Source organism: Aulonocara stuartgranti (genome assembly GCF_965226115.1).
Source record: "Aulonocara stuartgranti genome assembly, chromosome: 2".
Classification (NCBI taxonomy): Eukaryota; Metazoa; Chordata; class Actinopteri; order Cichliformes; family Cichlidae; genus Aulonocara; species Aulonocara stuartgranti.
In genome coordinates, this window is record NC_138940.1 from 1,581,849 (window position 1) to 1,652,500 (window position 70,652).

The following is a 70,652-nucleotide window of genomic DNA, read 5'->3' on the forward strand; positions in this document are numbered from 1 at the left end:
CAGGACCTTGAAATGCACCGTGTAGAACGAAAGACCATCGTACGTATCATAAGTTTACCAGTCTCACAAATCGTCGTCATAAATACACATTCATTAACCGTTTATTAATAGGACCTTTGAGCTCAACGGTAATTAATTAGCAGTGGAAATAATTTCTGGTACCCATCACAGAAATGTAGCAGTGACAACAATATTGTATGCTGTAATCACCGCGCGGATAGGAGGCGGCTGGCTTGACCGCGGCTCACAAATGACGGCTCACTTTACCGCAGTCTGTAATCGTACTGGGCAATTAGTGATACAAAAAACCTGTTTTATCCTGTGAATAAAAGTACATGTTTCTGTCAATGTACCATAATAACAGAAGCGAAACGCAATATTGTGTCAGGACAATTCACTATTTATGCACAATAAACACAGGAGCATAGCGCGACAATTTCTGTTCAGCGCCAGACTTGCTTGTAACCTATATCACTAATTATGTTATGAAAATGACGTATTAACTACTAAAAAACACTGACCTTCGTGTAAATGCTTGGAGCAGACTAACCTGTGAGCTGGAGTGTTCTGGGACGTTATATTTGGTCTTTGAATGGCTGCAATCCAGGCCATCCGTCGCGTCTTTGTTACTTCGGAAACATGGCTTGAACAATTTCTCTTCAACGACGTAATCCGATAACAACCGATCTCTTTACCCGTCGGCTTCTCGTGGCTGTCATGCGACCGGCTATTGCAGTTAATAATACAACAGCTTCTTGACATTTTTGTGTTTCTTTTTATCGCTGTATAACTGATTTTAATTGAAAGCCTGCGTGCGCTAGTACCGCTTGCCACGAGTTCCCAGAATCCTTTGCGGTTCTACCCGTGAATGACCTCACATTTTCAATCTCTATATAATATGCATGTTAAATTTTATATTTGGGGTAAAATATCAAGTCTTTTCAAGTAAACCGGTTCAAGTCCAATTCAAGTCCCAAGTCATTGGTGTAAAAGTCCAAGTCAAGTCACAAGTCTTAGAACATTTTTTCAAGTCAAGTCTAAAGTCATAAAATTAATGACTCGAGTCTGACTCGAGTCCAAGTCATGTGACTCGAGTCCACACCTCTGAAAATCACAATATAAAATATAAATTACAGATATAAATAAAATAATTACATAATCTAAATGCAAAGCCAGATGTAAATTACCCTAATTCGCCTTGAATGCCAGGTTAAACAAATACGTTTTTAAACGTGATTTAAAAGACTGAATGGAATCTGATGCGTGAATATGAAGAGGGAGAGTATTCCATAACCTGGGTGCAGCAACGGCAAAGGCACGGTCTCCTCTGGTCTTCAGCCGAGACCTAGGTTGCACTAAGAGCAGTTGGCCCGATGATCTTAGTGCTCTCTGAGGGCTGTACAGACAGAGGAGATCAGCTAGGTAGTCAGGTGCCATATAGCTGTGCTATAAGACTAGCAAAGCTTACCCCAGTGTCATTTGTAACCCTAGTAACATCTGGTGTGTGTGACAGAGGAGTTAGGTGATGACAAATTATGAGGCTGCGCTTCAACTCCTCGCTGGCGTTCCTGCATGCGTTAAGTCTGTCACTATCATTCAATTGTCTGAATGAGCCACCATGACATGCTTTAATGTCCTACTCTCATTATGATGCAGTGCTTCGAGAGGCCGGTAAAGGATTACCTCTCCTTCTCCTCTCCTCTTTATCCCACCGATATTCAACGCACTCCAGTTTGCTTACCAGCTTAATAGACGATGCCATTTCCTCCACTTTTCACCTCAGCTGGGCACATCTGTAGGAAAAGAACAGTTACACACGAATGATGTTTGCTGACTTCAGCTCAGAATTCACTGCGATCATTTCAGATGACGCTCTCCATACGGCACAAAGTCTATCTATCTACAAGCTATAATCCTATAATTCCTATAATTTATAATCTTTATAATCTCTTCTGCTATTTGCACATTTTTACTGTAAATTTCTAAGTTAATTTGTAAATTTTGTAGTAACCTGTAAATTGTAAATACTGTAAAACTTTTTTTCTGTCATTTAATGGCCGGGCATTGCACAGCTACAAGCATTTCACCCCCATGTCATACTGTGTATGGTTGTGTGTGTGTGACAAATAAAATTTGAATTTGAATTTGAATTTGAAAAGCTGGTGCATCTCCTGAATGACAATGAAGTGACTATTCTATTCTATTCTATTCTATGCTATTCTATTCTATTCTAACAGGACAACACAAACACTGCTCAAAAATGGCTGAAGGAAGACAACAGGACGCCCCCACAATCCTCAGATTACAGTCCAGTGAAACATCAGCTTAAAAAATGCTAAAAAAAATAACCTGTCTGACTTTTCTTTAAAGGCTTTGTGTTCAACTTTTTTATTTTAGTTTTCTAAAATCTTATAGGACAGGAAATTATTCTATGAGCCAGGATAACATGTTCTGGAAAATCATAATTTGGTGTCTGTCTGCTCCTGTGTTTTTAATTATGAAAAAAACGTGCTGTGTCCACCTTACTCATTTACTTAAAAAAAACTTAAGAAATCAAACTGGTTGACTGATTTTTCAGTTGTGGGATCTTGATGATTTTACTTTGTCGTCTTTTCACCACAACACTCTGACAGAGGAAACACAGATCCGTAATGAAGATAATTATCTGTACAAGCCGAACATAATGCTGACATAATAAAGAAGTGCTTCATCTCTCTCATCCCACTTCAATGCAGTGCCAGCAGGATGTACTGTATGAATTTGTCTGACTCTTGAGAAAAACACACTGCATGATAATCAAGCCAAATTCAAAAGATTTCTTCTACCTGATTAGTTCAAAGCTGTGTCACATATTTCAGCAGGTGACGGGTTTCTTTACTCCTTCGGTGGAATGGGGCGACAGGCTGGGATGAATGAGACAGTGAATCAAACACTGTTTGTCTTTTGTTGAAATGAAAGGCTCACAGAACAAGGCTTCTCTACTTTATTATTTCCACAATGGATAGACAGAGTTCTTCATGTAGTGGCAGAACAATGGAGGCTTTTCATGTGATGTGCAGGAGAGGCGCCTCTTTTTATGTCTCCCCATCTAACAAGGTTGCATTTACCTGGCAAATAGATTACAGCGGCTTCCTTGTCCTCCAGGTCTAATGCTTTGAATTCAGCAACGCATCCAAAGACTTTGCCTGTGCGCCCCGGGTGCCTGCGTTGTAGTTCGTGTATCTGAAGCTTCTTTGTAGCAGAACACTTGGCCTCATTCTCAAAGTCAGCTACCATGTGTTGATCGGTCTCGAGAAGCACTGAAAAAGTGTCCACTCAAAAGGGAGAAACTGAAACATGTACAGTGTAAACCAGGCGTTGCTTGGCTGTTGGCTGTGCATTAACGTTCCTTTCAATGATATAACTTAACCCGGGGTACATCTAACAGGGAGACAGAGATCTAACCTTAGCTTTGTTTCATAAAGAAAACTAAAGTAGGAAGATTTTTCTCGCTTAATGTTACTGTTTTTACAATTATCTAAATATATATATATCTATGCACAGCACCGATATGGATGTGAAGTAATGAGGCATATGTGCGAGCCCCGGGAGGGGATACCATCATGGTCCGTGGTCCTGTGTGTGGAATGTGTGATGCGCGGGTAGCCACGCCCCCGGGCTGGGCCATCACCGGCACACCTGCTCTCCATCAGGGTGATTACCTGAAGAGCTACTTAACCCGGCGCTGACGGAGGCTCCACGCCAGTTCGTTAATCACCTCTCTGTGGTAACTAGACTCCCGCGAAAGCGTTGCACTAATATCTTGTTGGAGCTGCGTTAAATCTGCCTACTTGTGTCTAGGTTTCAATCCGGCATTCAGCGGCTGCTACCTGCCTGTCCTCCTGCTCAATTGGATCACCCGGTGCATCATCTGGCCCATCCACTACCTCCACGGATTTCCTTCTCACAGACTTCCCTCCCGAGCTCCCATGGTCCCGCTCTAATCATAAGCCAACTGGTCTAACTCTGTCTTGATGTGTTTCCTCAGCTTCCCAGCTCCCTGGTAATCTTCTCCCCTTTCTGTTGCAGCCTCCCACGGTCCCGATTCCTCGCGTCATTGTTTCCCCGGGTTTTTTAGTTCCTCGTTTTGCTCCTTTGGTTTTCCCGGGTCGCCTTTTGTTGTTATAATAAAGTGTCATTTTCTGCTAGCGCTTGAGTCTGCGTTTGGATCCTTTTGTGCACGCGCGCCGCGGCGCATGACAGATACATCACTGTGTGATATGATGTGGTTAACAAAGCACCCTCAGCTGGACAGCAAGCACTTTCCCTTGCTTTTCAGATTCTGCATTTTCAGCTGCCACGTTTGTTACAGGACCAGAGTATTGTTGTCAAGTACAGGTGACCATGGGGGTGGGGTGTAAAAGGGAGATCCACCCACCTGTTCTCCGCTCAGACAGCGTTTATCTCATGTCAGAACTCCGAAACCCTCGCCTCAGTCAGCAACCACTTGCCTCATGAGTTTTGTTCCACTCTGCTCCTTCTTCCATCCTGTTTCACGGATCCTAGCACCAGTTCCGAAGCTGCAATCAGTGTCACCGGGTGTTACTAAAGTAACCGCGTCCCTCTTCCAACCCACCGCTAGCCTTTGCCGTGCTACAGGAGTGTGCCGACTTAAAATCTTGATTAAAAGTAGTTTGACACCAAGCTCCAGTGAAATCTAAAACTATGTGATTATCAGTGTCCTTATCCAGCTCCTAGACCAGACGATTTCTACTGGCGATATCGCAGCACTACCTATTTTTAGACAGTACTGACATATTTCTGCAGAGATTTGTTTCCATGAAAAGAAAATGTATTTGCATTAAAATACATCATAAAATCCACATCACTCCTGTCTCACCATCTTCTAAAGCTTTTCTCTCTTTTAAAAGTGAAAAGATATTATGTTGCAGTGCAAACAGAATCCATGACTTTAAAATAAATGCAACATTGCATTTATTGGGGGCCTTCACAAGCAACCTGGTGCAGCATGCTGTGCAAGGCATGTGTCACAATGACTTCATACAGCCCAACGAAAATGGCTGACGGACACCAATAGAATCCCCAACAGCAACATAAACACGGGACAGAGATGTGCTTTTCATGGAGGCTGCTGCATATAAAGGACTGACTTCTCTCTTTCTGCAGTGGGAAAGTCAAAGTCAGTAAGCTGATGGTGCGTCTGGTCATTTGTCACACCTGCCTCCCTCCAACTCTTTCACATGACTGATGCTGGGACCTCCCTCCACCCTTATCCCCCACCCCTCTAGCTCTGGATTAACAATCCATCTTAGCTGACATTTACATAATACAGCTGGTAGTTAGGGTAGTTCTCCATGTGGAAACTAAAGTGGCTGCATTGCTACAGCTAATATTGGTCACCTTGACTCTTGTACACAATCTAAATGGTAATAAGAAGAGATTTTGTATTTGCTCTTTTAGTTATTCACATATCTTGGAATCTGCCTTCTTTACGTTAGAACTATCAGTCTGTGAGATCTGTGTGGATCCTGTGGCCAAAAATATTTAGATGGAAAAAGTTCATATTAGTATGTATTTCATACAAGGTACAACATTCCTCTATGAAACAGTGCACACATAACACACACAACTGATGAGGCATGGCCGCTCTCGTGATCATCTATGATGAACTTTAAATGGATTCTGATGCAGGTTTTTCTGTAATAATTAACTTGATGTCAGGGCCGACTTTGATATCACTGACCATAAAACTGTACTTAATAGGTTTAAGGTTAGACTGGTTTTCTTGTTACTTATCTGATAGGACTTTATTTCACCTCTAATAGTACATTTGTTCACAGGCTTTCCAGCGTTTTTCTTATAAAACGCTGTTTTCACCGTTTCTTCCTGCAGTAAATATAAACAACGACAGTATTCAGGAAGAAAAACAAACATTGCAGATATTTTATCATAACTCTGGTTTTACGCGGCCGATCAACACAATTTAAAAACTGGTATAAAGTCCACACTTTGTCCGTCAGTTGTTCCGTCTGTCCTGCTCACATCTCCAATGGTTGTACACGTTGTCATTAACGTGGCTTCACTCCACATCAGCCGCTTTTCTAACACACCGGTGTCGGCACATAAGGACGCTGTCATAGCCTGTCAACCATGTTGATTAGCTGCGTATATACGAATGTGAATCGCATTATTGGCTGGACTATGGGATAAGGTGCCTCCTTATCCCATAGTCCAGGTGGCTCTGATCCCATACGGGAGCAGCCAGTCACTCACTCACTCACTGCAAAGCAGGATTGTTAAAGCTTTAATTTTAATTTCAATTCAGGTTAGATTTTGTTTTTTGTGCGCAGAGACCGAGGTAGAGGGAACATTGGTCTCTAGCAATGATCTTCTTCTATAGCTTATTCTGCTATTGACTCTTGTTTGGTATCATTTACTGGATTGGATGATTGGAAAACAATTGACAATTTAACAATTGATGCTTTTAACAAACAGAGGCCTCAGTAGCATGTAGAAGATCCACACACAGACACAACAAACTGGCACCCTATCCTCATGCTTCATCCCTAGCTTGTTCACATACTGCTGTGTGACAGCATCCCACTCTTTAACCAGCATTTGACACATGTCAGCTGATGTGGACACGCTGACACAAACAACATTCATATCATAGTAAAGTACTACCAGGACCCAAGAAGCAAGTGACAGTCCTCAGTGATTCAGTCTTTATTGTGACAAAGTATTTTATGGAGTGACTGAACGGTGAGTGAGAGGCTTTGGCTTAAGAGAGTTCACTGCAGCTCTCCTTCTGAAGAGAGCATATGCTACTGTCCAATCCTGCTAGTGACACAATCACAAGTGAAAATCTTAAATGTTGCAGTGAGGAGGCTGAGCAAGGAGGTTCTCCCTCTGAACTAACTGCTTGACCAGAGACCTCAGGTAGGAGGCTGTGAGGACAGTAGAGGTAAAAAGATTATAGATGAAGTTGGGCCAAGCATCACTGTGTGAAGAGGATAGCTCAGCCTATAACAGCTCACCCGCACAGGGCGGGGTTTATCAAAAACAACCTTTAGAATTTGGTCGAGTTTGATAGGATGTTCCAGGCTAGTGTGGCCATATATGCATGGTTCTTCCACATGGTGCTGAGGCCCCTGCTTGGCACTGGCAGAGAACACTCAGCAAGTGTTTTATGAGTACAACCCACATGCTCAGCTTTGATACTCAACCCAAAAATGCATTTTCCTTACAAATGTGGCACCATTTAAGGTGTGAAGACTGACAGAACCAGGAGTTTGGATCAACCTCCCTTCTAAGAGGTCCAAGTATAAGTATTATCTAGTGAAAGTCACTTGAATGACACTAATCTAATTTACCTCCTCTGAGCTAATGCTGAGAGAACAGACATGCTTATCTGTGTTCATTGTTCATCTGATTCTTGTACAGCACTTTTCTCTGTCCCGGAGCACCCAAAGCCCCTCATACAACATGCCTGTATTATGTTCTACCTTATATAGTTAGAGAACTAGCTGAAGCCTAAACTATATGTTTCCCTGTTTAGTTCTTGTCTGCTTAGGTTCCTCCCATGTCTGCGACTCCCCACTATGTTTATAGTGTCGTGTCATCAGTGTTTAAGTCTCCAGGTGTTCCAGTTATGTCTTTGTGTCTCGTCTCCCTGTTCTGGTCTCATGTTCTCCTCCCTGTGTTTCATTGCATGTCCCCATCTGTCCTGTGTATCCATGTACGTTCCCCCAGCCCGTCATGTCTCTCTTTTGCTCTCTTGTGTCCCCTCGCTCCCCCTTGTGTCTGCCTTCCCTCGACCCCTGTGTCGACCCCTGTGTCGACCCCTGTGGCGACCCCTGTGGCGACCCCTATGTTGACCCCTATGTTGACCCCTATGTCAAATCCTATCTACATCTCACTGTGTTTCCTGTTTTATTTTGATAGTCTCCTGTTTCATGTTCAGTGTGTTTAGTTTTGCTTCTCCCATGACATCATGTTCATTTATATCAGCTGTGTTCCTCATGATTTCCGGTTCCCTCGTCACCCTCATCTGTATTTGATCAGCATTTAGTAATTAATCATGATGTACTATCAGTGTAATCAGATATAAATGATGGCTCTGTCGTTGACAATTACAACGTACTCAATGCAATTTCTCTTATTTAAATCATCCATAGGGATGGCGACACATTCATTATGTTTCACGTTCCTGCAGATGGTCTCACACACAAAGACACTAATCAGCCAAGTTTGAAGATTCCAGATGACAGAATCATTTTCATTACTCAAGCTTCATTTTTAATTCATCATATTAACTGGGCTTACACTTTGATTATATTTTTGATTGAGAATGAAATATGATTTATGATTAGCAAATATAGATAAACATGGTCTAGCACTCTGTATCTTTTTAACATATAAGGCTGAAGTCCTCTTACCCTCGCTCAGACCTAACTTGGCGGTACTTCTGGGGGAAGGACTTCAGTTCCACCTCTCTCGGTCGGGAAATAAACAATGGTAAATATTTTTCTCACACAGAAATAATTCACTAAACACAAATTTCATTACTTTTTGTGCTGATTATATTTCTTATAAATCCCAATTCTTTAGATTTGTGTAGATATTATGTTCATCATCCTTTTTGTAAATGCAGTGTTACAGTCTCCGTTTGTTTTTCTTTCACAGTTGATGTTCAACATACGTCAGCCATGTTTAACTTCATGGTTTTTTAAAGTTATATCTGTGATGGAGTTTGTTAGAGCCACCAACAGGCCTTCTGAAACCACCTCAACACCGGCTTCAGAGCAGTTTCACTGCTCCTGTGTTTCAGTTCAGTCTGCTGGAAATGAAATCTCAAAGCTCAAGAGATCAAAACAAAGCGACAAAGGCATTATCCTCATGCAAACAACAGCTTTATCTGGGTCTAAAGACTTTACTCCATAAGAGTTTGAGAATTTGCTTAGACCTTTCTCCATCTGCAGAGGTGTCTTCTGCTCCTCCTTCCCCTCCCAGTGGCAGAAACTAGTCACTTCTCTAACCATCATCATCAGTTTGGTTATTTCACCAGCAACCAGCTTCTATCTGCACCACATTCATGTTGCCTCTGAAGCTGCTGCAGAGCCTAGGCTCCTCACACAGAGGCAGACACCACTACTTTTCAAGATCGAAATTCCAACATCGCAGAGATCTTTAGATTATTCAAAGAAGCAGTCACTAACACCCTTGCTGCCAACACTCTTTCTACTTACTGGACTACCTAGAATCCATGCTGGTTTGTTTTAATTTCTCTTCTCATAGCTTTTGTTTGAGCAAGTATTCCTTTAGAAACATTTTGTCTAACTAGATACTTCAGAGCTCGAGTAAGAACTTGGACTGAAAAGAGAGACCATCATCTCACATTAGCGTCTCTTCTGTGACTTCCTGTAAATTCAGAATTTAATTTAAAATTCCTCCCCAAACACAAAATCTTGAATCGATTTTTCTGTTACAGCTTATCAAAACAAAGCATCTAGTTTCAAGACTTAAGGCTTACTTGATTTTTCTAGATGAACTCTCCTCTCTGCTTTGGAACCAACTCCCAGGTCAGAGCCAACCATGTTCTGTTTTATGCTCAGTTACTTTGACACAAGGGCATCTGCTGTGATGATCACACCTCTGATGAAGTCTCAGCTTTGTTTTTATACAGAGATATAAAAGTATGGATATGTGTTGATAAATGATCAGAATTATAATATTTCTGACTGTCTTAGGCCAAACTAAATCGATACCCCAGCTGAAATGAAATTGTCATGAAGCTCACAGCAGGCTCTGGTTGTGATTGAGGCTGAAGCTTGGTGACTCTCCTGTGGGGAGAAAGCACAGGCGCAGAGATTAGCCAAAAACCTTCCATCCCCATCCGAGGAACAGGTACGGGTATGAGTGCAGGAACGGGCTGGGTCCTAGCTGCCCTCAGCCATACACTGCAAAAACAGCGCTGCTTCAAATAAGCCAAATATTCTTAAATCTGACAAAATTGTCTTTTTTTGAGAATAAAAATCTGCCAATGGGGTCAGCAAAAGTTGCTTGGCTAGAATCCTTTAAACTAGCAAATGAATCTAACGGCTGTTTTACACAAAACTCTAAAATTTATGCTTAATTGAAGAAAATGTAACTTATTACAAGGTAAGATACTAAAATGAATATTATGATTTCTTGAACAGGCTGTTTGCTTATTTGCTCACAGTTTTAACCCTTAATTTAGATTTTTACACAAACAAATAAAGCTTACTGTAGGACAAAGTTTAGTGTCATTAAAAACATTTCTGTTTTCGGCCTTTATTGATAGGGACAGTGACAGGAAGCAGAGGGGGACAGAGGGAAAGACATGTGGGCTGGAGTCTAACCATCTCCAGTCTAATAAAACTAGCAAGTTGACCAGGTGCATGAGCAGCCTGCACTTTCAGATCCCGTGATTGAATGGACATAATATGCTCCACCTTAATTTGTGATTAATAATCCCCTCTTTATATATTAACCAAGTCACAGACTGCAAGCCTTTAATTTAATTAAAAAGCATATTTTTTGTCATATTTTAATACACTTTTATTTTTTAAAGATGTATGTCTGTGTTTTTTCAGAGATACGTGGTCCTCACAGGCCACTACAAGCATGTGATTTCTAATATATGATACTGGACATTAAACAGAAAATAAAGTATTTAAATTGAGCTTGACCAGGGCGATTGTCTCTGCTTGCCTTTCTGTAAAGATCACCACAAAGCACTAGTTTAGGGTTTATGGGTTATGGGTGTTTTTATGGGTGTGGGACATTTCAGACAAAATCACGTTGGCTCAAAAACTGTGTCAGAGTTAAATGACTCTGGTGTGGTGATGGAGGGTTGGCTCTGTAAATCAAATGATTGTATGAAAAGTTCTGACGAGGATACAGTTCTGTTAAAAGTGAATCCATGGTTCACAGAGGCCACTTGAACACAGCAGTAAAGCACATGTACAGTACAGTGATGGCTGACTGCAACCCTGCTGGTAATAAATTCAGGCCTAAAGCTGATGAGACTAACAGAATATTGTGCCTGACAAAAAACAAGGCTGACAGATGAACTGTGCAGATTGTGTTTGTACCAAGTGTATATCAGTGGATTATTTATCTGCTATGAGCTGGAACATGACATGGCTAGAACACCCAGCACATGGGACATTTGGCACTTACCACGTGGCTGAAGGCCGATACTGAGTCCACACTACAGACTTGCAAAATACTGTTTTACAATGTATAAATGCAGTTACATTTACACCTAGGGCCAATTAAGAACCACCAATTAACCTCAGTCTTTGGACTGTCTGAGAGGCAGCTGTGACAGGCTCCAGCCACCGTCGACTCGATAAGTAGAAGAAAATGTCTGGACGAATGAAATGTGACCTCTGCCAGAGGTTTCTTCCTGTTAAAAGGGCTGATGTGATTATTAGAGTTCTTTCTATTACTGCAAGGTCTTTGCCTTACAACATAAAGCACGTTGAGTCAACTTTTGTGATTTAACACTATATATAGAAAATTGAATTGACTTGAAAAACTTGGCTGCAGGCTTATTAATCTGGCAAAGACTGAAAAACTGTTGAGGTGCCCCGCTGGACGTCACAAAGTTACTGATAAACTGTGAGTAAATAATGGTCTGAATGCATGAGTTATGGAGTTATGATCATGATGTCTAAGTAAACAAACTACATGAGAACCTCAGTGTAAGTGAAGGCTGTAGGAGAAACCCACACGACCCTGGAGTCTCTCTGCTGAGCCTTCAGTCAAAAGTTTCGAATGTTTTGATACAAATGTTGAACATAGAGCACAGCTAACAGCAACTTTCATAACTAGCTGGCGATATTGTATCTTTATATTCTGTACTGCACTCACACAATGTTTTCAGCAGCAGCAAGTGCATGGTCAATCTCTGGGGATGTCAAAGGTGGTGCACAATATGTCACCAAGTACACAACAAATTAATCAATAGGAGATTTGTAAACTTTAAAAAAAGGGAAATGAAAACATGCTTTAAGTGTGATTCACTGATTATTTGGTCTGCAAGTAAATGCTACTGCTTATAGAAGTAACTGTGGACTCGTGTAGCTGAGAAAAGTCCCACACATAGATGTTTGTGAGCTGCTGGGATAGAGACGCTTCTGTGAGGCGTGATGTATCGTCTGCATCCAAACTCTCAGAACAGACTCAGGTTGCAAACTAAACGATGTTATGGCACAGCACATGTGTTGGTGGGTGGGATGATGGTAGTCTGGAGAGAAGGCTCCTGTAGGCAAGGCAAGGCAAGGCAAGGCAAATTTATTTGTATAGCACAATTCAACAACAAGGTGATTCAAAGTGCTTTACAGAGACATTAGAAACAAAAACAAATAAAAAGCATGATTTAAAATTGATTAAAACAAGCAAACAAACAAACTAACTAAACACACACATTTCACACCTGTTCGCGCGATCTGAACCCTTATCGTAAGGGGAGCTACCAGTCCTTCTGTGGACGAGCTACTTTCTATTTTAAATTCCCTGAATTTAAAATACTCTCTAGACCCAGTCTAGACCCAGCTGGGGAGCTACCCAGAGCTCTAAACCCACTTAACAAACAAACAAACAAAACAGTATATAAAATCAAAACAGATAAAATCAGAACAGTAGATAAAATCAGTAGTTAGTGTAAGTTTTGAAATTTAAGCTTAAAGTGTGGATTTGGTGCTTTATTCAAATGCAGCTGAGAACAGGTGAGTCTTCAACCTGGATTTAAATAAACTGAGTGTTTCAGCTGATCTGAGGCTTTCTGGGAGTTTGTTCCAGATATAAGGAGCATAAAAGCTGAATGCAGCTTCTCCGTGTCTGGTTCTGACTCTGGGAACTGATAAAAGACCGGATCCAGATGACCTGAGGGATCTGGAAGGTTCATACTGGGTCAGGAGGTCATTGATGTATTTTGGTCCTAAACCATTCAGAGCTTTATAGGCCAGCATCAGAACTTTAAAGTCTATCCTCTGACGGACAGGCAGCCAGTGTAAGGACCTCAGAGCTGGACTGATGTGGTCCACTTTTTTGGTCTTAGTGAGGACTCGAGCAGCAGAGTTCTGAATGAGCTGTAGTTGTCTGACTGATTTTTTAGGTAGACCTGTAAAGATGCTGTTACAGTAATCAAGCCTACTAAAGATGAATGCATGGACTAGTTTTTCCAGGTCCTGTTGAGACATCAGATCTTTTATCCTTGATATATTCTTGAGGTGATAGTAAGCTGACTTTGTTATTGTCTTAATGTGTTTTTCTAAGTTTAGGTCTGCATCCATCACTACACCCACATTTCTCGCCTGGTTTGTGGTTTTTAGATGTATAGATTGAAGTTCTCTGGTGACCTGTAATCGTTTTTCTTTGGCGCCAAAGACTATTACCTCAGTTTTGTTTTTGTTTAGCTGGAGAAAATTGTGGCACAACCAGTCATTGATTTCCTCAATGCATTTACCAAGAGCCTGTACAGGGCCTCGGTCTCCTGGTGACATTGTGATATATATTTGTGTGTCATCTGCATAGCTGTGATAGTTTATTTTGTTGTTGTTTATAATCTGTGCCAGTGGGAGCATGTAGATGTTAAACAGAGGGGGTCCCAAGATGGAACCTTGGGGAACTCCACATGTGATACTTGTCTGCTCAGATGTGAAGTTACCTATTGATACAAAGTATTTCCTGTTTTCTAAGTATGTTTTGAACCAGTTTAGTACAGTTCCTGAAAGACCTGCCCAGTTCTCCAGTCGTTTGAGTAATATGTTGTGGTCAACTGTATCAAATGCTGCACTGAGATCCAGTAAAACTAGGACTGACATTTTTCCACTGTCTGTATTCAGACATATGTCATTAAACACTTTTGTCAGAGCGGTTTCAGTGCTGTGGTTCTGTCTAAAACCTGACTGGAAGGCATCGTAGCAATTATTCTGTTTTAAGAAGTAACTGAGCTGTTGGGAAACTGCTTTTTCAGTGATCTTACTTAAAAACAGGAGATTTGAGATCGGCCTGTAGTTGTTCATTTGTGTCTTGTCAAGATTGTCCTTTTTCAGTATAGGTTTGATTACAGCAGTTTTTAGTGGTTCTGGAAACACACCTGATAATAAAGAAAAGTTGACGATCTGTAACAGGTCTGACTCTAAAGTCTTTGAGACCTTTTTGAAAAAACTTGTTGGCAGGACATCTAAACAGCAGGAGGAGGAGTTCAGTTGACCTAAGATGTCCTCCAGGTCTTTGCTGTTAATAGGTTGAAACTGTTTCATGGTGTTTAAACAGTTTTTTGGTGGACACAGTACATATCCTGGATCTGCTGTTGATGTACCAACTGCTTGTCTAATCTTTTGGATTTTGTCTGTGAAGAATTTGGCAAAGTCATTGCAGGCCATGGTCGAATGAAGTTCAGCTGCCACTGACACAGGAGGGTTTGTTAGCCTGTCAACTGTAGAAAATAAGACCCGAGCATTATGGCTGTTTTTAGTGATGATGTCAGAGAAGTAGGACCTTCTTGCACTCCTCAGTTGTAAATTATAATTGTGAAGTTTCTCTTTATAGATGTCATAATGAACCTGGAGGTTTGTTTTTCTCCATCTGCGCTCAGCTTTCCTACACTCTCTTTTTTCATTTTTCACCAGTGTGGAGTTTCTCCATGGAGACTTTTTCCTTCCAGAGATAACCTTCACCTTAATGGGAGCAATAGTGTCCATTACATTTAACATGTTAGCATTGAAGCTATTGACGAGCTCATCGACTGACCCTCTGGACAGGTCAGGTGTTAATGGGAAGACCTGGTTAAAGATTTCACTACTGTGTTCAGTTATACACCGTTTTGTGATCACTGTTGTTGATATATTTGTGTGGGCTGAGATTTTACTTTCAAAGAAAACACAGTAATGATCAGACAGGCCCACATCAGACACAGTAACCTTTGAAATGCTCAGGCCTTTGGAGATCAGTAGGTCGAGAGTGTGTCCTCTATTATGTGTGGCCTCTGTTACATGCTGAGTCAGCCCAAAGTTGCCCAGAGTGTTACTCAGGTCTTTAGTCCCTTTGTCCTGAGGGTTGTCCACATGAATGTTAAAATCCCCAACAATAATTACACAGTCAAAATCAACACAGATCACAGACAGCAGTTCACTGAGGTCATTAAAAAAGTCTGTGCAGTATTTGGGAGGCCTGTAAACATTAAGAAACACAACTTTGGATGGGGCCTTCAGCTGTAAAGCCACATATTCAAAAGACTGAAAACTTCCAGGAGATAGCTGCTTACATTGAAATGATTTATTAAATAAGACAGCAACCCCTCCTCCTCTCCTGCTCACCCTGGCCTCACTGATAAAACTGTAGTTAGGAGGGGTCGTCTCGATGAGAACAGCTCCACTGTTACTTTGGTCCAACCAAGTTTCAGTTAAAAACATAAAATCAAGGCTGTGCTCAGTGATTAAATCATTAATTAAAAATGTTTTCCCAGCTAAAGATCTAACGTTTAATAAAGCCAACTTAAGTGTTTATGAACTCTGAGGGCCTTTCTGTGCCAACAATAAAACATGGCTCAGCGTTAGCCCATCTAGTCTTTACTTTAAGATTCATCAAAAAACAAAGTTTGAGAGCTAATCTTAAAATTCAAGAACTAGATTCCAACATTACTGACCACTACAATTCAACCACCCAACCAAAATTGGTTAAAATGAACGAGAGGCTGTCTAATGTTTTTAGAAATAGCACTCAAAAGGCCATTATTTCATAATCGATCAGTCCAGGAGGGGCAAACAAATCCATCACAGTGAAGCACAATGATAAAACCAGCATGCAGCACTGAAAAGCAAACCTTTAGACTAACACCAGCAGAAAGCAAGAAGAAAACCTCATCGGCAAAGGACAATCAACACGTGTACTTCTGTCTGTTTTTACAAGCCGAGCAGGGAGCTGACAAACCTGGACAGTGGCTTTGCTATCTGAAAATCCACGGAGTCTCCTTTTAAATGACATAATTATCAATCAATCAATCAATCAATCAATCAATCAATCAATCAATCAATCAATTAAATGACATAATTATCAAATGACATAATTATCAAATGACATAAATGACATAATTATCATTTAAATGACATAATTATCAATCAATCAATCAATCAATCAATCAATCAATCAATCAATCAAATGACATAATTATCAAATGACATAAATGACATAATTATCAATCAATCAATCAATCAATCAATCAATCAATCAATTATCAATCAATCAATTATCAATCAATAAGATGAAAGTGATCTCTGTCCAGTATCTTTAAAGTTGAACTTTCTGTGTGTCTGTGCTGTTGAAAGTGGTCTCAGTGTTGAGTTCAGTCTGAACTCAGGTACAATGTTGGGATTTGACTGAAGTAGAATTGTAGCTTTGTAAGACTGAAATCCTCTGTTGTCTGTTCCATTTAGAGTCAGAAAAACAAAGAACAGGTAAAGTGTGATGTTTCAGAGAGCAGAGAGAGCCGTGGTGATGTTAAATATTCCAACTGTTGGAGCCAGTAGAGACAGAGCCATGTGGGAGGGATGGAGAGTCAGGTTCCTGCCAAATAGAGCTGCTGGGCTTTTTTTATTATCATCAATCACCTCCTTGTGTTATTGTTATGCTTCCACTTTATTATCAGTACATGTTTATAAATCTTTAGCTCAACTGTTTTTGAAGTGTTTTAATTCATTTGGATGTTTGTGTGGAAGGTAGTCCTCCTGCCCCCGGGGCGCAGACCTAAATCTGTTTGGCTTAGAGCCTGTAAGCCTGTTGTTCCCCTCTGAATCAAGAACAGCACACTGTGTGTGCAATAGTTTAATTGATTGCTCTCAGTCCTCAGTCTGCCTCTGGCTTGCATGGCCTTGTTGGCAACACACATACATACAAACACACGTAGCTAATGTGCATGAATGTGTATTTATATATATACACACACCTGCGGCTTCTAACGCCTTCTTTTGTCTTGTTTGTTTGTTGTCTCTCACTAGACATCAGATGATACCATATCAGCCTATTAGAGCACTTCGCTCTCACACTGCAGGCCTACTTGTTGTTCCTAGAGTATTTAAAAGATTAGGCTTCAAACTTTCCTTTTTGCTAAAGCATATAGTTAGGGCTGGACCAGGTGACCCTGAATCCTCCCTTAGTTATGCTGCAACAGGTGTAGACTGCCGGGGATTCCCATGATGCATTGAGTTTTTCCTTTCCAGTCACCTTTCTCACTCACTATGTATTAACAGACCTCTCTGCATTGAATCATATCTGTTATTAACCTCTGTCTCTCTTCCACAGCATGTCTTTTATCCTGTCTTCCTTCTCTCACCCCAACCAATCACAGCAGATGGCCCCGCCCCTCCCTGAGCCTGGTTCTGCCGGAGGTTTCTTCCTGTTAAAAGGGAGTTTTTCCTTCCCACTGTCACCAAAGTGCTGCTCATAGGGGGTCATATGATTGTTGGGTTTTTCTCTGTATGTGTTATTGTAGGGTCTACCGTACTATATAAAGCACCTTGATGTGACTGCTGTTGTGATTTGGCTCTGTGTAAATAAAATTGAATTGAATTTAATACAAAGAGGGGCAATCAAGGGAAGTGATTATAACTGGGGAAAACAATTAAATTAATTGTGGAACATAATACAAAAATACTCAGAAAGGTATTAACATAATCTTCTGTTGGGTAACAAAGTAAGCCAGTATTCAACCTCGGGCTGGGTTTGGCTGTCAGAATCGCTCCTCTAACACTCAACTGAAGTCCGATGGAATCACAGCCTTGTCTGCCTGTGGCTGCAAGCATGTTGACTGCTTACGCTGGAATGGCTGGCTTATATTCATACTAATATCTAAAGTAAGCTACATTAGCTAGTTTGTTATTTGGCTTTGAATCAATGCTGTGACTGTCTGTTTAGAGGTGAGGCGTTGCTGGACTTACTGAGTCCTGATTGTGTCCCCTCTGTGTTCAAGAACAAAAAGCCAAACCCCGAGCAAAGATGGAAAGGTAATAATAATTCCAACTGCTGATCAATTTAATATAACTGTTTCTTGTTTTTGAAGATATTCATTGTGCAGCTTTTGTAATTTGGCTCTTGATTAGTGTAACTCTTCAGTAATTTCACTTTTTTATGTTGAGGTAGCACAGGAAAAGGAGAAGGGATGAAGTGGTTCACCAAATCCATCCTTCTGAGACTCCAGATCACATCAGCAGGTTGATTGTTAAAATGATCCTCACCAGGACAGTGATCCGACCTGCCGGAGCCCAGACATGGTCAAATTACAAACACAACAACACCATTAAATATGTGATTGCCATTACTTCAGCCGGAGCAGTTTCATTTCTGTCACCTGGTTGGGGTGAAAAAGAGTCGCGGCTTTGGGGGCTTTTGAAACCCAGTGAGGAGATTCTGGCTGATAGAGGATTTGAACTTGAAGCTTCTGGTGCCACTCTGCATATATCTCATTTTACAAAAGGGAAAAAGTAACTCGGTGCACAGCAGGTCGACTCATCGAGACAACTACCTTGTGTCGGGATACACGAGGAACGAGTGATTGGAACTTTAAGACTCTGCAAAGAGTAATTCAAGTGTCTCAAGTTAACATTGTAGATGATGTTGTGACTGTTTCTGATGCTCTCACAAACATCTGTAAGAGTTTTGTTCCCCCCAAAACTGGGAAAAGGCGCATTTTATGATTCATTAATTGTCATTTCACAAACAGCGCTGCACTGCCAGATGTTATAAACATGTGAATCTGTTTATGCATTTAGTGCAAAGCCACAACTTTGACTCCGTTTTTGTTCTTAAATAGATGTGACCATTTATTTCTTTCCTTCTGTGTGACGGTGACCTTATCGTCTTTGGATTCTGCGCAAAACAAAACTTTAGCGCAAGAGTGAATTCACCCTGACTGAACAGCTGGACTGCTCATTAACATCAGAGCTCTAGTTCAGACATTAGGGCTGCTGCAGATGAAAATGAGGGACTGAAACAGAAAGGTAGCTCAGTCACAACCTAACGATAGTGTTACTGTACTTTTACTAAGAGTATTAGACTCTTCTCCAGTTCCTCTGCACAGCTGATGCTTGAACATGTGCAAACAGCATCACGTTTTCTGTCTCTCTCCACATCTGTAAGGACAGTAACAACAAATGTAATAAACCCCCATTAAAGTCGTTTTAAACGAGATGAATCACTGAGTACTGAAAATGTTCTCACAGTATTCTCCACTCGCTGACTCCCTGTAATATCAGGTCCAGTTTCTGATATCTCAGCTTGTTATTGGACATCAGCTGAAACAGTAACAATAAACTGATATTTATGTGCTGAAACAACTGTGGACATTTGGCAGCTAAAGTCAATGAAGTCTATGTTTAATTCTTCTGCTGATGGATTTTGCATGATTTTTATATAGAGTCGATGATTTTTGACTCTTGTCTTTACTAAGTGTGTTTTAAAATAATTAGTTTAAAAAAATCTGTCTGTGAACAACAGCTCATTCAGAATACCTCAAAGTTCCATGTCCAGCAGCTGTTTTCCTGTAGGAAACCTGCTCCATCATCTTTGCAGATCTCCATATAAAAAGCACCAACGTAAATATTACACTGGACGATCTGTTAGCATATAAGGCTTTGTCTAATTTAACAGACAGTTCACGTGTCAGCAGAACTTTACAAATGAAAAAGGATCCTGAACTGTGTCCGAACAGGGACGAAGGAGCTTTCCTTCAGATTTCAGGGATAAACTTTCACAGTTGTTAATGATTTCATAGTTGTTCTCAGCCTGTCTGTTCACTCTTTGTAGTAAAGGCTAAGGGTCCATGTTATGTACTGTCAGAGGAAGCTGCAGCTGTTTTACTGATAAAGTTAAAGACAAGAAGTGAAAGAGCTTTTTCATCCATGTATGAATATTATGGCTGGTGGGAGGGGCAATGGGAGTCTGGAGGTGTTGCAGTGAGGGTAACATGTAGGCGGGTTCAGTACGTGACTTCTGTAAATAGATTTTTGTTTTGTTTTGGATGAAGTTATTTGTAAGTAATCCTTTGTGCACCTGGGAGGCCGGCAGAATAGAGCACACACTCCGGCCTATATTTGTTCAAGTTTATGAGTGGACCCACGCCTGGTCTTACAGCAGCCTCTGCAGCTTCTGCTTTTAACATCGATGCAGTCAACTGCATGCAGAGGACAGGATATTTTGTCTGACAGCATTAAATAAAAGCTGATGTAAGGTCAAAGGTAACTGATGAAAACAGTGCAAAGGCTAATCTACTTACATTATGTGCTGTCCTGGCTACAGTGAGACATGCTCACTGGAGTTACTCCTGTTTCCCGAGCTCTCTTAGTTTTATAAAAGGCTGCTTTTGTTTTTTATGAGTAAGAAACTATTGAAGCTCTTCTAAATTAGCGAGATGCAATTTCCTCTCCAGCTTGCGTGTTTTCTGCTTGTATGAGCATCAGTCAGGTGTTGTACTCTTTTCTTTAGAAGAGCCACATTAACCAGGGTCACACACAGTGAGGATGGGACACTGTTAAAGTAAGATAACCAGCCTCTGTTGGCATCGAAGAAGTGGAGGAGTCACTTTATTAAATGTGGTTCAAAAATGTAATTACTCTAATTAAATGTGTTGTTTGTTGCTGGGTGATCTATTATTGTAAAATGAAATGTAATCACGAAACAAAGGAGGAATTTTAGGAAACGTTCAGTTTCCATGGCAAACAGTGGGATCATTTACATTTTCGAGAGAACCTGAGTCACTTTCAACATGTACATGATTGTTAAAATTGCTCCCAATAATTCTTTAATTACAACTGAGCGCTAACTCGGACAAAAAGTCTGAGGAATCAGATGTGAGCATGGAGGACGATAGATGATAACAACTAAAAGGTGTTTTTTCCTTTACCAGTTAGAGTGAAGCTAAGAATGAATCAGCCGTCTGGGGCTTTGCTTGGTTGATGAGCTAGAATAAAAGATTAATGCCAGTCCTCTTCTTCGCTCGGTGCTTCCTGGATTCTTGTTTAAACTAACATTTTCCACCTGCTTTAACCAGGTTTCTGTAAGGAACAATAAACCAATATATAGAGCTATTATTAAATAATAATGTAATAATACAGATACTTTTCATTGACTCACTCTGGTGCAGTTGAGGTGATCTTAAACTAGATGAAACGGTTTAGAAGCAGAGAAATGTCTCCAGCTCCTGATTACGCTGAAAGCTTTTCAGGCTTTTTTGAGGATATTATTCTGGCTCTTGTCTCGGCGCTGATCAGCCTCGGACAAATAAATGGCCCTGCTGTGCAACTGTGAGATCGAGCTCTTATGCATCTTTATATGAATATTTAATCACTCGGTTTCTGAGGAGTTTGGCTATTTGGAAATGCAGGACGAGTGTTAGAAACCTGAGCGTTGCAGGGTAAGCCGCAGCCACGTCAGCACTGATTTAGAAAGGCCATATTTGCTATTTCCAAGCAGGCTTCAGTGGAACCTCATAGATCTCTGCCAAGGTAAATGATTTATGGAAGAGAGATGGAAACATCAAAGGTTATTACGGCAACAATATGCATGTTTCTCCCTTGAAGCAGGAAACCTATTGTCATTCCTAACCTCCTCCCCCTGATTGGCTGCATTTTTCCAACACCTGACTCTCATGGTGACGAGCTGTCAGGTGTTGTGAGGCTGAGCCACAGAGTCTCGCAGACGGTGAACAGAATCAATTAAAATGGCAAAGCTGAAATTCAGCACGCTTTACAACTTCTGTTCTTATTTTCTTCACTCTTTACCTGCCAGCCATGATTTTCCTGCACTTTGACTGCCATCTTCACCCATTTAATCCATCACACAACCTCACTACTTCTTTCAGCCAAGCCCAGCTTTATCTTTTTTTGTTTGTTTGTTTTCTGTGTGTGAGTATATATATATATATATATATATATATATATTCATTTCCTGTTGAAGTTTGAAAAACGTGCTTTTCACTCTCCTTTCCTCATCTGTGTAATCACGCTTTCAGGCCATGGTCTCAGAGTCCTTCGGGGACCTTCTGGCAAACTCGTGTGCATTTTCCTAAATGCGCTGGTATCCCTCCTGGTTCATTGTCCTAGGCTTGATGTTTTATCTGTCTAGCTCTCTGACCTCACAGCCACCCTGAACATTATTAAAAGATATGACATGTCCACAGTCTGCTACCAGCACGTATCTGTGACCCACTCTGAGGATGAACATTTTGGCACGAGGCCGCCGTTCATTCTACATCATGAAGACATGTCTGCAGAGCTCGGCCTATTGCCTTGTCTTTGGTTAATGAATCTCTCCCCCAAGGTTTTATTAATTAGTGTAATTAAATCTTTATGACGACTTTCTATGAACTTGGGTCTGGGTTATTTAGTCTCATTTTTCAGCAACCACCGAGTGGTTTTGCTACATTAACATTAATAATGCTAATTAAGCACTTTGACAGTTAATTAAAAATAATTAATATAAATACTAATATTAGATCGGATACAATTGAAGCCAGGCAGAGTTAAAGCAAATATACCTTCATAAACGGCCAAAGGCCTTGAGGGCAGGGTAAGAAAAACGTCACCAGGATATCTGCACAGACCTATATTTTACAGCTGTGAGAATTTTAAATGACTTCTAAAATCACTGCAATTTTTCAGCACATGATACAGCCGTCAGAAGCATTTCCTCACTTTTCTTCTTGGCGCTGGCAGCCCCGACTTTGAGCATTTTTATCTTTTTAGATTCCAAAAGTTCATTAAATTCTGCCATTATGTCTGTTTAATAACCCCGTACTTTTTCATCTTCACCAGCGTCGATGAACAAATTGCCTTTTTTCTGCCTATTGAAATACAAAACCCCGTTAAAATGATGGTCAAGTTGTAATCTTCATGAGCTAAAACAGGCGATCCAGATGGTCCATTTGCAGGGAGGAAGATGTCTTGGCTCTCTGAAGACAGAAGAGGAATAGGTCACTGTCACTGGCTTAACTACCAAACACATTACCTCTGAAGTATGTGCTGTTTAGAGTGCCAAGCTCATTTTTTTACATCTCCAAGGCCTCTTAGTTTCATGCCTTCCCCTGAAAAAAGATTAGCACAGTGCACATAGTAAATAGTCCTGCAGGCAGTGTAGCTCGACGTATCACAGGAGTGCTGTCTGCTCAGAGCTCACAGTGAGCACAGTCACTGAAACTCAAGTGCAACTATGAGTGCAATTAAGACCAGAAGTACACAGCATGTCTAAACTCTACAGCAGCGGTCCCCAACCCCCGGGCCTCGGACCGGTGCCGGTCCGTGAGTCGTTTGGTACCGGGCCGCGAGAGTTGAGGCTCAGGTGTGAAATGTCTGGTTTTCAGGGGTTTTATCGGTTTTCAGTTATTTTGTTATCGTTTTTATCGTTTACTCGGTTTTCCTGGGTCTTTTCACGTGTGTTATGAATAAATCTTCTTTTTTTCGGTACCGGTACTAGTTTTATTTTGTTGTATTTATCCGCGACACCTTAAAGGCCGGTCCATGAAAATATTGTCGGGCATAAACTGGTCCGTGGTGCAAAAAAGGTTGGAGACCGCTGCTGTACACCACAGGACTACCAATACAGGCAGGTGCCCACGTCATCTGGAAATTGAACCTTGGATTGGGTTTTGGATTGTCTTACTTCCTGCTGACTTGCTCCCCATACACTTGTGTTAACCGTCACACACTGTTTTAATCGAATGACCTGGAGAGGATCCATGTGTGTGTGTGTGAGTGTGTTTGAGGATAGGCCTGTTTACTTTGTCATGGTATAAGAATGGAGAGAAAACACCCGCATCACAAAATCTCAAGGGCAGGTTTTCAGGTTAGGTTGGTGGTTGGTAGGTAAGTTAAGGTAAGTGTAGTGTAATGTTGTCTGACGTCATGGATACATGGTGTGTGTGTGTGTGTGTGCGTGTGTGTGTGTGTGTGTGTGTGTGTGTGTGTGTGTGTGTCTGACAGCATGCATGGCAGTAGGCAGGTAGGGTTTATTAGCATTCTCAGGTGCGATCTCGCTGTGGTTTTCTTAATGAGGCTGGAGAGCAGCACAGGCCACAGCTTGTTAGCTGGGCCCCGGGGTTAATGTGTGATAGAGTGGCTGGCTAGTCCACTGGTAAACAACAGAAACTCCAACCAGCAGAGGTCATGCATGGCTATGCATTTTACATCCTAATATGAAAAAGACACAACTCATGTGCAATGAGGGAATACAGCTGTGGATCTGCTTCTGATTAGTGCGAGATTTAAAAAGAAAAACTGCAAAGCAAAAAAAACAATAACACAACCCACGAAACAAAACTCAGACCGCTAACATTAACATTTTTTAGGAGCGCACAAGAATCACAAACAGTGCATTTGCATCCAGTGCAGCATGATGGGAATGTGTTTTAAGCGTTGAAGCTTGACAGCCGAGAATAAATGTTTACTATTAGACAGCCAATCACATTTTTGTTATTGCTTTTCTTGCTTTGCTCCGTGAATGCAAGCTAGTAACTTTTTTCAGCGGGGTGTTTTTTTTACACGTTTCATGGGTGCATACTGTTAATGAGGTGGTGGCTCACGGTGACACTCAGCCTTAAAATCAGTTTTTTCCTCTCTCAGCTCGGTGTAATGGAGGAAACAGCTGTGACTGTGATCACCTCACCTGCCTGCTGTTCAACCCTTTTGATTTTGAGGGGCAGCTCATCAGGAGAAGTTGGTCTTAAAATGGTTTGTTTCAGGGAACAGTGGGGCTGCACGTGTCCACTGTAAAGACTAAGAAATGAATTTTAGCTTCAAATCATGCAAACGTGAGCATAATAGGTCCACTTGGCTTCACAGTTACAGTCATTGCTCAATATCATAAGTTTAACAAATTGAACATCTTTTAACAGTTTGCATGTGGTTACTTTATTAAACAGGTCACTATACAATGGTTAAAGATTTGCCCTTGTCTGCTATACTTCACTGCAGATCCCAGCCACGAGTAGGAAGGAACCCAATGACATTACAGTGCCATCAAATTCTTTTTACTGTTTTTTATGTGTAATGTGTACTTATTGTATCTCATTCTGTCACACAATCGTGTTGTGAGATGTTGATGATGCAGGGTTAGCAGTACCAGCCAGAGCACTAGTGATGAGCTGCAGACATGTTTTTCAAAAATCAGTAAAATGTATTCGAGACCAGGAGAAGACACAAACCCAGCCTCAAGGGATCACAACTCCAAAGGGGAAGCTTGGGAACAGTACGTCTAGTGCTGGTCCCAACTGGGTAACTGGATAAAACTGTGCCAGGTCAAATATGCTGTGGCGAGCCCGTTTAGTTCACGTGCAGTGTTGACAACTCCTCCATGTTTCCCTCCCCTCAGGTTAAGAGTCTCAGTGTCATCCTTGACAGCATTTTGTTATTTCAGTCTCATATTAATCAAAATTAAATTATTAAATGATTAAACACCCCGTCTGCATACATTCAATTCAATTCAATTTTATTTACACAGCGCCAAATCACAACAAGTCGCCTCAAGGCGCTTTGTATTGTACAGTAGATCCTACAATAATACATGCAGAGAAAACCCCAACAATCATATGACCCCCTATGAACAAGCACTTTGGCGACAGTGGGAAGGAAAAACTCCCTTTTAACAGGAAGAAACCTTCGGCAACCAGGCTCAGGGAGGGGCGGGGCCATCTGCTGTGATTGGTTGGGGTGAGAGAAGGAAGACAGGATAAAGACATGCTGTGGAAGAGAGACAGAGGTTAATAACAGATATGATTCAGTGCAGAGAGGTCTGTTAGCACATAGTGAGTGACGAAGAAACACCCAGTGCATCATGGGAATCCCCCGGCAGCCTATGTCTATTGCAGCATCACTAAGGGAGGATTCAGGGTCACCTGGTCCAGCCCTAACTATATGCTTTAGCAAAAAGGAAAGTTTGAAGCCTAATCTTGAAAGTAGAGATAGTGTCTGTCTCCTGAATCCAAACTGGAAGCTGGTTCCACAGAAGAGGGGCCTGAAAACTGAAGGCTCTGCCTCCCATTCTACTTTTAAATACTCTAGGAACAACAAGTAGGCCTGCAGAGCGAGAGCGAAGTGCTCTAATAGGATGATATGGTACTACAAGGTCATTAAGATAAGATGGGGCCTGATTATTTAAGACCTTGTATGTGAGGAGCAGGATTTTAATTCTGGATTTAACAGGAAGCCAATGAAGGGAAGACGCCACATCATTCCTCACACCCCATAGTCCTGTCACTTCTCGGATTGATTACTGTAATTCTCTTCTCCCTAACAAGTCCACTCACAAACCCCTGCAGCCCAGATCATGATTCTCACAGCCTCCAGAGAGCACATCAGCCCTGTTCTTCAGCAGCGTCACTGGCTGCCCGTAGATACTGAGGCTACGTCCACACTAATGCGTTTTCATTTTCTCTCCGCTTTGGCCTCCCGTCCGCACTGAGACGGCGTTTTGAAAACGCTCTCAAAAATGAATACAATAGAAGACGGTGCGTTTGCATCGCAGTGTGGACAGCAAAAACGGAGACTTTTGAAAACGATGACGCATTTTAGTCATGTGATGTTGTCATGTGACCAATTAACCAAAGATAGCAGAGGGCATTATACAGCAGCTGTTTTGATTGACAGCCCTCTTAAAGATTAATATCAGTCTGTCCGTGCTGCAGAGAGCTTTTCTTCAAATTCTTTTTTTTTTTTTTTTTTTTTTTGCCTGTCCCGTTTGGCTCTTTTGCATCAGAATTGTTGTCTAAAGGCAAAGAAAGATGCCCAACGGATTTACTTTACCAAACTGACCATCCCAGCCTTGCCGTAATGGTCTATTTGATTCACCTTTATTTTACCTTTTATTGTTTATTTTATTTTCACTTACTGAATACGGGACAGACTTGACTGGAGGAAAGAAGGGGAGAAAGAAAGAGGGAAAGAGAAACAGCTGAGAAGAGGGACGGGGGAGAAGGGCAAAAACCAAAAACCAACAGAACGGGCAGAGAAAAAAAAATGCATATATCGATCACCTGGATCACCTGCTGAGAAAGAAAAAAGAAAGCAAGCAGAAGAGAACAAGAGTAATAGAATAAACAACATCACAATGATATATGGGAATATGACAGTAAATACTAAATATTAAACATTATTGTGCAGCACATAAGATCAACAGAACACAGTGTGCTTTGAGGTAGGAGCCAAAAAGGGTGTAGTTTGTGGGTGTGATCACCCGTGTGTACACCTGTGAGCATGGACGCGCTTGTTTTTAAAAGGTTCCTTCATGTAATGATCTGCTAGAGGGTGTGGGGGGGCCACAGCCCCGTCCTCCAGGGCATGAAGCAGGTGTGGAGGAGATCAAAACTCCAGACATCCAGAGGCCCCCAGAACACAAGAGACCAAGGAAGACCAACAGAGGGGCAGCTGCGCCACTGTCCCAGAAAGAGCTGAGGAGAGTCCCAGATGAGGGCTCACTCAGCAGCCGCGGAGCAGAAGCCAGGGGGGGTTGCAGTGACGCGCCTGTGAGCTCCGCCGGCAGCCAGCCGTGCCTGAGTGACCGAGCCCCAGGCCGAGAGGGCTATCATATTAAGGGATTCATAATTGTCACTTTATGCTTTCTCCATCTCTAAAGTGATGACATCCTTGCATTACCGGTACATACTTTACGTTCATTTTCTGCAGGCAGGTTTACACTATAACATGCAGCGTTCTATAGATGGACACATAAAGAAATGAAAAATGACATGTATGTGCTAACTTTCTAAACACTTTGTTACATTTATGATAAAGTAGATAAAACACATTTACGTCGGCCTTGGCTCATAGTTCTTGTCTTTAAATGAACTTTGTCTGTGTGTGTTTCAGGTGCTGCACTCTCAAAGACTGAATGAACCAGCATTGCAGCCATGGGTCACTGTGAGCATCACAGGGAAGGTTGAAGCCGCCCACTGCACCTGTAAGGCCGGAGTCGCAGAGACCTGCAGCCATGTCCCTGCTCTTCTGTTTAATGTAGAAGCAACAGTGTTGATCCGTGGCACAAGGACTGTTACAGATGAACCTGCATACTGGGTTTTGCTGGGTAATGTGACCAAGATACAGCCAGAGGTTGGCCATAAGATAGACTTCTCCTCTTCAGCTGCCCAAAAAAAGGCTCTTGATCAAAACCTAAACAGACCATCTGTAGTGACGGGGAAAAGGAGCCGTCCTCAAAACAGAAAAATCCCACCTGCTACTGTGGAGGAGTCGTCACTGCTATTGGATACTTTGCTGGAACACAGTAAAGCTGTGGGTTGTGGGAATGACCCATAATGTTTTATCTAGGGGTCTAGATTTATGCCTGTAGTGCACTGCCGTGTAAATAATTTGCATTTACTGAATATGTACTGACTGAGTCCCACTGTTCAAAAGTTGAATAAAGAAACAAACTAATTTTTGCTCTTTTTTTTTTTTATTGAAACCACCTTATAGAACATCACATCAGTTACAATGATGATGTCATTTATAGTTTACAAATGACAAAATGTTTACACAAAATCATGAGTGTTTACATGACATCACCCACTACTAACATTATTTACTGTATCTTTTGAAAAAAATACAGCAATTTTAACAGCACAAGACTTAACATTTAACAGGAGCAGGTTTCATTCTTCTCTGGTTTTATTATCACACTGTTCACCAAACGCAGCAAACCTTCACCATCTTATCCAGAAGGGTCACCTCTTCACCCTCACATGGAAGAAGTAATCTGATTGGCATGGTGGTATGTTTGCAGCAGGTCCCTTGTGTAGCGCTGGAACCCAGTCACGATGTTTCATCCATTTCATCGGCTGGTTTGCTGCAATAATGCCAAATAATTAGCAACTCTATAAATAGAAGGTAGTTCTGCAAAATCACTCAGTAGGATGTTTGTTCTAATTTGCTATGAGCTCAGAGCGCATCGAAAATAAAACTAATAGGCTATAAAGATATGAACATATTTAGAACTTACCGGAATGAAAATGTCCGGAGCACCAACAGATATTTGGAGATGGAAGAGAACTGGAGCTCGCCTCACAGCTGCTCTCCAGGCTGGACGCCTTCGTTTGGTAACATCGATACACGAGCTGCCTCATGTTGCTTCCAGGTTGGGAAAGAATGAAAAGATAAACCATTTTCAAGCTTATTCTCTTGCCGGTCATGTGATCGAACATTGCAGCCGACCACACAGCAAATACGAACCATGGCTGTTGTGTGTGACTTCGCTCCCTTTTCACTTGCGCTAGACCCCCAAAATGGCGGATCGGGCCAAAATCCTTTCCACGCCCACCCCCCGTGACATCACGCTCCAAAGCCCTATATATATATATATATATATATATATATATATATATATATATGTAAGTAAATAAACATAAATAAATAAACATAAGTAAATAAACATACACACATATATATATATATATATATATATATATATATATATATATATATATATATGTGTGTGTGTGTGTGTATGTTTATTTACTTAGGAAAATGAAGAAAGGTTGATTGTATTTCGGTAACTGCAAGTACTGTTGTTTTCTTTTTTCAATAAAAATATTTTCAAAAAAAACCTCGCTGCTTTTCCTCAACATTTTGCTGCAATGTTTCAAAGAGCCGGAAAGTAAATGAGCGGCAGACAGAAATGAGGCGGGTCGAATCTTCTCGCGTTTCACGCATGCACAGGACTGGAACGTCAGCGTTTTCGGCTGTTTCAATGTGGACGCACAACTCTGTGAAAACGAATGAAGACGTTTTCAAATCTATCCGGGCCGGTGTGAATGTAGCCTAAATTTACTTGTACCCATAACTTGGCCCCTCCCCACTTGTTGAGTGCTACCACCTCCCATTCACTCACCTTATTGTTCCCTCTGCCTGTCTCACCAGCATGGGGATCAGAGCCACTCTGCTCCACGACCTTGAAATTCACTTCCTCTTGATATCAGGAAAACTGGCGCTCAAGTCAAAACTCCAAACCCACCTGTTTCAACTGGCTTACTTTCTTTCAGTTTGACTCTAATTGTTGTCTAATGCTGCTCTTTTATCCTGTTTACTGTTTGTCTTTTATGCTTTGTATGGTGACATTGGGCACCCACAAATAAAATGTTTATTATTATGATTATTATCTGATGGGTTCTGAGATAAAAATGAAGAGATAATAGTCATAAACAAATACAAATCCTCTGTTAATTCAACAAAAGACCAAGTGCCGTGTCGCTGTGCGTGTTATTCAGAGTTGGGTTCAGCTTTAGTGTTTGCAGCCCTTCATGTTGCACTTGACTTTTAAGACTTTGGTAACTTTGCTGCGGCGTCCTTGTCTTTGACTTTGTCTCTTGGTGCTTAAGTTGAGGGGCAGGAAAGCTCGCGGGTTGTGCTGCTGTGCACTGGTGCGAGAAACTAAGTGTTATATTTTTCACCCTCCCCTCCTCAGCCCCCCTGCCCTTCCTCCCCTCCTCTCTCTCTCCTTCTGTCTGTGTCTCTGGCACTCTCCCACTCGTACCCTTGAGGATTATGTTGAAGCAGTGCATGCAGGTCTGGGTTGGCGGTGTCCTTGGTTGAAGGTTTGTCTTGGGGCTTGTTTTTTTCAAACTTGAGGGAATTCCCTCCACTGCTGCCTCTAGCTTATTGAAGTAGCCTTGGGCTGCTGACGGGAGACTTCCCAACCCCCCGTTACCCTCACCACCAGGCATATACTCCCTTTTCAGTGTTTGACTGTCCCCACAGCCTCTGTAGACCTCCACATCCTTCCCGTGGAACCTCGGAGCTTTTCCAGCTCCACATTCTTGCCCAAGCTCCAGTTTTCATCCTGCTACAGCTGGCCTCCAGTCCTGGGTGGCTGCAAATGTTTATTACTGCCTAATACCAGCCCATAATTATTTTAAACATCCATTAATGTGATTCATCATCATAACAGAATCACTTGTCAGTTAGAAGGTAATGATTTGTAAGCAATAAAGTCATGGCTGCTTTTTAGCAACTGGGCTAATTTCCCCTGTATCAATTAGTCTGGTATTAAACGCTTTCCTCTGGAGTGAACTTCATTAATATTGTGATACATGAAATCAATATGTTGCTGTTGAAGGCAGAACTGGAGCCGCTGTTGGTGGAAAGGCGATGAGTAAGTTGATGAGAGCTTTCTCTGGAACATCGCAGCACAGACTGAGTATGATGTGTCATGTCCTGGGCAAACTGTACCCACACCTTGCATTAGTGTGTGACCCACACACACACATACACCGAAATGCTCTCACGCAAACACACCACCTCTGATAATGTTTTCTTGCTGGTCCAAGTCTTTGCTTTTATGCTTTTATCATCAGGGTCATCTGATGTTCACAAAACCCATCCATGCGTCTCTTAACCACTTATCCAATTCAGGGTCATGGGATGCTGGAGTCTGTCCGAGCTGTCGCAGGCTGAAAGGCGGAGGACACAGTGAGTCTATTGCAAGGAAACATTACAGCAGATAAAGCTGCAACACTTTTATCCTGATAGGAAAGAATTCATGCAAATCAAGCTGTTTTGATTGATCACCTTTATTTTATGATCAAACACTTTTGCATGTATTATTTTATGAATCCATCATCCTTTGTTCACTGAATGATTTGATGAAAATTATGCAACACATTATCTCTGATGTCACGTATGCTGATAGATAGGGACGGTCACTGAGCCAGCTTTAGTGATTTAGATTCCATTATCGATATCACGCACTGAGCCGATTCCTTACTGATTCCCTTTGGTTCCACTGTTGCTAAGCAGCATATCAAAGATCAATCATTTGCATGCTGTGCGATCAAATGTTTGTGCATGTTGGAGGCGTTTCCCCTCTTTATTGTGATCAGTGTTGGGCAGTGTTGGCTTTACTTAATTACTCGCCAGGGAGAGTAATTTTTTACACTACGTGTTACATTACATTCATTTTTCTTCTTATAATTACCCGAAATATGTTGTCTTAAATAATAAATATTTAACAATATAGACGTTTAGGCTACAGACCACATACAAAGGGGCCTGGAGGCCAGTACCTGGCCCACATGCAGACACCAAGCAGAATCAGCTGTAAGATTTTACAAGTTTATTGCAAACACAAACAAAGCAATGATGAGGCGTGGGCGCGTGGCATGGAGGCGCTGTAACAGAGAGAGAGTGTAGTTAGACCTGGGAGTGAGGAGCGAGTACGAGGAGATACGAGGATGCTGATCTTGCAGGCAGCTTTGGGGAGAGAGTGTAAGTGAGTGAACGAGGCTCTAACATTTTGTTAATGATGATGCGGAGGCGATGACAGGCAGCTGAAAACTCTGAGTAGCTTTAATTCCAAGGAGTAGATTGCAGTATATGCAATATGACTGGTGTCCAGGAACAGCACATAACGTACGTACAAAACATAAGTAAGAATGCTAGAAGCAATGAGGCCGTGTTACCACCACGAGGAAGCTGACGAACTGTTGGAGACACGATGGCAGCCTCGCTGCTCCATGTTAGGTGAGTAGAGCAGGGTGAGAAACCAGGGCTCCGCCCAGAAGGCGGTATTATTGTAGGGTCTGCCTTACAATATAAAGCACCTGAGGTGACTGTTGGTGCTGTATAAATAACAATTCAATTCAATTCAATTTTATTTATATAGCGCCAAATCACAACATAAGTCGCCTCAAGGCGCTTCATAGATACAGAGAAAAACCCAACAATCATATGACCCCCTATGAGCAGCACTTTGGCAACAGTAGGAAGGAAAAACTCCCTTTTAACAGGAAGAAACCTCCAGCAGAACCAGGCTCAGGGAGGGGCGGGGCCATCTGCTGCGACCGGTAGGGGTGAGAGAAGGAAGACAGGATAAAGACATGCTGTGGAAGAGAGACAGAGGTTAATAACAGATATGATTCAATGCAGAGAGGTCTGTTAATACATAGTGAGTGAGAAAGGTGACTGGAAAGGAAAAACTCAATGCATCATGGGAATCCCCCAGCAGCCTACGTCTATTGCAGCATAACTAAGGGAGGATTCAGGGTCACCTGGTCCAGCCCTAACTATATGCTTTAGCAAAAAGGAAAGTTTGAAGCCTAATCTTGAAAGTAGATGTGACCCGTGGTAGGTACCTATTTAAAATAGGACAGAGCCGTAGGCGCACAGTCAGTTTAAAAGAGTTTAATTTTTTAATACAAAATAAAAGAAACAGTGTAACAGCGGCACCTCAAACCAATTAAAAACGTTACCTTATTAGAGACGATAAAACTGTGCGATTGCCCGTGAGACGGGACAAGCGCTGCGGGGAGCCGTTTAAAAACAAATCGACATAGCACACAGGTTAAACATGGACGGCAACTCACACATGACCCCAAATGGGTAAAACACTATAGAAAAAAAGTCAAATCTTCAGTGCCGTCTTCACTCGGGCCCACCGCTGTGCATGCAAAAGCGGAGAGACAAAAAAAGGATTTGTTTTCCCTGCAGCGCCTTCACCGTCTGCGACAAATATAAATATATATATATATATATATATATATATATATATATATATATATATATATATATATATATATATATATATATATATATATATATATATATATATATATATATATATAAAGGGGTTAAAATACTAAAAGGATCAATATCTGTGGTGCCTACTGATACAGAAAAAGTAAAACCAAAAACCAAAACCATCGACAGCCGCAGCAGTCAGTCTGTCGGCTTACACCAGTTTAAAACAAATTAAAACACACTGATGTGTCGGGTCCTTTGCCCGCAGCCAGAAATCCACCTGGCAAAGCAGCAGCTCGGTACTCTGTGAATAAAAGGCAGGAGATCACTAGCTGGACAATAAAACACAGGAATATTCCTCCACTGAATTGGTTTTGTTACCTGTCCACAAGTTCGTGTCACACCCTAATAAATGTGGGTCAGTGGCGATGAAGTCCACTATACCGTTCTCACGGGAGCAATGTTTCCCACCTACAAGGGTGCAAATAACTGTAAACCTCTGCCAACAGCCAGAGCTCAAGTGGTACATTTTTGTGTAACCTACCGTTCTAACAGAAGTTTAGGGGAAGGACGCGTATCAGACTTTCATAGTTAAGAAACACCAACTTGCCCAACTCGGACCAAGCACTCGCAGCTTCAGGTTTGCAAAGGAATACCCAATTGCCCACACCTGCGCTTATGAAAGGAGCGAAGACCAGCTCCGCCCACCAGGGGCGGTCCCAAATCTCCAGGTCTCACCTGTCACATAGAGATAGTGTCTGTCTCCTGAATCCAAACTGGAAGCTGGTTCCACAGAAGAGGGGCCTGAAAACTGAAGGCTCTGCCTCCCATTCTACTTTTAAATACTCTAGGAACAACAAGTAGGCCTGCAGAGCGAGAGCGAAGTGCTCTAATAGGCTGATATGGTACTACAAGGTCATTAAGATAAGATGGGGCCTGATTATTTAAGACCTTGTATGTGAGGAGCAGGATTTTGAATTCTGGATTTAACAGGAAGCCAATGAAGGGAAGCCAAAACAGGAGAAATAACACTGAATTGAACTGAAGACTGACACAAGCAAACACCAGCAGGAGGTGGTAAACATCACTCGAATCCTAACCATCCTGAGAAGGAGACACACATATTTGAAATAAATATAAAAGGAGGCTGCAGCCTGACTGTTACCTGTTGGAGTTCAGGGTCTGGCTTCAGGTCGGCGTTGACGTAGCTTTAACATCACTCTGGGTTTTTGACTACCTTAGTGTTAGCATCCTGTCTGTGTATATGCTTGCAAAGAGCTGAAAGAGCCTTTCACATAGAGCACAGCATGCACTGCAGCGCTGACCGTTAAACTAGAGCAAAAGACCCAAGATGTCTCTTGCACTGGCTGATGCGCTCTGGTTGTATCTCGTTGTTTTGCAGCCGTTCTACATGATGCACCTGCTCCTTGTCATTTCAAAACATGTAACTCTGACTTTGTGTCCTCTACGAAAGTTTGTGTCGTATTATGTTCAAAAGCTTAATAAAGATGTATCGCTCATTCATAAAGAACAAAGCTTTGTAACTGTCCCGACTACTGAAGAGTGTGTCGTTTCCACAACACTGCTTTCCTCCCAAAGTCTCCAGAACCTTTGAAAAGGCTTCTGGAGGTACGTACGTAAACCTGTGTCCAAAGGTTCACTGAACTCAGATACGTACAGGATGTTTTCCTTCATTACGTGGTTGAACATTTTTCTGGTCGCACAAAGGGGCAAAGCATGAAGCGGTCAAACTTCAACTGGTGTTTTGAGCCAGCACTTCATGAAAACTGTGATAGTGTCAGAAGTACTGCACATCATCCTCAGAGAAGGCAGCTGCAGCTCTCACTGCCAGTACTGTAGTACTTTAGCCTTTGTGCTGTTTTCATACATTTGGAGTTACTACAAATCTACTGAGTATTGAAAAAAATTAAAACGTAAGCACAGAACTGAAGGCGACGCAGTTTGTGAATCATTAAAAGTGTCTACAGTAAAGTGAAAAGAATGCTTTAACACCCTAACGAGTAAACCTGGACTTGTTATATATTTTTAGTATAATCAAATGGTTGTGTGACCATCGTGTATGCAGAGCAAAGTTGATGCTTTTAGTTCATTCTTTGAGAAGCTCAATGATTCTACAAACTACAGCAGCTCATTGAGAATCGCTGCTGATGGAGACGCTGCCTGTTGTTGCTGAGTTACGACTCAGGGAATATTTAATGTCCCCAGTGACTCACTCGTGCATCATATTGAGCTCACTGGAAAGTAGATTATTATTAATAGCACACTTATATTTCTCTCCAGTAAACAAAGGTGTGTCCAATAAACCAGGTATAGTCTCTGAACTATATTTAACCTTAAGCTACAGCACAGCTGTTGCCACTTGTTTTGCACATATTCAACTCTGTATATTTTATATATTTTATTATTATTATTATTATTTTATTTTATTTTTTTACTATTTAATTTGTAAAAATGTGTATACACACACACACACACACACACACACACACACGTAGGAAAATATTTAGTATACACATCCAGAAATGCATACACTATTATATATTGTACATATATTTATTAGTTTCAGGTTGGCCATTCTTGTATTTTGCTCGTTTGTGTTGTTGTGTTTGCACATCTCTGTTGCTTGTGGGGCTCGCACACAAGAATTTCACTCGCATGTGCTGTGCCAGTGTGCCTGCACATGTGATGTGACAATAAAAGTGATTTGATTTGATTTGAGCTGAGGCTGCTTCTGTCATATTTTAACACCCAGATAGTTTCTGCAAGCTGTTCATGGATCAGGTGACTTGATTTTTCTAAAGGGGGAATCTCCAGGTTTCCAGGGAGCTTCAAGGACTACACAAGTGTTGAAGCACACATCTACAAACACACACACACAATGTGATGTAATTGAGTGTAACATATGTCGCACAAGCTGCTGCCAGGTGTGTCACACTTTGAGTTTTCAAGCAAAGCTCTCTTGGACATAATCAAACAAGTTTAAATGTTCAGAGCACACACACATTTGCATCACCTTGTGTGTGTGTGTGTGTGTGTGTGTGTGTGTGTGTGTGTGTGTGTGTGTGTGTGTGTGTGTGTGTGTGTGTGTGTGTTGAATGTATATCACCATGCGTTTTACATTTACATGGAGTTAAACAACCTGGATGTGTGGACGATGTAACAGTTGCTGTGTTGCTGACTGATGTGTGCGTCTTCTGTGGCACTGATGTGAGTGTTTGGACTTGTCAGAGGTAAGCCAGCTATAATCATCTGCGTGTCGTCATGTATCCATATCCATGTCTGCTATGGACCTCGAGTGTGGAGCTGTTTCTCATGGCAGATTTGTAATGACAGATGATATGCAATGCCACACATCTTAATCACAAGTCACATCACCATGAGCACTAGCTGAGGCTGCACGGAGCATGTTTTGAAAATCAACAAAGACTTTTGCTCCCTTTGGACTTTTCACTGTTGCTTTGTTCAGTAGATGTCACGTAGCAGCGTTCCAGTTTAGACCCTGATTCTAACTGAAAGGGAAGAAAACCAGTGCAAGTTTTGGCTAATTACAGCTTTAGTATCATAAAGGATTAGCTTAGCTCAGCTGTGTCTGCTGGATTTGGTTCAGTGGTGTTTTCACCGACGGCTTTTTTGAACTCCAAAAGATTTCATCACCACTTGGAGATGATTTAAAACTCCACTTCAACCTGTAACAGGCACAAAGAAAAAACAACAAATCATTCTCCATTTTAAAATTTTATTTGTTTTCCAGCCCATCCGTGGATCGTCTACATAATGCATCACGGATCTGATGTCATGCTTCCAATAGGCTTTCAATGCTCTGCTGTTATTTCCCCGAGGTTCTGGACTAGAGCACAGATCTGTCCAACAGCTCACAGGTTTCCCTGACTGCTGCTCAGGAGCTAGAGAAGGTTATCCATCAACCAGAAGGTTGGTGGTTTGATCCCTGGTTCCTCCAGTCTGCACTTTGAAGTATCCATGGAAACTTAATGAACCCTGTGTTGGTACTTATGTATAAAGACGTGTGTGTGTGATTGGGTGAATGGCAACAAAAGCAATTTGAGCACTCAGTAAATAGAATATATTCCCTTACTTTAATTATATCAGAGGCGGCTCATTGCTTTGGAAAAACTTCATAGTCACCATCTGTGAAAATACCAAACTAAGGTTAGCTCCTGACTACACTAATTAACATCAATCAATCAATCAATTTATTTCTAAGCACATTTAAAAACAACACAGGTTGAGTGCTGCACAGAGCGTAGAACAAACACACACAGAGAATAAAACAAAAGCTCCGTCACAATTAAAAGCTGGTGAGTAAAGATGTGCTTTTAAAGATGCCGCGTGTCGGACAGATCCTCAAAGTCTGGGCGCACCAATCACAAAGTCCCGTCTCCTCTGTGGTTTAGCCTGCTGCAATCAGAGGCAACTTATCAGCTGACCTAAGTGTTTGGAGTGTTTGTAGTTAAAAGACCAGAGAGGTATGATGGAGCTAATCCGTTTAGAGACTTAATAACAACCAATAAAACCGTAAAATTGAATCTATAGCGTACTGGAAACCAGTGTAAACGAGCCAAGTACAGGTCACCAGACATTGTGAAACCTGGCCCCACCTTATCAGAGGAGGACAGATGGTTTGAAAGAGGAGTGAAAGAAGCATCTATGTCCACTGTGAGCGACCATCTTTGAACAGAGGCGGGGTTTACGACACCAACTCTCTGCCATCTATAATCCAGTTTTGAGATCCCTTCCCAGACGCCTTAACGCCCACTCACATCCTGGGCCATCTGACCTCAGGAATTCACATGATAAGGTGGGGCCAGGTTTCACAATGAGCTCACCCGAAACCCTGGCTGATTGGGACCCACACCCAGTTTCACACCTTGGCTCAGGCGATTAGAGGATCATCAGGGGTCCTTTTGTCCCTCTGTGGGGGGAAACTCCCACTGGGTTTATATCTGGGACTCTCCACCATTTGACCTTAGAACTGAAGAAGCTTCTCGGGTGAGAGGTGTGTTGGGTGTGTAATCAGGCAGCGGAGGCGACGTCTGGGTTCAACATTTTATTTTAGGCTTTACAGCGGAGCTCCATCTTGTTCTCGCTCTCTACTTTCTTCTTCTCCTCTTTCTCTTACCCAGCCTCATTAGCGACACCCCTGGTCTGACAGGGTAACAGCATGTACTAATTTTCTTCCCTTATTATAGAACCTTGTAAACACAACATCTCCCCCTTTTCTCAAATAATACTCTTTCCCTTGTAGCACAACCTGAAACATTCGACAGCCTTTTACTTTTGAGGGAATTAGTAACTTCAGAATAGTATTATATATATATCCTGATAAAAGAACTGTAATGGCAAAGTAAACGTGCCCCGGATCAACCCTGAATCAAAAGGAACAACCATGTGCCCTCTTCTCAGCTTATCAGAAGTCACAGCTGGAATTAAAGATAACTAATGAAACTCAAATGCACTTTCCCTTCACAGTCATTTCTCACATCTGCATATTTCTCCTTTCTTTTTACCTCTGAACTATTTCATAACAAAGTCTTTTGTCCATCTTGGTGGTTGTCTGTCCCTCTGCAGTGTGGGACGTGTAGCAGTCTGTGCTGAGCTGATGTTTTCTGTCTCTGTATCAGCTCTTTGTGTGTGTTTTGAGTTCTCTGGGACAAGTGAGAGACGTGCTGCATTCCATCTTCTCCCATCGCTGAGGATGAAAGAACTCTCACCCGTCTGCTGCTGTACCTCCAGCGGCTTGGTGTATTGTGGCTCTCCTTTTCCCACATGGAATGGCTTTCGTACTCTCACTGACGCACCCACAGTCACTTTAGTAGGTTTAGCACCTCTCTTTCTGTCTGTATAAAGTGCACTTCTTTTCTGTGTCAATGTCACTTTGGATCTGATGTGGTCATATTGTCCAGCATCCTTTGGTGGTGGCAGAATGTTGAGTTTAGTCCGCATGGCTCTTCCTCTGAGGAGCTGGAAAGGGGACTCACCGGTTGTCGCGTGGGGAGTCGCTCGATAACTTTGAAGCAGTTCTGTAACCACAGTTTTCCATGGTCGCTGAGTAGCTTGTGCTGTCTGTATGGAGTCCTTCAGTACTCTATTAAAGCGCTCCACACATCCATTTGCTTGAGGATGATAGACGCTTGTCCTGATGTGTTTTATGCCCCTTTCAGCGAGAAACTCATCAAAGGCAGCTGAGGTGAACTGCGGACCATTATCAGTTGTAATTTCATAAGGGTTTCCTTCACGGGCGAAAATGGAAGTCAGGAATGCAATCACTGTCGCAGTTGAGGCGTTTGGTGTGAATGCGACTTCAGGCCACTTACTGAAATAGTCAACTAGTGTGATGGCAAACCTGCAGTCATAGGTTCCTTGTTCAAACGGACCAACAATGTCGACAGCAACATGTTGAAACGGACCCTCTGGGAATTTGATGGGTTGTAACGGTGCAGGTGAAACAGCTGCAGTCTTGTCACACGATTGGCAGGTTGTGCATGTGGACAATATTTCGTGGACCAGTTCATCCATGTTTGGCCACCAATATAGATCTCTCAGGCGTTGTTTGGTTCAGACCATGCCTTGATGTCCTTCATGGGCTAGGTGCACTACTTTTCCTCGCAGAGATTTAGGAACAATCAGCCGTGTTCCTCTAAATATCAGCGGTGACTCTGCTGCCAGTTCATGTCGGACCAGGAAGTAGGGTTTGACATCATCTGGTAAGGATTTTCTTACTTTCGGCCAGCCCGAAAGAACGATCTGTCTTAGTTTTGTTAATTCAGGACAGTCTTCACATTCTGCTTTGAAGTCAGCCAGTGGAAGCGCTGTTAGCTGAGGAGAAATTTCAGCAATCTCTGTAATTAAGTCCTGTTCAGAGTCTTCACTTGTGTTTGTGGTATGCAGGGGAACACGGGACATACAGTCAGCTATAACATTTTGGCTTCCTGGACGGTACTCTAAGTCATACTGGAAACACATCAGTCTGGCTGACCAACGTGCTATCCTCATGCCAGCTCTGTTCATCCCCTTAGTACTTAACAGGGTGGTGAGGGCCTGGTGATCAGTTCTCAGAGTAAATCTCCGTCCCCATATGTACGTCCTCCATCTTTCAACGGCCCATACGCAGGAGAGGGCTTCTTTTTCAATTGTTGAATATTTCCTCTCGGCTGGGGACAGGGTGCGGGAGCCAAAAGCAACAGCACGTTCCTCATTGTTTGAGTTGATCTGGGTCAGAACAGCTCTAAGACCATAATCTGACGCAGTGGTGATGAACGTTGGCAGATTTGGGTTGAAGATTGCCAGTGCTGGGCTTTTTAGTAGCATTTCCTTCAGTTTGTTGAAGCTTTCATTTGCTGTATCAGTCCATTGAAGTTCAGCTGTCTGACTTGTCCGAAGTAACTCACGGAGTGGTTCATACTTGTTGCTAATGCTAATCTCAGTGTTGTTAAAGAAAAATTGCTGCTGGAGGAGGACCTTACATTGGACAAGGCAGTTACTATTGCATGTCAGGTGGAGGCTGCGGTCAAGAATGCTACACTCCTCTCTGCTGCGCCCACGGCCCAGACTGCGGCAGTACAAGCTGTGGAGGTGAAGGACGCACGTCTTCGGGGAAAAAGAGGGTGGGTGCGTCAGTGAGAGTACGAAAGCCATTCCATGTGGGAAAAGGAGAGCCACAATACACCAAGCCGCTGGAGGTACAGCAGCAGACGGGTGAGAGTTCTTTCATCCTCAGCGATGGGAGAAGATGGAATGCAGCACGTCTCTCACTTGTTTGAGTTGATCTGGGTCAGAACAGCTCCAAGACCATAATCTGACGCATCAGTGGTGATGAACGTTGGCAGATTTGGGTTGAAGATTGCCAGTGCTGGGCTTTTTAGTAGCATTTCCTTCAGTTTGTTGAAGCTTTCATTTGCTGTATCAGTCCATTGAAGTTCAGCCGTCTGGCTTGTCCGAAGTAACTCACGGAGTGGTTCAACCACAGTTGCATAGTTTGCTAGGAATTTGCTGAACCACGAAGTCAAGCCTAAGAAGGAACGAAGAGCAGCCATGTCCTTTGGTGCAGGGGCTTTGGCAATGGCAGTCAGGTGGTCTGGGCTGGGGCTCAGGCCATCCTTGGAAATGACGTGTCCCAAGAACGGAATAGATGTCTGTCCAAATGAACTTTTGTTGAAGTTGATCTGCAGACCGACATCCTTCAGGCGTTGGAGGACAGCCTGTAACCGTTCATCATGCTCTTCTCTGGAATGTCCATACACTATTATGTCATCCAAGTAGTTCTGTACTCCTGTCTGGTCTTTTAGGACTGTTTGCATCATCTTTTGGAAGGCAGAAGGGGCTGAAGCAAGTCCAAATGGAACTCGGGTAAACTGGAAGAGTCCTTCATGGGTTATGAATGCTGTGAGGCTTCGGCTATCAGGGTGAAGAGGTAGTTGGTGATAAGCTGAACTTAAATCAATCTGGCTAAATTGTGTAGCCCCAGCCAGCTGTGCGAACAAATCCTCCATGTGAGGAAGAGGGTAACAGTCCATGATCACACTCTTGTTAGGTTCACGCAGATCCACACAAAGTCTTAAGTCTCCCTTACTTTTTCTTCCAACCACCAGAGGGCTCACCCATTCAGCTGCATCCACTGGTTCGATGATGCCTGCTTGGAGTAGACGTTTCAATTCAGCTGACACCTCCTCACGTATGCTGAGTGGTAGACGCCGCAGTTTTTGGCGAACCAGCTGTACTGTCTTGTTCACTCGAACTTTGTGGATAAACCCTTTAACAGCTCCGAGATGATGGGAAGAAGAGGAATCAATGTTATTCACCATGCATGTTTGTTTACTGGCTGGTGCTCCTCTTGCAGGATCCTCTCCTTTGTTGATGACTTTTCCAGCAATGATATCAATGTTAAGTGCTTTAATTAAGTCCAACCCCAGCAACGGTGATCCATCTTTAACTATGAAGAATGATCCTGGCACTTTTCTGTCATTGTTTGCAACCCTCACTGAAGCCTGTAGGCAGCCAATGACAGGCAAGTCACCTTTTGCATAAGTGACAAGCTTAACTTTCGGTTCAGTCAAAGCGCAGGGTGCAAAATGTTCTTTGTAGATGGCTTCTGGGAGGATAGATACTGAAGCTCCTGTATCCACAATTAACTCCAGAACCTGAGAGTTTCCCTGTGGTGTTTCAATGTTCATTTTGCATGTAATCTTATCACATGCTGCAGTCATCAGTTTGTGATCATCGACACATAAAACTGTAAACTCAGGAACAACTACTTCCCTGACCACTGCTACAGCTGATTTACAAACTCTGGCGAAGTGCCCTTTTTTGTTGCATTTATCACATTTTACTGTTGCTGCTGGACAGTTTTTATCATTAGCCAGGTGTTTCTCGGATCCACATCTGAAACAATGACGCTGTTGCTCTTTATCACTTGCCTTTTTGTGCCATTCTTTAGATGTAGGTCCCCGAGCTTGAGCCGGTCGCGCTCCTCTTTTTCCCCGAAGACGTGCGTCCTTCACCTCCACAGCTTGTACTGCCGCAGTCTGGGCCATGGGCGCAGCAGAGAGGAGTGTAGCATTCTTGACCGCAGCCTCCACCTGACATGCAATAGTAACTGCCTTGTCCAATGTAAGGTCCTCCTCCAGCAGCAATTTTTCTTTAACAACACTGAGATTAGCATTAGCAACAAGTTGATCCCGAATCATTTCACCCTCCATTATTCCAAAACCACATGGCACAGCTAATGCTCTGAGGGCGGCAACATACTGGGTCACCGTTTCATCAGCCCGCTGAACTCGCTGTCTGAATGTGTGCCTGCATGCCACTACATTCACTTTAGGGACAAAGTGGTTTTCAAGCGCAGTCATGGCTTCAGCAAACGTTGTACCTTGATTCGGCAGTGTGTAGAACAGTCGTTGTCCCTCTGGTCCCAAGCAATGTAACAAGACGGCTCGTCGTCTCGCCTCCGGCCATGCATCTCCCGTAGCATTTATCACTAGCATGTAGTTCTCAAAGAATTTGCGCCACGTCATAAACGGTATTGGCGGCTCACCCGCATGTTGCAAAAAGGGCGGTGGGCTCGGCACTGAAGCGCTCATCTTCGTCGCCAATTTGTTGGGTGTGTAATCAGGCAGCGGAGGTGACGTCTGGGTTCAACATTTTATTTTAGGCTTTACAGCGGAGCTCCATCTTGTTCTCGCTCTCTACTTTCTTCTTCTCCTCTTTCTCTTACCCAGCCTCATTAGCAACACCCCTGGTCTGACAGGGTAACAGCATGTACTAATTTTCTTCCCTTATTATAGAACCTTGTAAACACAACAAGGTGAAACGTCTTCAAGCAACTTAAAGAAGCCCAGACGCTTTTCTTTCCAAGCTCCTTTGACTACGATGACCTGGATGACTGAGAACCTTCACAGACCAAACGTCTGCAGTTTATACTGCAGCTTTGACCCTTAGTGGGGTTCGGTTCGTTATGATTCAGTTCAGTTGTGTGAACATGTCTGATAACAACTATAACTGCAAACGTTTTAGAGCACACAAAGATGGTGTTGTCAAGCAGGAACAACTCTGAAGGACTTTGTGTCTATGACTGAACCATAAAGACAGAAAGAAGCTGTTAGCGGTATTAATGTGCTTCAGGGATTCTTTTTTAATATTTCCTCCCTTTTCATCTGAATCTGGCCTCCCAGAGTGTGCCATGATCCCTGACCTTTAGCTCGACAAAATACGATTCACTCAGTCTGTGACATGTAAAAACAACTACAACAATTCACAGAGAAACCTTTTTCCCCAGTTTGTGCTGAAGGGCCAAAGTGTAATCAGATTTCTCACAGGCTGTACGTAATAAGCTTTCTTGGGGACTGCAGACTATAACCAAAACTATTTTGGGGAACTTGTAGTGTTATATTGTGTAGTCCATTATTGTTTGGAGATGTGTGCGTTCCCTTGGTTTCATTTTCTCTGATACCTCACCTCAGAGGTTATTTTTAGTTTGTCCTCTCAGTCTGTGAAGCTACACAGAAAACTACTGTGATAACATTACTGACAATATAAAGCATGCAGGTGAGTGAAGAATAAAACTTCATCAAACACATTATTCTACACACTAAAATTAGGTTAGCTTCATTAAAATTGAACTAAAAATAATTAAAGCTAAAAGCAGATGAGAATTTAACTCTGCATGGCAACCCAACCCCTTTGAATGTTACTGGTCTATTGGGCATTACCAGTAGTAATGAGCCCCAGCCCTCTACAATTACTAGATGGGCAATTCAGTTTAATTCAACAACAGTTGTCTAAAGGCACTATATATTGTAAGATAAAGACCCTACAATAACACAAAGAAAACCCCAAGAATCAGATGACCCCTTATGAGCAAGCGCTTTGGTGACAGTGGGAAGGAAAAACTCCCTTTTAACAGGAAGAAACCTGCGACAGAACCAGGATCAGGGAGGGGCGGGGCCATCTGCTGCGACCGGTTGGGGCTGAGGGGAGTAAGACAGGACAAAGACACGCTGTGGAAGAGAGACAGAGATTAATAATAACTAATGATTGCATGTAGAGCGGCAGGTAAGCACACAGTGAGTGAAGAAGAAACAGCACCAGCAGCCTAGGCCTATTGCAGCATGATAAAGGGAGGATTCAGGATTACCGGATCCACCCCTAAGGATATCCTTTTTTAAAAAGGAAAGCTTTAAGGCGAATCTCAAAAGTAGAGTGGGTGTCCGTCTCCAGAATCCACACTGGGAACTGGTTCCACAGAAGAGGCCTGAAAAGTGAAGGCTCTGCCTCCCATTTTAAATACTCTAGGAACAACAAGTAAAACAGCAGACTGATTGCTCTATCGGGGTGATAAGGTGCAATGAGGTCTTTAAAATAAGATGGGGTCTGATTATTCAAAACCTTGTATGTGACGAGAAGGAGTCAATTAAGAGAAGCCAGTACTGGAGAAATCTGCTCTCTCTTTAAGCAAGAATACTCAAAGGAACTAGAGGTTGAAGACTTTTCAGGGAGCTTTTAGGACTTCCTGATCATAATGAATGACAGTAGTCCAGCTTAGAAGCAATGAATGCATGAACAAGTCTTTTAGCATTTGATTTGATTTAAGAAATAGGAGTGAAAGTATTGTTTAAATTAACTAATTTTGAGAGAATGTCAAGTAGTAATCAAATGGTAAATGGCCTGTGTTTATATAGCGCTTTACATATCCAGTCATCCACACACAGGTGATGAAGCTACATCGTAGCCACAGCCACCCTGGGGCGCACTGACAGAGGCGAGGCTGCCGGACACTGGCGCCACCAGGCCCTCTGACCACCACCAGTAGGCAACGGGTGAAGTGTCTTTCCCAAGGACACAACGACCGAGACTGTCCAAGCCGGGGCTTGAACCGGCAACCTCCCGATTACAAGGCGAACTCCCAACTCTTGAGCCACGATCGCCCCCAAAGTGAAGGGAGGCTGTTTGAAGAATCTAAGATATAAAACATTATTTCACGTTTTTTTGTTTCCTACATCATTTTGTATGTGTTCATTCATAGGTTTGATGCCTTCAGTGAGACTCTACAATGTAAATAGCCAGGAAAATAAAGAGAAACCATTGAAGAGAAGGTGTTTCCAAACTCAACTAAATCAGTTAGTGCCATAGTTCCGGGTTTGTTGACCGGTGTTTTGAGTTTTGTGGGCTCGTGTTTTATTTTTTGAGTTAATGGAGTAATTTATGTCCTAGTTCTATATTGTTTAAATCTTTTACTACAGTATTGTTTCCCAGCCAGTCTTGAGTTTTGTTACCTATGTTTCTAGTTCTCGGTTCCTTGGTGTCCGGTTTGTCCTGGTATCATCTCTGTGTTTGGTCACTAGTATTTCTGTATGAGGTCAGTCTTGTCTCTGTGTATTTTCCTTTCCGTCCTGTGTTCTATTATTGTGTTCAGTCTCTTGTCCAGTGTGCATTATGTTCAGTTTTGCTTCTTTTGGTTCATTAGTCAGACTCTGCTCAGCTGTGTTCCCCAAGTGTTTCCACTTTCCCCATCCTGCATCCAAAACACATGTGATACAAAAGCAGCCTCCATAGCTCCTCACATGACAGTTAGTGATGTTTTCTTTAAAGAAATCAAAAATCATAGTGAAAGAGTTCATCACTACTCTGCAAAATTCAACAAATCCTCAAAGCAGCAGAATAATCCAAAGTAGTGTTTGCCACTTTAAGCATTAACTTAAAGCATTAACTGAATTTCAACAAAAAAAGTTGGAGACTGAGCAACTTTGTGTGTGTGTGCGTGCGTGTGCGCGCGCGCGTGTGTGTGTTTTCTCACTATCTGAAATCACCCTCCCCGTAGACGACTCTAGCTCTTACAGCTGAAATGAAAGGCAGTGAGTAAGCAGCTGGGAGCACCAGGTGTGGCTTTTAGCTACAAGTAGGCCAACCCCAAGGGACCATAAGATGCCTTAGTCACATGACGATGTTTGTGACTAACAAGCGACATCAAACGACCCCTCTCCTTTGCACCTCTTTGCTTGTATCAGAGTGTGTTTGTACATGCGCTGATGCAACACGCTGCAAACACTGATGCCAGCTTGCACTCGGACACCAGAGAAGGATTCCTCAGCCTTTTAAAGCACATCTCTGGGGATTTGGGGATAGGTGTTGTGTGAGGGAAGATGGGTGGTTATGGTGTGAGTGTCAGTGTGTGTATGTGTGTTTGTATTGGTGTGTGTATTTCTGTATGGATGGGAGCTCAGGGATGGATATGAGAGTGACTGAAAGAAAGTAGTTGAAGGATCAGATGTGATTATGGCTTGTGTTATCAGGCCTGTGTGCTTCCTTGCCAAAGCTTACATCATGGTCTTAGTGATGGTAAAAAGAGCTTTGTGTCTGTTTGTGTGTACTTGAAAGTGTCTCCATTTGTGTAGTAAATCTGTCTTTTTACCCGCTGATTAGCATGATAAAGAGAGCAACACTAGGTAATAGTAGCGCAGAGTCCAGAGTTCAGTAATCATCTTCTTGTTCTACTTTCAGCTGTTCCTTTTAGGAGTTGCCACACTGCCTTTTCCCTAGCACCCTCCTTAACTACCTCCATGAACCTCTCTGTGTTCTTCCTGTTTTCCTCGTGCCTGGCAGCTACATATTCAGCTTCCTTTGTCTAATGTAGCAAATATTGCTCCTCTGCTTACGCCCGAACCATCTGAACCTGGCTTCTCTAACTTCGTCTCCAAGCTGCTCAGCCTCACTTTAACCCAGTAAATGCGATGGCAGTCATGGGTCACACTGCAGTTACTCCTGATCCATTGGCACAATCAAAAAATTCCGATGCAGCTCTGTTCTTTTCAGTGATATTAGGTTCATTACCGTAATGCCAGGCAGGGCGCCACATCCAAATCTCTGCAAATAACACAGAAAACAACAAACAGCAAAAAGATACAGATGCTTAGAAAACGCTGACAAACCCCTCTCTGACGCCAGTGACAGGTTAGACTTTAGAGGGTTAATATACTGACACTGTCGTAACCAATGAGGCAAGCCAGACTCAAAATGTGGGACCTTATTTACAGTGTTTGTGAAAAGGAACTTTTACAAACTCTTGACAATGGAACAAAATCCAATAGTCTCTATTTACAAGGTCATTTGGAGAGGAAAGTCCATGAAGGAGTTCCAGGAACAGAATCTCCTTTGCTGCTTCTCCTTAGTCAGATCATCTGTTGCCTCAGGGTGTCTCCTTGTTTCCTTGCTCCTTTAGTTTGTTGCTTCCTTTTGGACTTTGCATTTTTTTTCTCCCTTGGACATACGTCTTATCTTACGGACTTCCTTGCAGCAGCCTAATAAAATGCCTTCTGCTGAATTCTGCCTGCTTTCTGTTTGTCACACTCCCCACAGTCTGCATCATCTGCAGTTTTGCACCCTAATATCTTTAAAACGCCAAATGGAATGAACTGGTATTCATGTGGTACTTTCAAGTCCTTTTGCCCACCCAAATGGACCATGCATTTGTGGGAGGCGCTTTCCAGATGCTTTACTCTGCACCACGCACAACACCCCCATCAGGTCCAGGCAACCTACTGAAATAGGGAAGGCATGACCAGGTGAAGAACTGTGTGGGTCAGCCTCCCCTGACACCAAACCTTGAATGCACAGCTCCCCTGAGGTTGAGCCACAAACCACAGTCCCTCACAAAGGGATTCTCCCTGCTATTTTAATGCAACTACCTGGACAACTGCTAGCAGGGGTGGGTTGGGCTGTAAGACATTTTCTGTAAGAAATGTTACATATTCTCTTACATCTAATAGGCATATCTAGTTTTGCTTTGAGAAAAATGCATTGTATGAACTACATGCAGCAGATCTATATTTAATTTTTACCTCATTTGTTATCTTTGTTGCTAATTTTAGTGTAACACATGGTATGGTTGCCTGAATTTCTTTATGCAGTTACATTATGGGGACAAATGTTACATAAATGCATCATTTTATTTTACTGCGCACACACAGGTTTAGGCTAAGGCAAGTGTAAAACAGAAGTTATGTGTATGATAAGAATATGTCTCCAGCAAATGAATTCATGTGTATGTGATGACCTCAGAAGTCATGGATATAGAGTGCTGCATGTGTGAGTCACAGCTGCAGGGGATCCAGGCTGTAGATCTGTTGCAGAGAAAATCTGCTGTTTAATTACCTTCAACTGAAGCTCTCGAGCATAATTACTTTGTGTTTTTGTGTTTTCCTGCATGATTGGGTTCACTGGCATTTCACCAGCAGTGTGGAGCTTTCAATTGTGACAGGTGAGATGGAGGCCACTTGTGGCACTAGTGCTACTACTCCTACTGCTTCTGCCTGGGCAGATGGGGATGGCTAGATGGGTGGATGCAGACAATGAAGCAAGCCCTGTTGCTCAGTGGGGAACAGAGGAAAATGAATTGTGAATTCAGATGGGGGATCTGGGAGGATTTGTGACTCTGTTAGCCACACGGCCACCACTGAAACGAACCCTGGGAGTGTGGGAGAAAGGCTTTAGCTGCAATATGTTGATTCTGCTTACACCAATAATGTTATTTTTATCATTTGAAGTTCTGAGGTTCTCCAAATCTCCAAAGTTATCTGTAAATCTGAGAAAAGTTCCCTCCTGCCTCCACAGAATCAGCTCATCTCAAAATGTTGTCTTGGTGGGAACAAATGAGACCTTAATATATGTAGTAAGAAGACATTGCACTAGCTGTGATGAGTGGTATGATGCCAGATGTGCTCCGATGACGTGGTGGTTTTGTAGCCTGAGTATTTAACTGGGAGCTGTAAACATACATCCATATTACTCACTGAGGGAAGTATTGCTGCTGTTGTTGATTGTTTAGTTGATTCGTCACACTATTTGAATTTCCCCATCAGCCAAACGACCGTGGTTGTGGATAATTAAAGGATCCTGACCATCACAACTGCAAGACCTAAGCAACAGAAAACCTTTTCTAACACTGATTTTAGGTCCACTGTTTGCAATATTTTTGATTGACTGGCTGGAAAGGATGTGCAGCAGGTTAGAGTGATTAACCCTTTAAAGCCGGTCGGAGCGGGCACGCTCCGTTTTGTGTAACTATTTTTAAATCCAGGTAGCACTGCAACCACGTAAGCTAGTGCAATAATTTTTTTTGCATATGTTGTACTTACATCTTATGCCATCAGCTTGTCCTCGGTCACGGTTTCCTTCCACATATAGCTTTGCAAAAACTGCATAAAAAGCGCTTGCAGGAACAAAAACATAATATTCCAGAAACAGGCTTTGCCGATCCGATCAGCTGTTCATAACACTTCCCACATTGAAACTGACGTCAGCGCGAACGATCGCATGTCCACCATTTCCTGCCCGAAACCGGAAGTGACGTCATTTTTCGCAGAAAATGTAGTTTTTTTTTAGTTGTAGGCATTAAAAGCCTATACTGGTGTTTTTGTAAGTCATGTTTGACTTTTCTGAATAGTTTCTGGGATGCTTAGAACTCGAATTGCACAGCTGGAAATAGTTTATTTTGATGCACCTGCTGTTTTCTTTGCAAATGTGCATCATAGGATTGTTTTTTGTTTTTCCTGCAGTATATAAAAATTGCTGTATCTCAAAAATAAAACTATGAAGAGACTCAAAATAAATTTCCTGTTGTTGTAAACTATTTTTTGCAACTTCTTTGTATTTAAAGTTTTGAGGGATAAGCCTCTTAAATTTCTCCAAATAGAAATATATGTTTAAAAAAAACAAAAACGATTTTCAATTTTTTTGTAGTTTATTGCACTTTTTTTGCAATTAATGTTGTTACTATGGACTTAATGCAGACATATTATTAAAATATGGGCTATAACAGTTGTATTGATGTATTGCAACTTGAAATGCTCCCAAAAATGGCTCCACAGCATGTAAACATATAAAGCTGTGGCGGGCTTGGTTCTATGGTAGGTCTTAAAGGGTTAAGGATGCAAAAGCACTAAAATGTGAACTGAGTGTTAGAAAAAGATCAAAGGATTATTTTGATGAGCTGATGAATGGGAAAAATAAGAGAGGGGAGAACAGATACAGGATAGCTAGTTAATCAGGAAGTGCAGAAGATTAGTGAGAATGATGTAAGAGCAGCCATGAAGATGATGAAGAATGGAGCTGGTCCAGATGACATGCCTGTGAAAGCATGGCAATGTCTAGGCCAGTGAACTTTGACCATTTTGAAACCATTTTAAGATCAACAGGAATTGAAAATTTGTGTACTGTTGTATTTTCAAGAGCAAGGGTGGCGTGCAGAACCTTTCTAACTACGCAAGCATGAACCTGATGAGCCGTACCATGAAGCTACGCGATCTATTGCTCTTTTGATTTCCCTCAGTCCTCTTCAGCTGATATCACCAAGTTTGGCTTCTGCCTCTCTGCCTTTGTTTCCTTTCTCTTCTCTTCTGTCTGTGTGCTTGTGCATGGACTCGTCTTAGGTTCCCACCTCTGGTTTGACACACCTGAGGTAATCGCCTTTTTGTCGTTGATTATCTCATCACTGCCGATACTTACGATCATAGCTGGCAGTCATTCTTTATGGATCATCGAAGTACACAATTAGTGTAGCCCCAGCTCTTTCCCTCTGCAGACGTCCCCTGGATTCCCCTCCCTGGAGTTTAGTGAGCCTGCCTTGGGTTTAAGTGAATGTTGTGTTGTTGGATGTTTGGATGTCCTTCCTCCCGGGAATAGAATTTACATTTACAACAGGATTTGCCAGTCTGTCTCTCACCTTTGATTCTCCGTCCTCTCCTCCAGACCCTGCAGACCCTGCAGACCCGGCATGTCAGATTTAGCTGAAATGTTCCATAATGACGCACTGCTCTCTTCCTCCACATAGAGTATATGACTGTGTGCAACCTCTTCTTCCTGGTGCAATCTTACCCACTAGCCAGCTGTACAGTTTATCTAAACCAGAGCAGGAGAGTATGAAAAAATACATCATTTGGCCCTCTTCCTCTCCTCTTGGATTCCTCTTTGTAGAGAAAACAGACAAAACTCGAGACCATGCATTGACTTCCATGGGTTACACAAAAATAAATACCTGCTGCTTTTTTTGTCCTCAGGTTGTTAAAGGCGGCCACTATGTTCAGCCAAGTGTAATGCATATCATCTGGTGAGGATTAAGGAAGGGTACTGAGGGAGGGGTAGATGGCCTTCACCTTGATCAGTTCAAGTATCTGGTAATGCCATTTGCATTGACTAATGTTCCCGTTGTTTTCCAGGCTCTGATTAACAACATCCTCCAGCACTTCATGAATCGTTTGTTCATCAGGTTGACATCCTGATTTTCTCCTGGTCCCCCCAAGAACATGGACCTCATGTTAAGGCAAGTTCTGCAGTGTTTGTTTGAGTACAAACGCTTCGTCTAATGTGAGTTCACATTGAAACAGTTTCCTCCCTTGGCTATATTATAGACCCGGCAAATGTCCAGTAATCGACTGGCCAGTACCTCCTAAGCACAAACACAACTCCAGTGTTTCATTTTAATTCATAAGGTTATCTGAGACTTCTGTAAGATTGCACTACCATTAAGCCAACTAACCCCTCCAAGGGTCTCCGTCCAGTGGAATTCCTCAGCGCTGTCTAACTTTGACCCCCTGAGACAAAGCTTTACTTCTGGACCCATTCTGTCTCAGCCTGACTTTACCGGTCAGTTCATCATGGTTGTCAGCGCTCTGGAGGTGGTGTTACGGCCCCCGGCCTCGGAGGAAGTGGGCCCACCTACCTGTGTGGAAATTCAAGCGAGCCAGGGCTCACAGAAGATTTGACCCTCCTGTCTTTGGGCTCATTTATGTTACCTCCCCTGTCATCTAGCAGAGCTGGGTCATAACAGTGGCTAAACATCTATTCGTCATACAGACTGACCACAGTTGGAAGATACTTACCATGTGTAGAGAGGGTGGATGAAGCTAGGTATGTGGGGTCAACCATCCAAAACAGACAGTGCACAAGAGAGGTGAAGAAGAGAGCTGGGGCAGGAAGGAGTGGATGGAGATGAATGTCGCGGGTAATTTGTGACAGGATGGCAGCAAGAGTCAAAGAGAAGGTTTACAAGATAGTAGTGAGACTCCTATGATGTATGGTTTAGAGATAGTGGTGCTAACATAAAGAAAATATGCCGAGCTGGAAGTGACAGAGCTGAAGATATCAAGCTTTTCAGTGGGAATGATGAGGATGCACTGCATTACAAATCAGATCGAGCAGTCTGGAGACAAAAGTCAGAGATAAGGCTGAGGTTTGAACATTTGCAGAGAAGAGAGAGTGGACGTGTTGGAGATCAATCTGTATTTGCTGCGGGGTGATGAGCACATAACTCAGGTCAAACTGACATTGACATACATCCTGTTGTTAAAACAGGATAAGTGACGGACATGAAATGACACTTTAAGAAGGAAAAATAAGAAAGGACCTCTGGAGTCCGTCGCTAGCTCCTTCCATCGCAGGAAAACCAGAGCCATCACAGGTGCCCCCTTCAACCCCGCCCACTAATTGTTGGACCTGCTGCCCTCAGGTCGGCGCCTCGGATCAGTCAGGTCCCACACCTCCAGACTCACTAACAGCTTCTGTCCCCTGAGACATTCGGACTGTTAACAAACACTATGCCCCCCCCAGCCACCTCACAAATCTGAGCCATGCTGTGAGTAACCCGCATCACTCAGGGCTCTATTCAGACCAAGTCTTTTGTCTTTGCCTTACTTCCAAGCACTTTGCTCAAATAATTGCAGTTTAGTCGTAGTTCTTCCAGTTAAGAGCATGTGTTCAGTTTCTCTTGAAGCAAAAAATAAATACATATAATAAAAAAGGGTTTTCCACAATTCATCCAATGAGAAACTCTCTCCATGTAATGATAGACTAAGAAATTAAACTCCCCCCTCCCACCAACTGAACAGTGAAGACAAGTCTTGACTTCACTGTTAATATTTCATTAATTTGATTTTTAGTTTAATTTCATTTCACTGTAAGTTCTACAGCACAAACTCACAACAGTCGCCTGAATCTTAACCATAAAGTGTTTCAAGGAGCTTTATGAGTACAACTGTACAATGACATATCTGCATTTGTTCTCTGCAGTCTTTTGTGTCAGAATTATGAAGTATTTGTTTTGTAAAGTACAAAAACACGATGTCAGTAACACTTCTAATGACAGGAGACATATTTAATATGCAGCAGGGCTTGCTCTTTTCAAAGGCAGGCTGTAATGGTCTATGCCCTTTGAATTTAAGAGAGTCATATATGGCAATTGTAGCCTTCAGATGTTGAAAGCAAAGCGCCTTACTTTGCTTTCAAGATAAAGAAGAGAGCGCCATCCAGTTCTTGACTTCAGTACTTCTCTTCAGAGACAGACAGGTCCTGTAAATTGGCACCCTAAGGCTTTTATCCCTGAACCAGTGAAGCCACTGAAGAATCTGTTGTAGAGATGTCAATGGTGCTCCAGCCTGAGGCGACATGGCCACTCTGTGATCCAGCGAAGTCATCAAACCAGGATTCGCGGCAGGAAAGACACAAAGACTAGCATCCAAACCACTAAATCCTATATATATTCCTCTTGTCAGCCATACACCAGGAGCATTTGAAGCTCCATTTCCTTTGAAACGAAAAAACAGTCTGCTGTCCTCAGATGTGAGGGGCCTGAGGCTAGAGTTCATGTGCTACAAAAGAGAGACATTTTTATCATGATCTATTAGCATCCTGTCAATACACTTCCCCCTCATTGAGCCGTGGCTTTGTGACCTCTCAGATAGCTACCAGAAGGTGAAAGAGTTAGAGGGAGGAAGAACAGGAAACACAGGAAGCATCTAATTCATCGGGGGAGGGAGAAACAGAAAGGTGGAAGACAGGCAGGGTGGCTGGAAGCACCGTTTCACCAAGGTAGTAGTGCGTGGTGTTTTCAGTATCTCCAGTGGGTGTGTGAGTGAGGGAGAATAATATTCTCAGTTTGGGGGTAACAGGAAGAAGACTCCATGCAGGCCTTCACATGAAGGAGGATGGAGCAATGAGGAAAACTGAAACATTGAGAGGAAAGGAAAACTGAAACATTGTAACATATATGAAGGAAGTAAAGGACGCAGTGACAAACAAGTACAGAGCGAGACTGGACTCACGGGACGAGTCGGCACCGTTAAAATGATTCTGACGAAAATAAATGACAGGTTTTCACAGCTCCCTAACAAAGGCTGTGTTACTTGGTTTAAATCACTACAACAACATTTAGAAATTTGGGGGGAAATAAGTCTAAAAATAAAAATACAATGATGGTCTGGAACTATCGCATTATATCACTGCTTCTTATCCAACAGATTGCTGCATGTTTGAAAATAGATTCACCCAAACTTGTTAGACTTGGCTGGACGTAGAACAAGCGCTCTCTGGAATCTTCCACCAGTGTTAAGTACTATGACTGCTTTAAAAGCCTCAACATAAGCACCTCTCTGTCAGCCTGGTGGGAATTTTTAAAAATAACTAGCACTTCACTTAACCCCGGGATGCCTCACGTAGATAGGGCGGGTCACCTACTAACTGGAAGGGTGGTGGTTCAATCCCAGTCTGCTCCAGTCTACATGCCAAATACCCGCGATACTAACCCCATGTTGCTCTCCGGTGCATCCGTTGCATTGTTGTGTACAGCGGTTTGATTGAGCAGGAATGCGCTCTATAAGAACCAGAACTATTCACCATATACAATAACACCCAGAAAAAGAAAATGGAAAAGAGATGACAACATAGAACATGGTAGACTTCATTTCACTGAAAGAAGTTACATGAAAATATGAAATCAGCAGCAGTAAATCTCTTCAGTATCATCATATAGTGCAGAATTTATACAGCTGCATTATTATGAATCCTTCCGTTATATAAACCTGAAACATCTCAGATGACCTGCATCATGTGTACAGCACAGAGCATTGTTCACTGTCCAATCACAATCCGTGTGTATATTAAGAAAGGGACTGTGTCATGTGGGTACACCCTACAATAATACAGAGAAAAGCCAACAATTAAATGTCCCCCTCTGAGGAGGTACTTAGTGACAAAGAAAGAAACCTCCAGTTGCTGCTGTAGGGCTGTGAGGGGAGGAAGACTGGTTCTCTTCCACAAGGCGTCATTGCCAGAGGTTCATAATAACTCTTGTTTAAATACAGAGTGGTGTATAAATACGCAATGAGTGGAACAGGTTTTGCAGGCATATTGCAGCATTATTAAGGCGGGTCACCTGATCCAGCCCTATATATATGCTTTAACAAGAAGGAAAGTTTAAATCTTAAAAGTAGAGATAGTGTCTGTCCCCTGGATCCAAACTGGAAGCTGATATGTTATTGTTTTTGTTCCTGATTGCCAAGACCTGGAAAAATGACATATTCCTTCACTGTAGGGATTCAAGGTTTGCCCTTTAATTTGTAACCTCTCTGTATATTTACATTTTTATATTTCTTTTACAACTTGGATATGATGCTGTACTTTATTGTCTCTAACTATCTGCAGACGTTCATCTACACTGGAAGAGAGCTCCTTATACTGCGCTCTTTGATCCAGTTCAAAGGTTTAAGGATGGAGGCAGATTTCTAATTTCAGCTACTCGATTGTATGAATGAAACTGACTTGCTTTGCAATGTCTCAAACCCCACAACCAGTCCAGTCCATCTCACTCCTTGAGTTTGAATTAATGATTAACACAGTGAATCTTTTATGAGGAGTAATAGTTAGCCTTGCTGGGTATTTAGAACAACATGGAGCAAGATGTCTTGGTGGTGAGACAAACACACTCTCACTGCACAGGCTGAAGAAGGAAAACTAACAGTGATGAGTTTTGGTGTCTGCTCCTGTGTCTGAGAGTCATCACATTTATTAAGGATGATGTGAAGGAGGCAAACAAACACATATCAGAGGATTACGTTCACATCATCTATTGATGAGTAATGCATGTGAAGCAAACCGTGGTTTGACAGGGAGCACAGGGAATAATAGTGTATGATTTGTTTTTGTTTCACTGCGAGGAACTATGGTCGAGGCGTTGTGTGTCACCCTAACAGGCAGAGAAAAGCACTGAAACACTTTTCAGGCATTTTATTTAGTGATGTGAGAATGATGGAGAAGCATCCTGAGACTTACAGTTACTGAGACGGAGAATATACGATGCTGTGAAAACATATTCGCTTCCTTCCTGATTTCTTATATTTAGCACATTTTTCACACTTGCGTGTTTTAGCTCAATAAACTTGGACAGTATAATATTTTATGTGATGAAACAATGAAGAAAACTGCTCCCACAAAAATGAACGTGGAAAAAAAGGGCTTTCAGGGGTTACGCTCACGTCGTTTTTTTTATCACAGAAATTAACCACGACTTTACATGTTTGGTTAGCCAAACCCTGCCGTGGGTTGTAACCCACTCTGCAACTCATTTCTTTGAAGACAAAGAATATTGTCTTGGTTCTGTTCCACTGAACCACTGTGCTCCACTGTAAATGCTATTAAAAACACATAAGCTAGTCACACTGTTGTTCTGTACTATGTGGCCCTTCATCATACCCTATCCAATCAAACTGCACACATCTAGCACATAATCATAATAAAGACTACTTTGATTTGCATTCTGCCTTTCAACAAGGACACAGACTATAAATAAACAAAAGCACTAGATGTTGAAGAGGTGAATTTGAGAAGTTTCTTAAAAGAGTCCAGTGACAAAACAAACTGAGAGGTCCCGGGGTCAGTCTGGAGTGACGCAGTTACAGTGTTGGGAAGGTTACTTTTAAAATGTATTCCATTACAGAATACAGATTACATGCCCCAAAATGTATTCTGTAACGTATTCCGTTACGTTACTCAGTGACAGTAACGTATTCTGAATACTTTGGATTACTTAATATATTATCGTGCTTTTTACAACAACGTGAATGTACTATTGCTGTGTGATTTATTACTATTACTGAAGGTCCGCGACTCCAAACCGTAGTAAAGGGACCTCTGACTAATACGGCGGGGTCCCTGTCGGCTCGTAGCCCAAAAATAGCTTTACTTTGTTGTGTGGGTCAACTTTTCTTGCGAGAGACAGAGAGAGGCGTTGAAAGACTGCTCCAACAGAACTTATTGTTTTCGGAGGAAAACAGGAACACGGTGTACAGTCGAGTCTTAATGCAGCACGGACTACACTGCCCATGATGCTACATTCTTTAGAGCTATGCTTGTAGCATTCTGCCTGTTAGCTTAGCACAACAACAACAACAACAACGAAAAGGCGCTCTCTCACCCAGGAAACACACAGTCGCAGAGAGAGAGAGCGCGTCGCCCTGTAACCATGACAACCGTAACGCTGCCGCCTGGAACAACAGCACGTAGCTGTCAAACAAACCCAAACAGTCCTGACCCGCGACAATATGAAACAGGAAAGTACCGCAGTGTAATCCATTTATTTCAACAAAGTAACTGTATTCTGAATACCAGCTTTTTAAACGGTAACTGTAACGGAATACAGTTACTCATATTTTGTATTTTAAATACGTAACGGCGGTACATGTATTCCGTTACTCCCCAACACTGCGCAGTTAAATCAGACAGTAAAGAATCATTTGCTATCTGCAGTATCAGCTGTTTGGCAGCCAGTCAGCTGATCTGTGAGGAAGGTGAGTACGCACATCAACAAACTGACCAGAGTACCGAGGAAACAAGTGCAGAGGCAACACCCCACGTCAGTGAAAGCAAAGGTTTGTCATCAAGTGACAAGCGGTGACGTTCACACCGGTGTCGTCTCAATCCAGAATCCAGGATTATTCCAGCGCTGGGAATGTTCGGCTGTAGCTCAGCAGGTAGAGCAGTTCACTTGCCAGTTGTGAGGTTGGTGGTTCGATCCCTGTCTGCTCCAATCTGCATGCCCAATATCACTGAGCACATTACTAACCCCGCGCTGCTCTCCGGTGCATCCAAAACTTCCTCCCACATCCCTCCCACATTTCCGGTTCACGCGCGTTAAAATATGATATTTTGGGGCGCGATGGATTTTTCTTGGACACGCGTAGAGGTGCGAATGTGCACGCGTCAAGTTAGGGGCGTTTGGGGCTTTTTTCACGCGCCCATCGCGTTCGGTGTGAACACACCGTTAGGTAAACTGAACTCCTCCTCCTGCTGTTTAGATGTCCTGCCAACAAGTTTTTTCAAAAAGGTCTCAAAGACTTTAGAGTCAGACCTGTTACAGATCGTCAACTTTTCTTTATTATCAGGTGTGTTTCCAGAATCACTAAAAACTGCTGTAATCAAACCTATACTGAAAAAGGACAATCTTGACAAGACACAAATGAACAACTACAGGCCGATCTCAAATCTCCCGTTTTTAAGTAAGATCATTGAAAAAGCAGTTTCTCAACAGCTCAGTTACTTCTTAAAACAGAATAATTGCTACGATGCCTTCCAGTCAGGTTTTAGACAGAACCACAGCACTGAAACCGCTCTGACCAAAGTGTTTAATGACATATGTCTGAATACAGACAGTGGAAAAATGTCAGTCCTAGTTTTACTGGATCTCAGTGCAGCATTTGATACAGTTGACCACAACATATTACTCAAACGACTGGAGAACTGGACAGGTCTTTCAGGAACTGTACTAAACTGGTTCAAAACATACGTAGAAAACAGGAAATACTTTGTATCAATAGGTAACTTCACATCTGAGCAGACAAGTATCACATGTGGAGTTCCCCAAGGTTCCATCTTGGGACCCCTTCTGTTTAACATCTACATGCTCCCACTGGCACAGATTATAAACAACAACAAAATAAACTATCACAGCTATGCAGATGACACACAAATATATATCACAATGTCACCAGGAGACCGAGGCCCTGTACAGGCTCTTGGTAAATGCATTGAGGAAATTAATGACTGGTTGTGCCACAATTTTCTCCAGCTAAACAAAAACAAAACTGAGGTAATAGTCTTTGGCGCCAAAGAAAAACGATTACAGGTCACCAGAGAACTTCAATCTATACATCTAAAAACCACAAACCAGGCGAGAAATTTGGGTGTAGTGATGGATGCAGACCTAAACTTAGAAAAACACATTAAGACAATAACAAAGTCAGCTTACTATCACCTCAAGAATATATCAAGGATAAAAGATCTGATGTCTCAACAGGACCTGGAAAAACTAGTCCATGCATTCATCTTTAGTAGGCTTGATTACTGTAACAGCATCTTTACAGGTCTACCTAAAAAATCAGTCAGACAACTACAGCTCATTCAGAACTCTGCTGCTCGAGTCCTCACTAAGACCAAAAAAGTGGACCACATCAGTCCAGCTCTGAGGTCTTTACACTGGCTGCCTGTCCATCAGAGGATAGACTTTAAAGTTCTGATGCTGGCCTATAAAGCTCTGAATGGTTTAGGACCAAAATACATCAGTGACCTCCTGACCCAGTATGAACCTTCCAGATCCCTCAGGTCATCTGGATCCGGTCTTTTATCAGTTCCCAGAGTCAGAACCAGACACGGAGAAGCTGCATTCAGCTTTTATGCTCCTTATATCTGGAACAAACTCCCAGAAAGCCTCAGATCAGCTGAAACACTCAGTTTATTTAAATCCAGGTTGAAGACTCACCTGTTCTCAGCTGCATTTGAATAAAGCACCAAATCCACACTTTAAGCTTAAATTTCAAAACTTACATTTAACTACTGATTTTATCTACTGTTCTGATTTTATCTGTTTTGATTTTACATACTGTTTTGTTTGTTTGTTTGTTAATTTGTTTGCTTGTTTGCTTGTTTTAATCAATTTTAAATCATGCTTTTTATTTGTTTTTGTTTCTAATGTCTCTGTAAAGCACTTTGAATCACCTTGTTGTTGAATTGTGCTATACAAATAAACTTGCCTTGCCTTGCCAAACTTGCCTTCCCTCGTGGTCCACTTGTGATGCTCACATGCCCATTGTTCCTGTGGTGGGCAGGGGTCAGCGTGGGCTAATGCACTGTGTATGCTCACACAGTTCTCTCACAACCAGCATTAAGTTTTGCAGCAATATCAGCTACAGTAGCTTGACTGTTGAATTGAATTTGTCTGAACAAACACTTCAGTAAAACGATTTGACACACTTTGTGCACGTGGCTGCTAAGTTCCACTCATGAGTATTTTAATTGGTTGACTGTTGATTCAACTTCGGTTTTTGAAGTGATGATGATCACACATTTACTTATGTGGTCAGTCCCCAAACTGTAGCTGTAGATGGATATTATAAAGATCTCAGAGGGAAGTGTGGGTGTTTATTTGTCTCTGTCACTCACAGCGGCGTGCTGCACTCAGGCATCAGATATTAATTAAATTGGTATGAACAAACAGCTGGCATGTTTCCCACTATCACAGTCACCCATGATGTTTGCTCTCTGCCTTCAGCTTAGGTGGCTGTGTGCTTTGTTAGGTGAACACCAGAAATACTTGAGTACAGAGTCTGTAATGTGCTGTTTCCAGTGTGCTGACATGTTGAGCCTCCAGGTGGATGAAGCAGTAGGCAGGTATGACTGTGCTGCTGTTGCCACTTTGGTGAAAGAAGGACGTTTAACAGGAACAGCTTGTCTGTTTCCTGTTTCACTGTAATAGCTGTCTGTCAGCTCCTTTTCATCCTGACGAAGCTGTGCGTGTTTGTGTGCGCCGCTGTCTTTAAGCTCAGGTGTTTGGTGTTTGTTTCCGCTCCGTAATGAAGAAGTAATGAGCAGTCGGACAAGCTGTTGATTACCCTTTTTTCCACTAGCTTGCAGAGCTCTTGCAGATGGCTTGCAGTTGTCTCTACACAAGTATGTGTGTTTGGGCATCTGTTTGCAAGCGTGTGTGTGTGTGTAGCTACATGCACGTGCTGTGTTTTCTCTCCCGTATGAACTAGAAGAGTGAAGGCGTTTCTGTGTGAAACAAAGCAGCTAGCAGCAGCTTCTTTACCCCAGGGGTGAATTAAAGTTTCCTTTGTGGCGTGGTACTGATAAGGCCGTTAGACACTGATAGATGACGCTCTCCCAGGGAGCTGACATGTCACTTGTTCTTTTTATAATAGTTTTCTCTGACAGAATCGTTTGTGAGGGGACCTGTGTGAGAGTGTGTATGCACAAAATCTGCTTATAGAAAAGCAGCAGTCTAATACGATCAGACTGATAGTACACTTAATACATGACGAGCAGTTATCATGCAGCAGTGATCTGGAACCTTCCACAGCGTTAGTCCTTGGTACACCTGCTTTTACTGCATCAGATGTTCAAAACCACAGTCTCACCAAATAATTGGATACAGTGTAGCGAGATAACGACTGCTAAGAGAGTCACGCTAACTGATTTAGTGTGAAAATGTGCAGCAAAGACTGGAAAAATTACTTTTTAGTGATTTTAGTTTTCATGTTGATCTTTGCTCATTTGTTTCCTGAGTGTCTTCTGCTGTTTGTCTCCTCTCTGTACTCTTTCAGTTTCACTTTCTTCCTTTGCTCCTTAACTGCACTCATTTTTGTCCTGACTAAGTTAACCTGTGCTTCATTTCCCCTCACTCAGCCGCCCAGCGGGGTGAAGACATTGCCCCGTCAGCCTTTCACAGCTGAGGGGTAGAGAGTACTGCAAACAGTTTAGCAAAAATGTTCAATATAGCAGCTACTAATGGGTGAAAGTGTAACTTAGAAAGAATTCTATGTGACCTAAAGTCAGAACTACTGTGCAGCTAAATCAGCTCAGAGGCTTGAGTCATTTGAAAAAGTGATTTGAAACTGAAATTCTAATTTTTGACATTTGAAATATAATAACATACCTAACTGACTGTGGGTGGATGGGTGTGTACTGAAAGTTGTTTGCACTGCATCAGTGGACGTTTGCTATAAGCTGAACTTCTCTCAGGGTTTCCCTCTTGTACCTCTGCACACTAGTCTCTGTGACTCATCATATTTACACTGAAGAGGAGCTTGAATCTGTTCATGTGATAGCCTCCCATTGTGCATATACAGGGTCTCGACCTCCACACCTCCAGTCAGTAGCAGGCTGGTACACTCACAGTCTTACTTGTCTTGATTTAAGAGAAGAGGAAAAAGTGACGGATTGAAAGTTTCAGGTATTCAGAAGGAGAGTGAGAGCTTTGGAGAAATGTACATATACTAAATGTACTACATTTGATCTATCTAGCAAAGCAAAGCTGAAGCCAGTTTTGCCAAGACATGACATGGAGACTCGGCTTGACTACTGCAATGCACTTTATGTTGGAGTGAGCCGAGGGTTTCGTGCACGTCTTCAGCTCGTTGCTGCTGCTCGCCTCTTGACTGGTACCCGCAGGCATGAACATGTAGCACCTGTCCTGTCCTCTCTTCACTGGCTTCCTGTTCATGACTAACGCTGGTTTATTAATGGCCTTGCTTCCACATACCTTTCTGAGATGCTTCAGCCTTACTTCACGGGGCCTCAGATCAGCTGACCAGCTGCTGTTGGTTGTCCCAAAATCTCGGCTAAAACGTAGAGGAGAACGAGCCTTTTCAATAATAGCTCCCAAACTTATAATATGCAGCCTTTAAGTATTAGACAGGCATCTTCGTTTCCTGTTTTTAAGCCTCTTTTGAAAACTCACCTTTTTTCGATAGCGTTCAGACTGGTGTGAGTTGATGTGTTTATTATGTGTATTACTGTGTGTTTATGTGAGTGTCTGTGTTTTTATCTTGTGTTTTACTCCTGTGTTTCTGTACAGCACGTTGTGCTATATAAATAAATTGGATTTGGATTTATGTGTACAAGCTCAGGTCATCATGAAGTGATGGAGTGTTGTTGAGTCAGCTCTGGATTACTTCTTTTTATCTAGAGCTGCAAATGAAAATGTAAAGACCAAAAAAAGAGCAAAGAATAACAGAAAGTAAGCAGGTGAATGTCTGAAGGTGTCATCTTCCCCTCCAGATCGACCGTCAGTAGCTGTAGCGCAGCCGGAGGTGCTCAGGGTGCTCGGAGAGCGGGAGGAGCCCGCACCGCCAGCTGTGGAGCCCAGCGAGCCGGAGCAGCTCAGCGAGCCGGAGCAGCTCAGCGAACCACCAGCAGAGGAGCTCGGCGAGCGGAAGGAACAACCGGCGCTGCCAGCCGAGGAGGAGCTCTCGCTGCCAGCCGCCGAGGAGGAGCTCTCGCTGCCAGCCGAGGAGGGACCCGCTCAGCCGGAGCCGGAGGTCAGCGAACCGGAGGGACCTCCACGTCTGGCGCGGCCTCCACGCCATCCACGTCCTCTGCATCCACGTCAGCGACCAGCGCGTCATGAACCGTGTGCCACACCTCGCTGTTGCTCACCGGAGGAGCAGCGCCGCCACCGGACCCGTGGCAGGCCGCCTGGGGAGCAGCGCCACCGCCGTCGGACCCGGGGCAGGCCGCCGGAGAAGCAGCAGCGCCGCTACCGCCACTGGATCTCGGGCAGGCCGCCTGGGGAGCAGCGCCACCGCTACTGGGTCCGGGGCTCGCCACCGGAGGGGCAGCAGTGCCGCCGCCACTGGAGCAGTGGCAGGCCCCCAGAACCGTTTTTCTGCTGTTGCCGGACCCGTGGCCGTCCGCCGGAGCTGCAATGTCGCCACCATTGGACTCGAGGTAGGCCCCCTGAACTCTTTTGTTATGTTGATGGGCCGCCTGAGACTGTTTTTGTGGCGTTTTTTCTTTTTGTTGCTCCGCTGCGGGATGCGCGGTCGGACTCTGGGACTGTGACCTTGGGGGGGTTGTTTTCTTTGGGGGTTTTTGCTTGTTTTGGTTCTGCCCTCCGTCCTGGACCTCCCGCCGCCCGCCCTGGGTTGGTTGTACTGTTTTTGGTTTGTGTTTTTGGGTCGTCGGGAGCCGACCCTTAGAGGGGGGGTACTGTCACGGACCCGGCTCTGGAGGACTCGGGGGTCCGTGACCAGTTTTGACTGTTGTTATTGTTGTTAGTATTATTATTATTTGGTGATGTGTGTTTTCTCCACAATGCTGTGTTAGTCTGTGTCCCACTCGTATGTATAGGCAGGGTGTGGGTGTATACGTGTGTATGTCTGCGGGTGTGGCTGGAGGATGGAGCACAGCCACCTGCAGGCCTGATGGGTGTGGCCCTGCGAAGGACTGGCCACACCTGTTGGTGATCAGGGCTCGTCGGGGGAGCTACTTAGGAGAGAGTTGGAGCTCCCACCGGCGCGGGATCATTGAGTTATCGTACCAAGTTAGTGTGTCAGCATATGTCTGTGTTGTTCGTATATGCCCGCCGAGGGTTAGTGTTGACGGCTGCCGCTATGGTTTCCCTGCAGGAGGAAGAGTGGTCCAAAAAGGCAGGACGCACGGGGTGTGCGGAAACACAACAGCGGGGAGCACGAGCACAGACGTCGGAGGGAAGCACGCACACAGGGTTCAAGGGAGCAACGGGGAGTTATTGTGTTTACAGCTTTTCACTGTGAATAAAGAGCACTGTTTGCATCACAGAGTCTGCGTTTTGGGTCCTCCTTTCCCCACATCCCCACGGTCTGCCAGCCAGACCGTGACAGAAGGCAAAATAAAACTGATTTTCTTTTCCTTTGGTCTCAAACACAAATCACTACACTGGATATAAACTCAGCTCGTATTATGATGACCTCTGAGTACTAATAATGATACTCAGTTAGGTTGCATTGATCACTGAACATTGATCATTACACAGAGTTTATGTTCAACATCGTTGCCCTCCAAATGTAAGTGCCCACAGTGATGTCACAGTGATGTCACAGTGATGTCACAGTGATGTCTACACCCGGGTGTGGTTTGTGTACCCCTCAGATTTTCCTAATCTGGCATATGAGACATAAGTGGACGATCGTGTTTGTCTTTACTGCCAATCCAATTATAAACTATGGACAACAGACTCTTTAATTTTCCCTCAGCAGGATAATTCTGCCCAGTTCCTAAAAGCATGAAGCATCTGGGTGGTAATTAAAGCCTAACAAAACAAGCCTAATAAGATAAGACAAACTTTATTTATCCCGAGAGAAAGTCTTTTATCGTAAACATGCTCAATGCAACCACAGAGGCCTATATTTCCACAGCTGTTAGTCACTGAACAACAGACTGACTTGGTTTGGTGGCGCAGCACTAACTGTTGTCTTTATAAACTATAATAATAATAATAATAATAATGGATTGGATTTATATAGCGCTTTTCAAGGCACCCAAAGCGCTTTACAATGCCACTATTCATTCACTCTCACATTCACACACTGGTGGAGGCAGCTACAGTTGTAGCCACAGCTGCCCTGGGGCAGACTGACAGAAGCGAGGCTGCCATATCGCGCCATCGGCCCCTCTGGCCAACACCAGTAGGCAAGTCGGGATATAATTACATTATACAACATTTTAACTTCTACTTCACATCCTACTACAACTCACACCAGTATTTCACAGTATAGTGAAACATGAGCCCCATATGTATAAATCAATCTTAATCTCACATTTCAGTCAGATGAGAAAACTGAAACCTGATTTCTCTGCCAGAATGTCGCCGGACGAAAAACAGTGAAAAATAGAAAATATGTATATGAGCTTCATAAATCATCAGAAAGGCTTTCTGCCAGAGTAGTGTGTAGGAGGGACCCCCCTCAGCACACTCATATACAGCTCTGCCGAACACAACACGGTTTTTACTTTGCCAAACTCCAGAGAAATGGCAGCGTGATGTGCTTTTATGGGGCAAGGAAAAAATACGAATGGCATGAAGATATGATTCAGTAATCAATGTGGTTATTTGTAGAAGTGAGCTTAGAAATCATCAAAGTGCTCCCAGAGTTCACCTGGTTCACGTAAATCACTGTTTGTGTTCGTGTACTTACCTTTTTCAGATTCTTTCTTTGCACTCTCCTTTTCCACTGATTTCATAGACGAGCATAGAACAATTAATGTTGGTTCAATCAACATATTCTGTTTCCTTTTTGTTATTTTTATTGATTTTCAGAAGTCACTGAGAAATGGTGCTTTGGTTTCTGCACTGTTTTATTCCACAGCCTCTCTTCACTTCTTTTCTCTTCCCTTTCTGCACTCATTGTGTTTGCTTTGCCTCCACTGCTTCGATTTACTCCGTAAACACACACACAGCCTTAGTGAACACACACTGAAGTTTGTCACGTGTACACGGAGTTGTTCCAGGAAATAGACCCTTAAATGATCCGGCTGTAGGACTTAGAGGCAGGCATTGTCTTTCCAAAGGAGACTCGTGTCCAAAACATCTGCACACATGTTCACCTCTGTGGTCCCCTCACACATTCTCAGCCTATTACTCAAAACAAAGAGGTGTGGCCATATTATTTAACAGAAAAATAAACTATGGATTCATGTATATATGGGCCAAATGTTGATGATCCCTCGTTTTTTCACACCCTCTTCCCTTCAGATCACTCTGACGCCAAATGGCCAGGCTCAGTACAGTGGTCAGAGGAACAGGCAGCCAGTACACACTCACACTTAGACTTTACCTGGCAGCTCCACACTCATGGATATCACAGATATCACTGCTCTGTCTCTAGCTCTGACACAGAAAACAGTCACACCATCAGTTAGGAGGTGGAGATTTAATACATCACTACTTAAAGAACAAAATTAAAATAATAGCCAACAATAAACAAAACTAAATGGGCAAAGTGTTTCTAATATAATGACCCCCCAGCACTACCAGCATGTGTTCTGTGGGAAGCTGGAAAGTAATGTGGGACAAAATAATAACTTATTGTTCACATAAGAAAAAACAGAAAAATGCTTGTATTAGAATCAGAACAAAAACTTCAATCATTCGAATCAGCCCATGCTACATCACTACAAGGAGATATTATTAACAACCTGAGAAAACTCAAACTGAAATGAAATGAAATCATTTCTGCTGCACTTGGAGAACTTTGAACAAAGTAACCAGTTAAAACTACATAAAAACAATTTTTTATTCTGTTAAAACACAAATGTGAACATTAATCATGATCCACAAATTAAACTTTTAAAGACTTTCATGAAGTCTTATACTCGTCACAGATCACTCGATTCATAAAGCAACAAGACAGGGCAGCTAGCACGAGTAACACTCAGGCAGCAGCTGGCTCTGTGAGCAGAGCCAGGAACACTGCCAGGTGTGAACAGGTAAGGCTTTGATCCAAACTGCTCTATTAACTTTTACAACTCCAAAATGATTTGAAGGCTTCATTTTCATATTCAATGGAACCTGAACTGTAGCAAAAAATATTGTAAAATGATGATTAACATTCATATACGTACAAATCCACACATGCAAAGAAGTCACACCAGGAAACCAGTCACATGCATTACTCAGGTGTGATTTTGACCCACTCTTCCACACAAGCTAATCCTGAAGCTTCCATGGCCCCTGTGAACTCTATCCGGTCGCTAAGTCTGACGTCACTAGCCGTGTCTGGGTCTAAACTCCGCTGCAGGTCCATATATCAAACGATCACTATGGCATTACTGAGAGTTAAAAACTGTCTAAAGTATCAGAGAAACTCAGGAGAGTTTTCTCCAAGCATGACATCCCAGTGCATTTCAGACCCAGCAACACGCTCAGACAGAAACTGGTTCACCCGAAAGACAAAACGCCAAAACACAAACTTAACAATGTGGTGTATGCTGTACAGTGCAGCGAGGAATGCTCAGACCTCTACATTGGAGAGACCAAACAGCCACTTCACAAGCGCATGGCACAACACAGAAGAGCCACCTCCACAGGACAAGACTCAGCAGTCCATCTGCATCTAAAGGTCAAAGGTCACTCTTTCGATGATGCCAATGTTCACATTTTGGACAGAGAGGACAGATGGTTTGAAAGAGGAGTGAAAGAAGCCATCTATGTCCACTGTGAGCGACCATCTTTGAACAGAGGCGGGGTTACGACACCAACTCTCTGCCATCTATAATCCAGTTTTGAGATCCCTTCCCAGACGCCTTAACGCCCACTCACATCCTGGGCCATCTGACCTCAGGAATTCGCATGATAAGGTGGGGCCAGGTTTCACAATGAGCTCACCTGAAACCCTGGCTAATTGGGACCCACGCCCAGTTTCACACCTTGGCTCAGGCGATTAGAGGATCATCAGGGGTCCTTTTGTCCCTCTGTGGGGGGAAACTCCCACTGGGTTTATATCTGGGACTCTCCACCATTTGACCTTAGAACTGAAGAAGCTTCTCGGATGAAGGTGAAACGTCTTCAAGTAACTTAAAGAAGTCCAGATGCTTTTCTTTGCAAGCTCCTTTGACTACGATGACCTGGATGATTGAGAATCTTCACAGACAACTGTCTAAAGTCTTTCATCTGTAATAAAATGATCAGCGTTCTGCTCTACCAGGTGTAACAATTGAGTTTAACATCCAGGAGTCCATGAAAACGGAATTTATGACATTTAACGGAGTTAGAAGTTAGCAGGGAGTTAGCTCGCTAGCTTCTATCTAAATACAATATAGCATGTCCTGACTGCGGGGTTTTGGAAACAAATTCAAACGTACAGCTCTGCTATCACTTCCAGCATAAATGAAGACAGAAAACTAAACAGCAGTGACGTTTGTAGGGTTACTGGAGTTGGGCTAGCTGGTATATAATGATGTGCTACGTGACCACTAGCGACACAGCTATGTTAGCATAATATAAACAAGCTAACTTTTTTTCCACTGGATAAAAGTTAACGTGAGTGTTCTCGGTGGTCAGGAACAAATGTAATCGCATGGCAGGATGCTGTAAAAGGACCAAACTACTTTAGGCCCGGAAGTAGGATTCGTCACATCATCACTTAACGACCGGATTGCTTAACAATGGAGTGTTGTGTGGTGAGTGTGCATGCAGACCATGGTGGCTGAGTACTTCCTGCTTTATGTGAAGAACGATGGTACCTGCTGATTCCAGGACTTTCTGTAGGTCTCCAAAAGTGCTCCTTGGCTTCTGGACAACTCTTCTGATAATTCGTTTCTCTCCTCTGTCTGTGATGTTGTGGGGAGCACCCAGGTGGCCGGTTTATGGTGAGATGATGTTCTTTCCTCTTCCAGACTTAGTGACCAACACTGCTCACTGGAACCTTCAGTAGTTTAGAAATTCTTCTGTAGCCAGAAAAATCAGCAAGGTTGCAAAGGATTTGACAGAGCTAACTGGTTTTACCCATCATGACGTGTTTCTTATGTGACACCTTTTTATAGGCCATCAGTTGGGAGTAGGGCTGGGTATTGATATCGATTTCTATAACGGATTCAATTCAGTTTTGACTCAGACAATCAGAATTCTTATGATTCTGATCATTTATCAGTACGTGTCCATATTTATATCTGTGTATAAAACAAAGCTGACACTGTGAGACTTGATCAGAGGTGTGAGCTTCACAGCAGGAGATGGTGAAGCAGGTGAAGGAGATTTTCCTGGCCTGACTTTTTATAGCAGATAACCTTAAAAATATTCAGCAGTAGAACAAAAACTGAAGAAAACCATGAATCAACATGTGAACATGACCTGATGCTGCTGAATGAAGCAGAATTGTGATGAAACCTGCAGCTTCAGAATCTGAGCGATGTCAGCTTTCCGACGTGTCCATGTCGGGTGAACGATCGGGCTTTGTGTTTACGTCTTCATGCGGACTCTGTTACCTGCTCTCATTTGCTGTTTTAGCTGTTTGGTGGTCGTTGAAACGG

The 70,652-nt window shown here is 42.8% G+C and overlaps 1 long non-coding RNA gene across 1 annotated transcript; it reads left to right on the plus strand.

Moving 5' to 3' along the window:
• Positions 1-12,303: 12,303 nt before the first annotated feature.
• Positions 12,304-59,905, plus strand: LOC309718175. The gene is made up of 2 exons (XR_014279901.1): positions 12,304-14,165; positions 59,323-59,905. It is a non-coding gene; the product is annotated as an uncharacterized lncRNA (long non-coding RNA).
• Positions 59,906-70,652: the final 10,747 nt, after the last annotated feature.